The 71,534-nt window shown below is 45.6% G+C and overlaps 2 protein-coding genes across 2 annotated transcripts; both read right to left on the minus strand.

Moving 5' to 3' along the window:
* Positions 1 to 6,770: 6,770 nt before the first annotated feature.
* Positions 6,771 to 22,433, minus strand: FETUB (fetuin B). Its single transcript, XM_075004437.1, has 7 exons — positions 22,212 to 22,433; positions 16,860 to 16,970; positions 15,378 to 15,465; positions 11,659 to 11,825; positions 10,223 to 10,336; positions 8,208 to 8,297; positions 6,771 to 7,412 (listed from the first exon to the last, which is right to left on the minus strand). Exons 1-7 carry the CDS (start codon positions 22,431 to 22,433, stop codon positions 6,771 to 6,773), a joined length of 1,434 nt encoding a protein of 477 aa, XP_074860538.1.
* A 6,993-nt stretch (positions 22,434 to 29,426) lies between these two features.
* AHSG (alpha 2-HS glycoprotein) lies at positions 29,427 to 44,345 on the minus strand. The gene is made up of 7 exons (XM_075004332.1): positions 44,121 to 44,345; positions 41,895 to 42,005; positions 37,269 to 37,353; positions 34,568 to 34,731; positions 33,681 to 33,791; positions 32,469 to 32,543; positions 29,427 to 29,952 (listed from the first exon to the last, which is right to left on the minus strand). Exons 1-7 carry the CDS (start codon positions 44,337 to 44,339, stop codon positions 29,647 to 29,649), a joined length of 1,071 nt encoding a protein of 356 aa, XP_074860433.1. The 5' UTR covers positions 44,340 to 44,345; the 3' UTR covers positions 29,427 to 29,646.
* Between the last annotated feature and the right edge of the window lie 27,189 nt (positions 44,346 to 71,534).

Here is a 71,534-nt window from a genome sequence, read left to right on the forward strand (position 1 = left end):
ACAACAAGTCCTGTGGTACCTTATAGACTAACAGATATTTTGGAGCATAAGCTTTCATGGGCAAAGACCACTCATGCATCTGATGAAGTGGGTCTTTGCCTGTGAAAGCTTATGCTCCAGAATATCAGTGTAAATACTGATAGCTTCCCATTGTTTAAATAGACTTCCCCGTAGGGTAGGAAACGTTTGTTCCCCTATCCCTTCTCCCATGGAAAAACACTGGATTAAAATATCAAAACAAAAAGCAGTCAAGTAGCACTTTAAAGACTAACTTGTCTGCTTTTTGTTTTGATAGTATATAGACTAGCACAGCTTCCTCTCTGTTACTGGATTAAAATGACTTTCAGTACCAGGTGGTATGGTCACATGCCTTTCTAGCACTAACCATCCACAGGACTAACAAGGCTGTTAACCAGTGGTTAAGTTAATCATCCAGTCAACAGGGCTGGAGAGCACTCATGGCTGTTAGCACATTTAAAACTAAACAGATTTATATTTTCATATTTCTAACTTCACGTGGAAGAATGATGTGTGTATCAAAATAGAATAAACAGATCCAGCGAACTGTAGCATTAAAATTAGCAGGTTACAGGGGGTATTTTGTTCAAAGCATCTCAGAGTTGTGCATATTTATGTTCACAAACCCTTTTCATAAAGCATGGCGGGGGAGGGGTCTGTCACACCTCCCCCTCGGATTATCGGCAGAAGGTTGGACAGTGTCCAATGCGGAGGCAGTGTGTTTAGAAATTTGCTCGGGCTTTGGTTACACAACCACCCAAGGTCACCAAGCCCTGTGTTGTTATTGAAAGGTACTTTTCCAAAGTTTTAGGTTTCTGCCCTCTGATTGCCTGAAAACATGTTGGGGTATAGCAGTGCCCCAAAATGCAGAGAGCAATGTTTGTTAATGTATAGGCGTCTTGGCATTTAGCCACCAATGCCATGATGTGGTGTGCCTCAGTTTTCCCTCCCACACAGCACAGCAGGCTTGTTAAACTTTTGCTGCTACACCGAGCCCTAAGCCTGTGTACAGGTAGTAGCATAGCAGCTGCATGCCCATGGGATGCCTTCGCTCCTGCCACTAGAGAATATAAAAGTTTTTCCCAAAAGTCATGTGTGTTACACTCTTTCAAAGTGTTTACTATCAATACAAGTTCCTTTGTACTGATGTGTAAGTGTGGCAGGAAAAGACGAAAGGATATCAGCATATGAATGACAGAGCAGCATTTCCAAGTGTGGTTCTCATACCACATCCTCCGTCCAATGTGTGCTGTCTAGTATTTCTTACCCCTCAAGTCCTTTTTGTACCAAAGTAAGTATTCAGCTACAGATTTTTTTCCCCTAGGAGCAGAATCACCCTCACTGTGGGTCCAGATTTAGCACTCCTCCTTGCAGCCCGTGTGATCGGTGGACAGCTTGGGTTTACAAATATAAATCCAGTACCTAGCTCCCAGATACTTCTGCAAGAAGTGGAGCAACAGTCTGGCTTCCCCTTGTCCAGGCTATTGGCCATCTGTCCAGCTTAGGTACACAGCTTCCAGTCATGAAAGACCCTTCCGTAGAAGGCCCTGATTTCTTTCTTCTTTATTAGGTGAGCAGATTCTGAGCCATCATGCCCCTGGATCCCTTAGCTCCCACGGCAGGTCCTTGAACCCCAGCCTCTGGCTGAAGCCTTCTCTCAGAGACCCACTGTTTTGTGTATCCCACGGCTGGACCTGCCCCCTGGCGTTCTTTTGGTCCTCCAGAACATCTCATAGCTTGGACATGGGGCTAGCCAATAACTCAGGGTCAGAAGTGGCTGTGATGGTGTGTGGTCATAAAAGACACCTTGGGATATTCCATGGTATGCTGATCAGGCCACTGACACCTGCTTTCTTACTCTCTGGGGCTCCCTACCACTCTGTCTTGCTGAGCCAGATGCTCTAGTCTCCCCCAGTGAAGGCACAGATTTGGGACTACTGCCCCCCTGAAGAACAATGCCGACACTACTTAACTATAGGTCTGAGAAGGTGAAGTTCTAGGGCATAGCACTGGGGAAATCAAACCCCAGAAGGGAACAAAACCCTATATAAATCTGTCTATCTCTATGCAAAAATTTTGCCTATGGAGGGCTCACTAGGTATGCCCCCTTTTTCCATGAAAGGGGGATATGCCCAGTGGTAGCCCTCCCCAGGTAATAACAAGTTATGCAAGGCTTGATAATAAACAAAAGAGTTTTATTAAGCAAAAACATAAGGATTTAAGTGGTTATGAATGTAAAGAGGCAGATTAACATGAGTTACAAATTAAAATGAAAGAAAACACATAGCTAGTTACATTCCATTAAGAATCTGGTTACTTGTGAGTTCTTACCTGAAAAAGCTGTCCTTATGTCAGGTGAAAGCTTCAGGTCAGAAAAGACAGTATCCCAACCTGAGTTTCCTGCAGACTGTATAGCTCTTCTCTTTCTCCTTAGTGCAGTGGTTCCCAAACTTTTCAGTATCAAGCCCCCCTTTTGATTTTTGTGAAACTCTCATGCCCTCCCACCTCTTTTTTACCATCATCCAACCCCACTTTTAACAAAAAATTCATTTTGCAATTTAAAATAAACACAAAAGCTTGATATAAAAATTTTATTAAAATTAAAAATAAGCACAAATAGTTTTTCTTGGTCCCTTGTGGGTGCCTGGTGCAGCCCCAGCTAGCCAGGTGCCTGGGCACCATGCCAGCTGCCAGAGCTGCCCTTGCAAGCCAGTCACTCACCTGAGATCTGCACTGCCAGAGCCTCTTGCCTGCTTACACCCCACCTGAGCCCTGCACTACTGGGACAAGCTGCCTGCCCACCAGCCACCAACCCCAGCCGTGAGCCAGCTGCCTGAGCCCCGCACTGCTGTGGCCAGCTGCCTGACTAGTAGCCCAAGCCGCTCCGTGTTGCCAGCGCCAGCCACCCACCTGCCATCCCAAGCTGCCCATGCTTGGCAAGCCACCCACCTGAGCCCCTCCACTCCCACAAAGCCAGGCACCACTAACCCCTGCTCTTACCCTATCCCCAGCCTCCCCCATCTAATCCCATCCTCCTCCTCTTCCGGCTCCAACCCACATTCAGTCACCTTTGCAGGAGGCAGCTAGCTCCACGTGGGTCTTCGCTGGTTGCCTGGTTTGTACAGTGGCTGCACTGGGTCATCGATGTACAATGGCAGGGGCTGAGAGCCAGAAGCAAAGACCATCTCTTTCTGTGGGTGAGGAGAATAATGGAGGGGCTGGGTCACCTCACGCTTCCTAGAATTTCTTCACGCCCCCCTGTTTGGGAAACCATGCCTTAGTGTGTGTCAGGCAGTTTCCAAGGTACGCTGAAGACAAAGGAGTTGAAAGATTCCTATTGCTTAAATAAACTATTCCCCTGAGTGGGAATCCTTTGTTTTAGTGCAAAATTAATTCCAAAATGGAGGCCTGAACTGAGTGGCATGGTCACAAGGCTTTCTAGCACTCACCCCCCCTTAGACTTTTAGGACAAACAAGGCTGTTTAAAAGTTGTTAAGCTGCTTGTTTGGTCACATGGTTTGAACTGGGATGCAAATTTTCTGGGACATTATTGGGCTCTTTGGCATACTTGGCTTAATCTAATTCTTGATTCCCCCCCCCCCCCCACCCGTCTGTTCTCTGATTTGCTCACCTTGATAATTTTTTTCTGATTTGTCAACCTTGATTACTGTTTTTGGTTCTCTGTGCCTTAAATATTAAGTCTGTTCTAGCATGGCTATGGTCTGAAGAAGTGGGTCTGTCCCATGAAAGCTCACCTAATAAATTATTTTGTTAGTCTTTAAAGTGCTACTTGACTGCTTTTTTGCTTTCTTATCAGGGTATATCAAGCAGATTCCAAAGGAGGCTGAAGATAAAAAGCTTGTAGCTTCCCATTGCTTAAAGAGACTTTCCCGTAAGGTTGGGAAAGTCTGTTCTCCCACCCCTCCTCTCATAGAAATACACTTAATTAAAATGCCTTTCAGTACCAGGTGGTATGGTCACATGTCTTTCTAGCACTAATCACCTTTTGCACTGACAGGACAAACCAGGCTGTTTACAAATTGGGAAGCTGATCACCCAGGCATTAGGGTTGAGACAGGACTAATGTCTGTCATTAGCATATTTAAAACTATAAACCGACTTACATTTCATACATTAACTTCACATAGAAGAATGATGCGTGTACCAAAATAGAATATCCAACAAATTGTAACATTAAAATTGGTAGGTTACATAAGGTGTTTTGTCCAAAGTATTTCCAAATTATGCATATTTATGTTTGCAGCCCCCCTTACAAAGCATGGGACAGTGGGGAGATCCATCACAGTGCAAATAACTTTATTATTTTGAAGAGAGAAATGAAAAAATTTAGGAAGTACCTTGTATGATGGGCCCACCTGTAATAAGTGCCTTTATAGAATTGTCCCTTAATATCATTGATAGAATCAAGTGTTGGGGCATACGTATTGATGACAGCAGAAGACTGGTTGTTACTGAGCCCTAGAGAGGGACTGACCCCTTGCAGTGCCCTGGTCCTGAAGCCTCTGTGGTTGAGCCAGAACAGCCTAAAACCAGAACAAACCACCACCCACCTGGGTGCCAGCCTGACTCCAGCACCATCCCTGGCCCTTCCCATAAGCAGGGGCCAAGCCATTAGCCCGTCCACTTTGCAACTGGAGGAGCCTTGACTCATCCTTTGTAGCCACACAAGGCCAAGTTGTCAGCCTGACTCCTCCCCTGAGCATGGGCTCAGTTGCAAACTCCCTACCCTAAAGTCCCACCCCAGCTGAGCTGGGCTGAGCTGGGCTGAGCTGCTGCCCCTCCATCCCCTGCAAAAAAAGGCTAGGGTGGGAACTTGAACAGGTTCTGTTTTGTACATTGAGAAACCCCTCTAGTATTGAACCTGGCTCTTGTCATTGCCCACCCCACCTGGAAGAAGGTTTATTTAGAAAGAAGTGTTCCCTGTATTTTGAGCACTTGGGCAACCATCCAGCAGAGATTCACATGCCGCACAGTGGATTAGCAGAGTACTTACAGCCAGCAGCATGGGTTTCTGCTGGTGGTGTACCTCCACACATGCCTTGATGCACATAACAAAATTTATTCTACAGATGGATGGAAAAAAATTAGAGGGAACGCTGATAGAAAGAAGTCAGATACCATTTCAGCCTTCACGTAGCTAAGCTAAACAAACTAAGCTTTTAGTCTCCTCTTGTAAGATATGCTCTCCATTCCCTTAATCATCCTAGCAAGCCCTTCTCTGCTCCTGTTCCAATGTGACTTCATCTTCTACCCACGTGATCACTTCTATTCCAGTATCAGAGAAACATCTACTGGGCAAACAGAGCGACAGAGAACATCCATCGTCCTTTTTGTGTTGCTTGTGGAGTCTGTATTAGACCCCACACGGGCGCCTCAGACACAAGCAGGCCAGAGCATGAAAGAAGAAGCTGCTGCTGCTCTTTGTATTATTTATTCAAATTACTGTAGCATCTAGAATCCCCGGTCATGGAACTGGACCTCAGTGCACTAGATGCTGTACAAATACAGAACAAAGACTCCTGTAGCTCTTTCAGTCTGAAATTTGTTCTCTACAAATTGTGGTTTTCCTCCTTATTTTATACCAGTTGCTAGTCTTCTCAGTATATAGATACTGGTCTGATTCTGATTTTACTTGTATTGGTTTCCCACCAGTGTTATTCTTAACTTAAGTGGAATTACTCCTAATTTACTCCCACTATAAAGAAGATGTCACTGAGACTGTGTCTACACTACGAAAACAGCTTTGAAGTTGCTTACTTCAAAGTGCAACTTCATAGTAACGGATTTCTACATTGAGCATCTACAAACACCCTACTTCAAAGTTGAACTTCAAAGTAGGGCACTACTCCATTCCCGGGAATGGAGTAAGGACTTTGAAGTTGGGCTCCCTTACTTCAAAGTTAACTTTGAAATAAGGGAAAACGTGTAGACTCTCTGCAGGGTACTTTGAAGTTAGTTCCCAGTGTAGACGCAACCTGAGTGCTTGTCTACACTAGCCTCCTCCTTGGAGGGGGCACATAAATGGGCCTAAGTGGAGATTAGCAATGAGGTGCTGCCCTGAACGTGCAGCACCTCGTTAGCTTAATTCTCGCCACAGGAAATTCGAAGTTGCAGACTTTGAAGCAGCAGCAAACCATGTAGTTGTAGGCACTTTGAAGTATCCACGCAACTTCGAAGTGCCCTTACTCCCAAAACTCCCATAGCCTGGCTATGGTCTGAAGAAGTGGGTCTGTCCCACGAAAGCTCACCTAATAAATTATTTTGCATCTTTAAAGTGCTACTTGACTACTTTTTGTTTTCCTAGGTTTCAGTTGTTCAAAGGTCTGGGAGCAGCTAGGCTGAGAATAGCCAGTGTCATGTCCAGTTTGGACTCCTGCTAGTATCTGCTAACAGATGTTAGGGGAACTCAGGCTGTACCTTAACAAGTCGGCAGTAAATGTTGCTACTTAGCATGTTCTGTCTTGAGGCATTTGGACTGTGTCTGTCCAGCATTCTGCCTGCTGCAGGCTACTGTGCCCTGACACTGCTCTACAACTGCCCTTCACTAACCTCTGCCCTGTTGGGGCGGGGCATGGGGAGAGTTTGACCCCAAATTCTCTTGCTGGAAAATACCTAATGAAATTCCTTTTCCTAGTCAGTCCCTTAGAGCCGTTTAAACCTGCCCAACACCAGACACCAGCGCTGAAAAGAAAATTTTATTTATTGAAAGTTCTTGCATGCCGTTGGAAACGTTATTCAGCCACGGTTTGCCGTGGTATCATTGTTAATGTTTTGACAGGGTTTCTGGGAAGTAAAGGGAGGATGATTGAATTAATGAACTTGGGCTCTCCTGGGCACATGTCTGATTGTGAAGGTGTTTCAGGGAAAGGGAGAATGACTGGACCAGAAGCAGGCCTAGTTAAGCCTGGCTTTCCTGCTGGTCTATCTGTCTGAAGCTTTTTTACATCAGTGGTAGCATGGGTATCTGGACGGGCTGCCATTGGCTTTGCCATCTCTGGGGGAACAGTCTTTTCATAGATGTGTTCAGACTGATTTTCTGGTAAGGTGTGAAGAGACACATGCTCCTCTTTTGCAGGGAGAACTTTAACCCAACCTACTGTTTTTTCCAGATGTGGGGAGAAGTGACTGGCTTCAGGAGGAGAAGGCTGATGATGATCATGGTTGTGGCGGTGGCGGTTGTGGTTGTGGTGGGGATGATGGTGCTTGTGGTGGGGATGATGGTGCTTGTGGGGGTGATGGTGGGGGTGCTTAGGAGGATGCTGATTCCCATTCTTTTCATGGTGGTGAGGATGTTCATGGCTTTCATCATCATCTTGATTTGGTTTATGAGATCTACGGCCAGGGTGCTGCTCCTGTTCTTCAATGGTGGGAGCCTAAATTGGCAAACAGCAAACATATGCATGTATTAATTAAAGCTACTTAAAATCCTTGCTCTTAGGAAAGGCTTAGATCTTGTTTCTCTTCAGGATCAATCCAAATTCCAGCAATCAGTATCCACCATTGAGGTAGCTGCACTAATGCAAACTCATCTGGTACACAAGCAAAACTACTGCAGCACACAGTTACCCTTTCTTGGAAGCTGGAAAATTCAGCTGTTTCTCTCCTTATGTTACTTGGACTGTTGCTTTAGTTCTGTATCTATTATTTTCAAATGCTATGGAAAGTGTTTGGGATACAGTTTGTTTTAGTGACTACGGATTTGTCTACCCTGTAATCTGTGGTGTGACTACAACATAAGTAGGCATATTTGGGTGAGCTTTGATCTAGCTAGCTTGAACAAGAATAGCAGTTAAACTGTGGGCACATGGACTGCATAAGTTTGCAAAGAACTCTGGGCAGTGGCTTGCCTGAAATTGTATTGCCTTTTTTTGCCATGTGGGTATTATCCTTTGAGGAAGTGCATTTTGGCCACGAAAGCCCATGAGCTAATAACTTTGTTAGTCTCTAAGGTGCCATGGGACTGCTTGTTATCTGTGAAGCTACAGACTAACATGACTGAGACCATTTATCACAAGTGAGTTAATTTCTGATTTGGCCTATGCATTTCTCTTAATTATGGAGTCTATTTCTTTGTAGTTAATCCTAACACAGAATGATAAGACTTTCTTCATTCCAGTTTTAAATTATCAAGGACCATTTTGCAGACTTTGAAGCAGCTGGAGAAATACCTGTGGATCGTAGATTTCACATGATATTCTGATAAACTGATGATGATCAATTTGGCTTTTCACTACAGAGCCTTTGCAGAAACCAGTATGCTAGAAAAAGAGATGGCAGATTAGGACAAGTGAGCGTCAAACAACATTTGATCACTAGTATTTAGATTTTAAGGTGGTAGAATAGGAGATTATGGAAGTCCAGCGTTAGCCCCACAAATGCATTTGCATAGTTGCATAGTAGTGCAGATTTTTGATTTTTCAATTTTTAAAACTAATTAGGAGGACAGATTTCCCAGATGAATTTTTTTTATCTCTGAGTGAGACTAGATGACGTCAGTAAAAATGCTAGCAGGCACCTGTGGGTCTTCTACACTATGCTGTAATATTACCAATGTGGAACTGCATTGGTGATAGGGGACATTTTCAGAAAATGCCATTAGAGGCAAGGTCTGTGAAAAACCATATTAGATTATGGTTCTCAGAAAAAACAAATCTCTTGACACTGATCAAGGAAGCCTTACTAGACTACTGACAGGAACAACTGTGGGCTTGTTACATGGCAACATGGGCTCTGAACTACACAGATCTAATGTACTGTTCTCAAACTTCCCAGGTGGACCCTGCTGGTTGTGAACTCAAAGGTACCTGGTGCATATGAATATAATTGTTTGGAATTGGACCACATCTGTGCAGTGGGTCTTTTCAACAAAAACTCATTACTTACTAAATCTGTTAGCCCTTAGGGTGCTACAGGACTGCTTATTATTTGTGTGGCCCTTCCTCTTGCCTAATTCCTGTGCACCTGGAGAGCAGTAGAGATGGACGTGGCCGAGCAGACAGCCATGGAGCATTGTGGGATACATACGGGACACCTCTGGAGGCTAATAAAGTCTATTGAAAGACGTGGTGTTTCTACACTAACCCTAATTCAAACTTTTAAATTCAAACTTGACGCTATGTTGAGTAACTTACCACGGTGTTATAATATCGACTTTAGCACTGCCTAAAATCAACCTAATGGTTTTTGCAGTTTAGACAGTGACAATGTAAAATCGAGCTAACTGCCTTAAATTTGACTTTATCATGTAGTGTAGACATAGCCTTAGATTGTACGTTTTTGGGGGGCAGGAATTGTTTTTAGTTCTGTATTTGGCCAGCCCCTTGTACAATGGGTCCCTCATCCATGATTAATAATAAGTAACAATCCTTTAGGACTTGATCCAAAGTCCAGTGAAGTCAATGAAAAGACTCCTAGGCTACGTCTACACGTGAAGCCTACATCGAAGTAGCCTATTTCGATGAATAACGTCTACATGTCCTCCAGGGCTGGCAACGTCGATGTTCAACATCGAAATAGGCGCTGCGAGGGAACGTCTACGCGCCAAAGTAGCACACATCGAAATAAGGGTGCCAGGCACAGCTGCAGACAGGGTCACAGGGCGGACTCAACAGCAAGCTGCTCCCTTAAAGGGCCCCTCCCAGACACAGTTGCACTAAACAACACAAGATCCACAGAGCCGACAACTGGTTGCAGACCCTGTGCATGCAGCATGGATCCCCAGCTGCAGCAGCAGCAGCCAGAAGCCCTGGGCTAAGGGCTGCTGCCCACGGTGACCATAGAGCCCCGCAGGGGCTGGAGAGAGAGCATCTCTCAACCCCTCAGCTGATGGCCGCCATGGCGGACCCCGCTATTTCGAAGTTGTGGGACGCGCAACGACTACACGGTCCCTACTTCGACATTGAACGTCGAAGTAGGGCGCTATAACGATCCCCTCATGGGGTTAGCGGCTTCGACGTCTCGCCACCTAACGTCGATGTTAACATCGAAATAGCGCCCAACACGTGTAGCCGTGACGGGCGCTATTTCGAAGTTAGTGCCGCTACTTTGAAGTAGCGCGCACGTATAGACACGGCTCTAGTGAGTCCAGGGGGCTTTGGATCACATCTGCAAAAAAATAAAACAGAAGATATGCAAAATGATTACAGCCACAGCGTCGACTATTTTTGCAAGCAGAATTACTTACAGCCAATGCAGAGGAGAGAGGCTTGCAGTTGGAGACATCAGCAACGGATTCATTTTTGGAGCAGGATGTTTCCTGAATTGTAAACTCTACAAAGTATGCAGGACCAACAACCCACTGTCAAAGTTTTGTGTGGAAGGAGAAATAGAGAGCAATAGTGTTGTTAGCCTTTGCAAATGTGCCATCAAGAAGAAAACAAACTCAATAATCCCAGTCCTGAACCCTTTGCATTCAGTGCAAAACTTCCTTGAACAGAGGGAGCAGGGTTAGACTTCTGAGTTTGTTAGCTATATTGCAGGAGAATATAGTTTTCAAATTCTTTGACTGTTGTTCACAGCATGGATGAACAACATGTGGCCTGTGGGTCAGAAGCAGTTCACCAGGGTTAGCCCCTGGTTGCCCATGAAATGGGTCATTTGTTGACACTTCCACAGCTATGGCCACTCACAGCTGCAGTTGGCTGCTTTTCGCTACTTCTGGCCAATGAGAACTGCAGGAAGTGGTGTCCCAGACCACAGCACTTCCTGCGGTTTCCATTGTGTGGGAATGGTGATCTGCATCCAACAGGAGCTGTGAGTGGCCGTATCTACAGACATGCAGGTAAATAACCTGTCTAACATCTTACCTCTTACACAGAATTCCTACTGATGTATTGCTAGCTCATGAATCGGTCAAATCTGAAACTAGATTAAAATGCTTTATCTGAAATACTAGTAGTAGCTGATATTTACACAGAGCTTTTCATCCAAAGATCCTCATTGTGCCTCAGCCAACTTTTTATTGTTAAGGTATCACTAGACCCAGTCCTGAAATGCAGGCACTTCTGGGTTTGAAAGTGGACAAATTTGAACAGCACACAATATGGCCTGCAATACACATTCGCTCAGACTAGATGATTGTGATGGTCCCTTCTGACCTTAAAGTCTATGAATGATACTACATAATCGTTTCAGTGAAGACTGTCCAGTTGAAATGAACTTTAGAGAGGAAAAACATATTTGTAAGAAACACATAGAATTTAGCTAGGACACTGATAACTAGCACCCCTTCACTGTGCAATGAGATTTTAAATTATTTTAAGCTAGTTTGGTGAGTTGCACATGTGTATAGAAAGGCACCTCTATGCTACACTAAATACTTTATCATCTGGGCCTTTTGTTAGAAGTAGGCCTGAATCAAAAGCCCAGACAGGAATACCGCTGTATTAGGAGCTCAAATCTAGATCTGAATTTTGCAAATAGCACTTCTCCCTGTAATAAACTTAATCAAAGCCCCAGATCTGCACTGCCTCAAACTTTGCAGGATCCAGAATCCTGTCCTGAACCAACTGCTCTTTCTCAGGTCCATCTCTGCTCCTTATAGAGCAACCTGTAAAACGTGCAGCGGTTGTATCAGTGCTCCCCAGGGCCTAAAGCAGGTTGTCTGAATCTCAGCCTTACCTGCATTGAAGCTTTGGAAACGTTGAGCACAGAGAAAAAATGAACTTGGTCACTCTCCTTGTTGAATTTGTCCAGGCTTACAACAGCTGTTTCCAGATACTTGGGCTCCGTTGGACAGCCAGGGATTGGACAGTCAGGGCAGATCCTTAAAACTGAGCTTGATGGCACTTTGCAGAAAATCACAAATACACACAGCTATGTAGTCAAACCATTGCATTCCCATGGACAGATACAGGTATGTAGGTGGGCAGGCGTATTTCATTCTTATTTGTTTTCTTTAGGGTTCAAGCCCCAGGCCCACATGTGTCCTTGGCATTTCACAGTTTCAAATAATATTTGAGACAAAGTTTATAGCCATTAACCTAGTAACTAGGGCTGTCAATTAACAAACATCAATGTCGGTGATTAATGCAGGGTAGAATTAACATGTTAAAAAATTAACGCACATTAATCGCAGATTTGCAGAGAGTGGGAAACCAGCATGAGCTGCTCCAGAGATCCTGTCTCATCACCGGAGGGTGCATGGTCCCAGGTCCAGCAGAGAATTAAACAAGACAACCTTGACAGCTGCCCTCTCCACTCCCAGGTAGGGTGACCATCCTTCCCATTTGTAATGGGACAGTCCCTTATTTAGGGTGCCTCACAGGCATCCCAACTTTTTAAAGAAAATGGTAAATTGTCCCAAATTTTACAGGTCTTCTGTTCCCCACCACCAGTGTCTCAGGGAAGCAGCCCCTCCCTCTGCAAAGTGTCTGCCTCGTTCCCCAGCATCCTGCACCTCAGAGAGGCAGCTCCTGCTACAGGGAAGCTTCTCCACAGGGCGGTTGCCCTTATTCCCTGATGCAGCAGCCCCCTCTGTGAGAGACCCCTTCCATGGGGCAGCTGCCACATTCCCTAGCCCCCTCTGCTAGGAGGCTGTCAAGCCCCTATTCTCTGCACCACCATCCCCAGCCAAGAGGTTGCGGAGTCCACATCCTCTGTTCCCCTTCATCAGGAGGCTGTGGAGCCGCCATCCCTGGTGCCTCACCAAGGAGCCCTGACATGGGACAGCAGCCCCCCATCCTCGGAGGCTGGTGTCCCATATTTGCCATATGACAATGTGGTCACCCTACTCCCAGGTGAATATATTTTTAAAAATAAAACAGTGGGGGGGACTTGCCCAAGCCGTCTCCCCTCTTTTAGGGATCACCCAACCCACCATCTCTTTACCTTCTGGGTCTGGGACTGACCATTACATCTGTTTTGGGGGCTGAGTCCCCGCTTCTGAACTCAGCACAGCCCATTGTAAGGTCTGTCCCCCTAGCCCAGGGGCTGATCCCTTCCCCCAGCTTGGGGGTTGACCCTTGCTACTCAAGCCCTGTGCCACCTGCAGTTGGGTGGTGAGCCTCCACCACCCAAACTCTGCACTGCCTACAGCAGCATCTACCCCCTTCTGGCCCTTATTATTTATTATTGTTTAACAGTGTGATTAATCATGGTCAATTTTTTAATCTCTTGATAGCCCAACTAGTAACTGAACTTTCATGTGGCACCCCTCATGAATGAAACCCCACAAATCCACCTCATCAGCCCTGCCCTGCTCCAAACATTGCCAAATAAACAATAGAGGCTTAGTTCACTTTGGAGCAGTGGTTCTCAACATATTTACTATTGTGTGTCACATAGGCAGCTCTCTGCATATTATGTGGGCCGCATCCACCCAATATAACATACCATACTACCTGTATGGCCCCGAGGATGTCATGTGGGCTGCAGATATGTGCTGACTGGGGGCTATGGGTTGACACCCACTGCTTTGAAGAATGCTGGCTTTTGCCTAACCAAATGTCGTTAGAGTTCTCCTTCCCACTGCTTCTAGAGAGGTCACAAAGAGCTTAGAATCCCTGCTCTGTTTGGTAGACAGCATAAGAAAGCTGTTAAAGTGTGCAGCTCCAGTGAGAAAGGGGCATATGTCCAGAACACCCAGAGTCAACTCATCTAATAGGCAGCCTCCATTAGTAAGACTCTGTTAGGGCACCAGATGCACTTTAGAAACGTGGGAAAAGATAGTGGTGCAGTACCACTTGCACTTCCCTTGGGGAGACCAAGTGGATAACAGCTTTCAAGTACCTAAAAGGTTGTTACAAGGCGGAGGGAGAAAAATTTTTCTCTTTAACCTCTGATGATAGCACAAGAAGCTTAAATTGCAACAAGGGAGGCTAGATTGGACATTAGAAAAAAATTCCTTGCTATAGAGTGGTTAGGCACTGGAATAAATTGCCTAGGGAACTTGTGGAATCTTCCTCATTGGAGATTTTTAAGGGCAGGTTAGGCAAACATCTGTCGGGCATGATCTAGATGTTACTTGGTCCTGCCATGAGTGCAGGGGACTGGACTCGAAGACCTCTCTAGGTTCCTTCCAGTTTTATGAATCTATGCATCCCACATGCACTCACATACTGCCCCCGCCCCCCTGCTGCCCCCACCAGCTGGCAATTTGCACCTTCTGGTAAATCAAACCCAGAGTTTGTGACTTTTTGAGAGGAGGTTATAGATGAGCCAAAACCAGAATGTTCCAATCTGGGTCTTTGATTCAGCCCATTATAGAACTAGGGGTAAGTAAGTCATAAAGATCAGATCTAGATCCAGACACCAGTAAAGTTCAGGAGTGTTTGTATCTGGGGCTTTGGCTTGGATGCCTCTCTAGTAAAAGTGTGAGGGCAGTTGCTCCAAAGGAAATGAAGTGATATTGGGAAGTGGGTCTCTCCAAAAGCACTTGTGGCATTATCAGGATGGATTTCCCACCAAAAAATGAAAATGTGAAAAATACCCCTGAAGAGATGTGTCAAAATAATACTTTAGAATGGGAGTTTTGCCTGAATATGGCTGAAGGTACCCATCCACTCTTATCTAGCAGAAACATCAAAAATAACACAGATAATTCAAAAACATCAGAAACATCAAAATAACACAGATAATTCAGGGGGTGTTTGCTATCCCATATTCATTGCTGTCCCATGTCATATTGATTATCAGAGGATACGTGCTGGAAATAAGAATGCATTTGATTTTTCTGTAGCATTCTGGGTTCTTTACAGAAATACCCAACAATCTCATATTGACATCTGAGAAGCAACAACATGTCTGTTGGTTGAAGCAGGAAAGAGAGAATGAGGAGAAAAGGAATCTACTTCCAACTCAGTCATTAACTAGCTATAGGATCTTAGATAAAGGGCTTTGACTCTCTCTGTAATGGTAAAATTGGGATTATGATCCTTAGCTGCTTTTGTACAGCATTTGGATGTCTTTGGGGGAAAGGAGCTGTGTTGATGCAAAGGAATTGCATCATAGCCAGAATGCCAGGCCAAATACAGATACAAAAAGTCTCCTGTTGCCTTTTCAGTTTAAAACCAGAACCTTTCTACTTACGTTGTATACCCATGTTGGTTCTAAAAGTCCTCAAGGTTAACAGCTTGCATCCTTCTGACTGGAGAAAGTGTGGTAGGGCAGACATCATTGACAGTATAATATCATGAAACACCCCTGATATCATTTTTACAGTAACTCCTCAGAATAGAGCCATGCTTTAAGTAGAATCCTGCACAGACACAAAATTTGTATGTGCGTCTGATCTGTGATCCCCGACAACAGTCCCCAGATATCCATGGATTTGCTGAGCTCTGGCTTTAAGCATTCTTTTTAAATTCTTTATTATAAGAAACATACTAAGAATAACGTACCTGGCTGTAAAGTGCACTCATAGCTATGCAGGTGAACAATTCTCCATGGCTTGTTAATGTAGAGGGTTGCTTTACACTGCCCAAAAACCTAAAGGAAAATAAATATGTTCTGGGACTGTAGGCAGAAATTAATTTTGCAACCTGTCAGTACCGGCAGAGCCACAGTGTATTATTTTCCATAGTTTTTATACAATTCTTTACAAGAAAACTTTTGCCTTAGTATTCAGCTGAGAATTAAATATGTTTATTACCTGAAAGGGCCTGTGAGAAATAAAAAGTCATATCCTCCATTGGTACAAATCAACATAGTTCTGTTGACTTCAGTGGAGCAATGTCCATTCACACCAATTTAGAATCTGCCCAGGAGGTTCAGATTCTCAGTTGGCCGCTAACTACCGCTGAGAAAACGGAGCTCAAAGGAGCTGGTTTGGGCTCCCTGATCATATGGCCGGTCTACATCTGTCCGGCGACAATTAGCTGTCTGCCTCCCATGGTGTCTTCTGGCAACTGGGGACTGATGCAGTACAGGGGCACTTGCACACTTCCTTTTTTACCTGGCTTTGCCCCCTCCATTGAAAACACTGAGGGGTGTGTACACAGAGCCCAACCATCTGAAAACAGCTGGAGCTCAGCACGGTGGATGTGTCCTATCCCTTCTTGCTATCTTCCAGTCATGTGCCTTTTCCATGCTGTGTTGGTTGCCAGGGATAAAAGTCTGTACATTAGCTTTGTGGCACTGGAGGACTGCACACTAACACAGCTTCCTCTCTTTGGCTACTCATACAACAGTGAGCCTCTGTTGATTATGCTGGCTTTAGCATGAGTTTCTGTCAGCAGTATTGAAAGACTTTTGTCCCAACCAATATGTTCATCCTATCAGTGACTTTAAATCTTAATGCTCAAGTGGCCTCTGAGAATTTCCCTTGTGGGATCAAGGCACCGAGGCTAGACATTTCTGAAATCTGATAACAGTGTCCTTTGGGGCCACTCACCCTTCACTTTTTCTCCCTTAGTGGAGGGCTCCACAGGTGTATAAAAGGGGTAGAGCGCAACCACTCAGGAGTTCCAGGTAACTGCCAAAGGAGCTGCGTTGATGGCCAGGAAATTGCTTAAGATCAATAAAGCAAGTCTCTTTCACTTCTGCTTTGTGAGGCTATTTTTCAGAGAAATGCTTACAGGAATTTTAAACACTGCTTAACTTGCATATTTACCAGTCGGTGCTTTTTAGTACTGGTTGAAAAAAACTGTTGAAATTTTGACTGCGAGAACTCTTACAGACTAGTTAGAAAACAGCAAAATATTTTTCATGGAAATGCTTTCAAACTTTTTTCAAAATATTTTTCATTAAATGGTTTAAAAGTTTTAACCAGCCTACTGTTTACAAGAGCCCTCTGTGCAAGGATCTTTGCTTCCTTCAATAATGGCTGAGCCATATGCTCTGCTGTGCACTTAACTTTAAACATAAATAAATAAAATGCTTACAGTTTCATGTGCAGGTCGGTTCTTGCATTCCTTCCACAATCTTCTGCTGAGCACGTGGCATTCAGTTTCTACCACATCCAAAGTGAGATAGAAGACAGACCCAGTGATTTCCTAAGCACAGAGAAGAAAGTGATATGTCACAATTTCACCCTTCAAAAAGAAAAAAGAATAACGCTGAGGGATGGGCAGATGTCTAGAAGGTCATGCAAGCACACCACCCAAAGATCTGAAAATGTAGCAGGCCAAATCTTCAGGTATAGTTTGAACCTCTCTAATCTGGAATTTTCTCATCTGGCAACATCCATAATCTGGCATGATTTTAGCCGGACAGCCATTTTTCATGCCAAGTTTCCCATGGTCCCATAAAGTTTGTTTACAGCCACCGACCCCTGTGTTCTGTGCTGTTAGCTGTAATTTACTCCTAAATGGCTTCTAGTCAAGTAAGCAGCAGAAGTGTTGGAAATGTGCTAGGCAATATTGACCTCCCATGGTTTGGCAAATTCTCTCATTTGTCACTGATCAGGTGCCCAGGGTGCCGGCGGAGAGAGATGCAACCTGTAGTGTAAAAAAACAAAATGTGATGGATTCCCCCAGAGTTCCACCTGGAACTGCAGTACTGCCGAGCCCTCTGATGCATCAGCCTGTGCTGTGGTAACAAGCTGCAGATTCACTTCTGGTCCTGTACTTCCATGAAGCATCCACAGAGGTAGGAACATGTCCAGTTGCAGTTACATGCAGGCTGTCAGACCAGCCCCTGTATAGAAAAGCTACAGCACAATGCAACTTCCATCTCCCCATGCACACACCCCTTCTGGAGTATAAATGCAAAATTATGTGATCTTTTGCTGCACAGGAAACTGTACAGTGTAAACTCATAAAGCCTGCCCCTCCCTCAATGAGGAGAGGAATATGCAACCGCCTTTGTCCCTTGAGCTATGATTCTCATTTCATTCCCACTCACGGATTTTGATAAAGCAAAAGCAAGTTTATTAACTACACAAGATAGATTTTAAGTGATTATAAAGGACAGCAAACAGATCAAAGCAGATTACCTAGAAAATAAACAAAATGCAAACTAAATTTAATAGACCAGATAGATTGGATATGAAGACTGATAGCAGATTCTCACCCTAGAGATGACACAAACAGGCTGCAGTTTTCTTAAGGGGCAAGCTGTTCTTCCTCATAGCTTGGAAGAGCCAGGTCTTTCATACACAGAGTAGAAACCCCTTTAGCTTGTTTCCAGAACTTTCTCCAGTTAAGTCTGTGTTCCTCATGAGCTTCTAGAGGCATGTCTACACTACAGAATTATTCCAGAATACCTTATTTGGAGTTATTATTCCAAAAAAAGATATTCCAGAATAACACATCCACACTACAGAGAAGCTCCAAAATAAGTAAAACTTATTCTGAAATATCAAAACAAAAAGCAGTCAAGTAGCACTTTAAAGACTAGCAAAATAATTTATTAGGTGAAGAAGTGGGTCTGTCCCATGAAAGGTCACCTAATAAATTATTTTGCTAGTCTTTAAAGTGCTACTTGACTGCTTTTTGTTTTGATAGTGTATGGGCTAGCCTGGCTCCCTCTCTGTTATTATTCTGAAATAATGTGCCCATGCACAATGGAGCCTATTTTGGATGAGAGCCCCCAGAAACACTCTACTGCTGTGTCTGCACAGCATCATCATTTAGGAATAAGCTATTCTGGACTAGTTTATTTCAAAATAGCCCCTATTCCTTGTCTATACAGCCCCATTTCAAAGTATCTATTTCAGAATAGGCATTATTTCTTGTAGAATGAGGTTTACAGAATTAGAAATAAGCACTCTGCTATTTGAAAATTATTTTCAAATAGCAGTTTTGCTGTGTATGCGCTCACAAATTTATTTTGGAATAGCTGTTTTTCGGAAATAAATTTCTCTGTAGACATATCCTAGGGATCTTGTTGTTTGGTGAGTGAAGACTTTCTGGTGATGTCATCTCCTGCCTTATATAGCTGTAGCATATGGCGGGAACCCTGCGTTACAAAACGTGGTTCAGAATCTGGTTTGTGGAAAAATACTGACACCCCAAGATGTAGTCCAGAATTATGTGGCCTGGTCACATCATCTTGAGATTCATGGCACCCATTATTTACAGGCTGTCTGTAGTGTTCTTAGGAAGGTTCACAAGGTGGGAGATAAACTTCCCCCAAGGCCAACTGTTTTCCTAACTGCCAATTATTCTGAATACACTCTTCTTCCCGCACTATTAAAACTGAAGGCATCTTGTCTAGTGGGCATTACCCGCATGTAATTACATTTGAAATGAAGATACAGTCATAACTTCATATAAAAAAGATACACACATACAAAGAGCATAATTATAGCCAGAAGATCAAAACTTTTCTGATACTTCATATGATTTATATTGTACAAAAAATCACAATTATGTTATAATCATATCAAAATATTCATGTGACTAATATGGGATGCAGCTGGCATTTGCCAGCTGAGGATCTGGCCTGCTAGAACACCTGTTCTCCTAAAATATTTCTAGTGCCCCTTGCTCTCCATAAGATCTGAATTATTGCAAAAACAATATTTCTTTGAGTTATTTTCATGCTTCTTGTTCTGGTGCCAACCAGAACCTGTGAATGAGGAGGAACCTTGGTAAAGGGAACTAGCTTTTAAACTAATGATCAGAAATATATGGTTTGATTTCAATTTAGGTCTGATCTAATTATAGTGAAAACAAAAATATCTATAGGTGTGTTGCATCAGTAAATAAAGAATGTCTATTGTTGAAGCTGACATTTTCTAGCATACACAGAGCACATGACCTCTGAAGCATTCTGTGGGATAGCTCACTGGACTAGGAGTAAGGAGACCTACGTTCTCTTCTTGGCTTGGCCACTGGCCTACTGGGTTACCTTGGGCAAATTGCCACCTTCCTCTGTGTCCAAAATTACCTGCCTGTAAAATGTGATATTGATACTGTTCTCCTTGGTAAAGTGCTTTTGTGATATGTGTGTAGTACTTAGAGGCACTGTGACCTCATCTGGGGTGAGTGAAGTCTCTGCTCTACAGCCTCTGCTGAGAGCTGGCCAGCCTTTAGCTCATGGGGTAGAGTGCAGGGCTTTAGACCCTATGCTCACAGGGTCTATCCCTGGTGTCAGCAACCCAGGTCTGTCAGTGTTACATGTGGAAGGAAAGTGCTGGGTATTATTAAGGAAGGAGGTACTGCAGGTCTCTCCTGGGCTTTGCCATCACTATATGGATATAGTTTTCTGCCAAGGCAAATCACTTGCTTTGATTCTGTTGACACTAACATTGCCAGTCTCATGCATGCTGGCAAGTCTTAGAGCCAGAAGGGAATAGACAGCTGCAGGTCAGCATTTCTGGAGGGCGTGACATGTTGCAAAGGAAAGAAGTAAATGCATTCCAAAATCTACTGATGACTTACAATCTATTTAGAGCCCTGTCACTGAAGTACATTGATCATCATTTCCTGTAAATAAAGGGCTCTGTCTTACTCCCATCTGAGTCAATGTCAAAAGTCTTAAAGTAGGATCAAGCCACAAACACATAGGGGCAGATTTGAAACTGATGGCGCATTGAAAAGTTTTTCACCATAAGTAGTGATCACAGAAATGAGGGGGAAAGAAAGGCTGTGGCTTTTCCTCTGACTGAAAACAGGCAAAAATATGTTTCTCAACCCTTTCTGTGGAGCGAATGTGTTGCAGGGATCTATTAGCATAAGGAATAATATGGCCTATATGAATGCACACTCTGCTCCAGTTTTGCACAGTATGTATGTGACAAAGTCTCAGTAGTACTGTTTGTGCTTTTGGCTCAGTTGCTGGGTTTATCTGATGTATTTTGCTGTTATACGCCGTGTCAAGGCCCTTCTATTTGTACATTTTTTAGAACTAAAAGAGTAAAAATAAATAAAAATAACCACACAAGCCAGGATACAAGCTGTGTCTTAAAGGCAATGAGTGAAAAGGCAATGGAAGTGAGTGACAGACAACATTTAGAAAATAGGTCCAGGTGGCCCCCTGTGCTGAGACATGTCTGGCACAAGAGAAGGGGGATGAATCCATCAGAGAGCAAGTGCCGCATGGCACATCTGCATCAGCCCTGTCATAAATTCAAGTAACCTAAGCACTGCTCTGATTTGTGCCATCTGGCTGTGGGCCACAGTGGATTATTCTCTAGCTGGGGATTACCACAGCACATTGTGCTCTGGCCACACCCACAATGTACCTCTGATTTGCCGGTTATGATGTAGTTAGCTCAGGGAGAAGCATTAATACTAGCTGTGCTGGTTCTCTGCCAGCTGACAGTGATTCCATGTGGGAAATTTTTAGCTGCCCTGATCTGGTTGGTTTCTGGTAACTTTGAGCCATTTGAACAGTGCAAAGAGCAGAGAAATGGACTCAAAGAGTAGCAAAGTATGTGTGCAACTTTCTTGACACAATTCCTGGTCACTAGAGGATAAATTTAACCATGGTATTTTCCTGTGCGGGTTATTAAGAAGCTATATCTTGGTGGGCAGGAAATAGTGACAAGTCATAGTAGATGCAGGAGATTGTTAAATACCTGGCAATGTTCAGTTACATCGCGGTAGTCATTAAACAGTGCAAGTGAGTGCACAGATTTGGTTATGCATGTGCAGTAAAACGAGGGGGTGTCATTACCATGTTTGAATAGTGCCTCGCGTATTGGGGCCTTACACATCAATATCTATTGATCCTGGCTGACCTCCTACCTATTATTTTAATGCAAACAATAATACTGTATGTAAATAAAAGAGTCACGCAGTGAGATATAGTTTCCCCTGAGAGCTACATTTATTTCAAAATCCAGTCTGATTTTTACATGGGATGTTGTTTCAAAGCTTGGCAAGTCAGTCTTCAGTGAGGTGCCCAATTGTATGTGAAAAATTCCCTGGGCCCAAAGAAGACATATTGATTTGCAGCTTGTATAGGCAAGTACATCTGAGCCAAGTGAGCGTACAATGCTATTAAATGCCGGTGGTGGTGTTTCACTCCTGCTGGACAGATGCCAAAGTGGTTGGCCATAGAGAATCAGATCCCCCTGCTTCCAATTGTCCTCACAGCTTTAAATTACTCTTGTGAAATTATTTCCATTCCTTTGTAGATGAAGTTGCCAGTGCCTGTATTGTCCTAGGAAAATTTAGCTCTTCATGCTTTTTCTTCACCTTAGAATCGATTCCCAGCCTTTGTGTCTTTCTGAGAATTCATTGGTTCAAACCCCCATTGCTAGGGCAGCAGGATAGTATATACACAGTGCACCCCTCCCTGCCAGCACAGGACAAACACTAGCCAAGAGTCAGAGGGTTGCTTACCTGGGGCTGTTCTTGGACGCTGAAAATTCTATAGAGACCGAGCACATAGCCTTCTCTTTGGTTGGCATTGATTTGGCGCAGTGCCATATCTGCAGCTGCCTCTATTGTAGAGTCATTACATGCCGGGGACGGTAACAGAGTTGGCGGTTCCGCGGCTGAAGGAGAAGCAGCCCAGGAGCATAGCAATTGAATACAAAAGAGACACACAATGAGCAGAGTCATTCTGCTAAGAAAATGGGGTGAGGCAGCTCAGAAATGTTGTAACCTTTGGGAAGCCACAGCAGAGAGGCCAGGGCCAGCCCGAAAGAATACGCTTTTGAAATGGAATCAGGCTTCTTTAAATACTTTGTTGTGTCATCTTTATACAACACCCTGACCATCACCTTTAAACCTGCATACATGGCAACTGCAAACACTGAGTCAATGATTAGAAGGTTGTACATTGACGGTAGCTGCTTGCAGACCAGGGCCAAATTCTACTCTTGGTTTCACGTGTCCACAATGGATTTCATTCAGCAGGCCACATGCGTATACCCTCTCTGATTTCGGTAGGCATGTACGCAGTAAACTGAGAACAAGATCTATTATAAAATCAAGGACCAAACTCTCACTGACTTTAACAGAAATAGGATGAGTGCCAAAATTTGGGTAACTGAATTTACACTTTTTATTTTATTAATTAAAGATATTCTGAAAAATATAATAACAAGCCTCCCTAAGATGTACAGAGCCATCTATGTGTGAGATGGAGAATGGAAATCTGCCTCACGGTAAGAGATAATATAATAGGGATACACCCTAAAAACACTTATGGTCCTTTAAGGGAGTAAGAGAAAGGCTGGGCAAGGCAGGGGTTAAACAGGTTCTGGTTCCCAATTAGTCCCACCCCAGTTCACCTGCAGCCAATGTCAGGCTTGGAGGCAGTGTAAGAGAGGAGAAGCTAGCCCAGTTCAGGGCTGACCAGCCAAGAGGCAGGAGCTGGCTCTGGCGCATGCAGGGCCTGAGTCAGAGCTGCCACCAGGTTGGCCATCAGAGGAGGGAGCCTCCGAAACTTTCCTCAGGGAGAGAGGGGGAAGAACCCCCGAGAACCACCCCTGCAGAGGGGAAGCTAGACTGTTGGGGCCATGCCCCAAACTAAGACTACAGCCTTTAGGGGTGGGCTGCAGACGTACACCCTGGGCATCTAGGCTCTGCAAGGGGCCTAGCCCCTAGGCCAGCCTGCCATCGTGGGGAACTGCTTACAAGGCCATATCGTGGTGCTTACTTTTAAGCAGAACTCTTCAGTGGGGAGTTATGATTATTACACTGAGCCTGAAATGCTAAGTGTTTCCCAAACATACAGAGGGACACAGCCCATGCCCCGACAAACCCAAGTACCATTGGGAGATGTCATGCAGAATGGGAGCTACCACCATAGGTGGGAGAAGCTAGGAAGATGTGTGGGCAAAGGTTATCAAAGTAATGTCAGGCAGTTGCATGCCTTGTTACGAATACATACAAAGCAATCTCTCCCCGGTCCACTAACATCTCCTTCCTGGGGCTGTTGCTCTTAAATTTAACTCACGTATCCTCCCTCACTGTCTCACACACGCCCACTACCCAACTGTCTCTGCACAGTGCTCAACCTCGCTGTTGCCGTCCAACCACCTCTAGCGTTACGCCATATTCTCCTGCCACCCTCACTTCAGTGGCAGCCTCAGGCAATTCTTCTTGCAAACATGCCATAACTCCCTCTGCCAATCAACACAAGCCCCCGCCCCTCAACATTAATGTGGATTGCAAAGGCTGCTCCCACTTCCTTCTCTTCCATCCCCACATGTGAACAGGCACCTGGCATTGTCTCACTGTGGTGCTGAGCTGGAACCAGGTGCCTATTAGCAAGGCACCAGATAACCCCTCTACTAATAAAACACACACAGCAACATTTCCATTAACATAGGCCAAAACCAGTGGGAGCTGGCCAGAAAAAGGGTGTACATGGTAAAATGTCTAACTGACACTGATGAATGTTAACTTCCATGCCAAGGGATGCCTGCAGAAAAAGCACCAAATAGGAGCACTCAGGATAAACTAAAGGGATGTGTTGCTTCATTGTAGAGTCTTTTGGCAGTGGCACCCTGCTAACCCCACCTCACTCCCCCCTAGTGTCTGTGAAAATTACACTGGTCGTGCACACTCATTTAATACCAGCTGATTGCAACAGATAGTGTGTACTTTTACCCATATCCTGCCCAATTTATACCACTATTTAAATCATCGCTAAATTTGACTCACAGGCCAAATAGGAGTTGCAGCTCTTCACATCAGGTTGGTGTTCAAAGACACAATTGTCCCCCTAACATTGTCAGCAGACCTATAGTGAGTATTGGCTCAGAGGCAAGACCCCTACTTATTAAGTCAGTAGCTTTTTGGATTCTCCCATCTACCCAGGCACTGACACAGCCTATCCCAGGATAGGCTGCAGGATGTAAAAGCAATATCGCAGCTCTTTGGTGCTTACAAGGCTGCAAGTTAGGGGCCAAGTTAGATTGCTATTGCAATGCCAGTATTTTAAGTTTATCAGCACTGATCAGTGCACTGGCTTCATTCTTTTTCAGCAGCAGTTAACATGGAAGTAAAATCGTAGGCACTTGCACTCCCATTAGTGATTTTTGAAGTTTATCCACCAGCCTAAGAAGCTGCTTGCCAGTCACCTGTTAGCTCTCAGGTGTGTTTCAAAACACAGACAGAAGAAGGTCATAGAAATGCCTTCAAAAGGAAAACTGGTTTGAAATGACACAGGGGTCAACTGTTGGTTACACTGCGGCACTCTTGGGGCGGGTTGAACCCGGTATGGCTGGTTTTATGTTCCTAAGATTCTGTGAAGGAAAGGTGTGATGGAAGGGAAAAGACAAAAATGGTAACATGTTTTTGAAATGATTTTAGTGCAGCCAAATGAAAGGTGTCAAAGAAACAGCCCTAGTAATTGAAGGCATTAGTAACAGCATTGCAAACTCCCTTAAACTGCCTCCTGCCATCTTGCTTCCCTCCTGCCCTGGACAGTTCTATCTCATGGGCAGCAGAGCTGACAGCCACTGAAAACCCCAGGACAAGGTGGGAGGGCCCCCGACTCTGTGCCACGGAAGAGGTGGGGCCTTGGGCAGTTAGCACTTAGCGCTGCCCAGACGCCAATGCAGGGTCTTCCCCCTGCCTCACAGTGGTGCAGAGCGGTGAAGCAGCACTGCAGTGGCTCTTAAAAGGAGCCTGTGGTGGCGGCTGGGGCTCCGAGTTCCTTTGAAACGCTGGGCCCCAGGGCAACTGTCCTCTTTGCCCCACTCCCCCCACCGTCGGCAGGCCTGCTCAAGGGTTGGTCCCTACCAAGTCCATGGTTCTGCGATGCTTACTTCTGAGCTGCTGCTGCTGGTGGTGTTGCCTTTGGAGCTGGGCAGCTGGAGACTGGCTGGCTGCTGGCTGCCCAGCTAAGAAGGCAGCAGCACAGAAGAAAGGGTGGCATAGTATGGCATTACCACCCTTAATTTTGTTCTTATGCTGGTGGGACGCTGCTTTCAGAGCTGGTTGACTGGCCAACAGTCACTGCCCTCTGGCCACTGAGCTCAGAGGGCAGTGCAGAAGTAAGGGTGACAATACTGCAACTGCTCCAAAATAACTTTGCAGCCCCCTGCGAGGTCTGTTTTGGGCAGGATGCCCAGTCTGGGAAGCAGTGGTCTCCCTTGTGAAATCTGTATAGCGTTGGGCCTAGTGGGACTGCACTAGATCAAACTGTCACGGTGCTGCTGTCAACCCTGGTGCTCCTGGCGGTCATGAGGAGTAAGAGAAGTCATTTGGACACAGTAGCAAAAATTGATTTGAGATACACTGACAGCAGCTACGCATTCTCATAGGTGGATTTGTGTATCTAAAATCGATTTTATCTCCTGGTATAAACCTGGCTTTAATATGTATAGCAGCAGGAGGAAGGGAGTCATTCAAGGCCTGGAAGCAGCAAATCTCCTCTTTTGTGTTCTTGTTAGTCAATGGGTAAGGCAAAGCAATGTGAAAATGATTCCTGCTACCATGTTAATGCATAGGGATCTGCAGAGATTCTGGCTACAAACGTGCTCAGTCCTGCTGTGGAACAGAATCTTTTCCTCAGCACAAGGAGCATTATATGTGCCTGTGTAGGTAACACATGCTACACAATGCTTGGAACACACATTGGAGTTTAATTAAAGGAAATTCAGAACACATAGGATAGGAACCCTTGTTTCTTCTGAGCAAATTGAGAAGCCAGTTCAGTACTATCCATGTGCTGAGGTCATGTGAACGTAAATAAAATAGTAACAATTCAGGTGGGGCCTGCATTGTGTTGCAGTGATGGGTAAGAAATGAATGGGTGTAGTGAGGGCATATGGAATCCTCCCCAAGCCAGCAGAGGACAACTTCTTTGAAAGAAATAGTAGGAGATATACTTATCTGGTGCACTCACTAGTGCTCCATGTCACCAAGGGCAGCTGTTAGTTGTGTTACTTAATGCTGTTCGGGAAGGGGCTCTTGTAAAGCAAAGTCTGGAATAGAATAAATACTTGTCCTACAGATTTGGTAGCAAGTCCGGCTCGTTAGTATATGTGCTGCAGCCAGCGCTGCTCCTCTTTAGAGTGGCATCAGTGTGTGCCCAGCACATTCCTCCCCAGCCTATGGAATCCTAGCTCAGCTGGGAGGCTTGCTACAGCAAACTGTACACTGGTCGTTTGCTTTAATCATTGTCACTGCAGTGAGAGTGAGCACTATCAGGTGTGCCTGTTCCTGAGCTGCAGATGCTGCCAGCATGTGGCAATACTGGAGAACAGCCTGCGGTGAATGTCAGTCCCGTGTAAGAGACTTGAGGCCTTGCATTTTTATTTAATTTGAGAACAGGAGGAAACCTGGCCATCTTATTGTTACCTTTAGTGCATCTGGCTGAATGAGCAGCTCTTTGTCTTTGAAAACGTACACTGATATTAGCATGAGTGATGTTATACTCAGAAAATTAGGTGCTTTTAAGCAAATATTAAAGGCAGGTGCGTGCCTCAAAGAATCTATGAACTAAAATAGACAAAGGATGGGGAGGGAAAGCAGAAGATCACACTTCCAGTTCCCCCACCCCAGCACGTGCTCCAGTCTTTTCTCCCTGTGGATTTAGAGCTGTACTGGCCTAATTTTCAGAAGTGCTGAGCATCCACAAATCCCACTGAAGTCAATGGGAGCTGCAGGTGCTCTGAGCCTTTGAAAAGCAGGCTTACTTTATGACCCCTGAGTCCATGAAATGGATTACTGAGGAGAGGCAATGCAGATAATATATATGGATTAAAGCTGTCAAATTAACATGTGTTAATGCCTGCAATTAATGCAAGGCAGAATTAATGTGTTAAAAAATTAATGTGTGTTAATTTCAGTCGTTAATTGACACCCTTACTTTACAGTTTCCAGTGCCTGAGGCTGTTGTGATCCAAAGCTGAGATTCCTACTGCAGCAGAGAACAAAAAAGCAATCACGTGGCACCTTAAAGACTAGCAATATTACTGCAGCAGAGATTGCTTAGACCATTTAAATGCTAATTTTGCAAGCCCTGATTTGTAGCCTGTTTATGATTTTTCTTTATGCCTTGTTCAGAGTGCTTTGCTTTTCCAATGCTGGTAAATAAAAGTAACTATAGGAGTCTTAGGAGGAAAGGGCTGCTTTATTCTCTGATCTAGAGACCCCAAAGCACTTTCCCAGTTCCCAGGCACATGGGCACCGGTAAACTGTCCTGGAATAAAAGGAAGCAGCAGCCTGCTTCAAAGTGCATTCAGCTCAAGTTTGCTTAACCCAGCTGTGCTTTACCACCCATAACAAAAAGTTTGTGTGTTGATTGGAAAGTAATTGATTGGGGAGGAGCAGAGGTGGGAAATGTGGAGGTGCTGGAATGAACTCTTGGAAAATTTCTGGCTTGCAGAATGGTAGCCATTTGAATACTTCATTGAAGGTGCAATACCGTAAACCCTTGATTTAACAGACTAATGGGGTGGGGAGGAGTGTCTGTTAAACCACAACGTCTGTTAAATACAAGGGTTTACTACCCACTCACCCCTGCTAGGCTCCTCCGGCCCCAGTTCCACTCTCCCCTCCCCACAAAAACACCCCAGGGAATCACCACTGGACCTGGAACCACCAGAGCCTGCCACGAGGCTGGAGCTGCCAGACAGTGGCTAGGACTCTGCCATGCACTGCCAGGGGCTGCAGGGACACCGTCACGTGTGACCCCACCGCACGTGTCTGGAGGCGCCCTGCCACACGTGGTTGTAGGTGCCTTGCTGCATGTGACTGGAGAAGCCCTGTGGCACGTGGCTGGAGTTGTCTTCGTTCATGTGGTTGGAGGAGCCGCCACTGCTCTGGAGCCACCAGGCAGCAGTGGTAAGCCCCTTAACTTTTTTTTGGGCAGGAGGGGTTGGGATCTTACGGACCCCAGCAGACTGCAGGAACAATGGGGTTGTCCACTAAATTGGGGTCCATAAAATCAAGGGTTTACTGTATATTGTCTAGGGAACCAGGTAGATCTCTCAGTAAACTTAAAGCTTGTGATTACATTTTTCAGAAGGCCTGGAGCATACCAATATCCTTCATAATGACGGTTAATAGAATGTTATGCTTCAGGTCACAGGCTGACAGCTTCCAGGTCTCAGGTAGGAATTCCCCTTACTCCTGTCCCCATATATGGGCCAGGTTCATGCTAGTTAGTTCACTTTCCTGTGTCAGAAACTGTTCTCTATAATACCAGATAAACTCCTGGCCCTGCTGTGAGAATGGCTCTGACTGATGCATTTTTCCTGTCTTAGGACTCTGCATGAATCTACGTTAGCAGATCTCATTGTAGAATTAGCACTTTTAGGAAATGCCATGCACATTGGGCAAAATTGCATGCTGCATCTCCCAACGTATTGCTAACCCCAAGCATTCAAAAACTGGGAGGTTTTATTTGCAAATTAGGAGATCTGCAGAAACATAAAACTTGGGTTCTGTTTACTTTCTGGGTTCTGGTCTGTTAGGGTTCCCATGTTTGAGTTTTTTTCTCTACACCTTTAAAGGCTAAATTTAAAAAGAAGCATCATTAATCACGATTAATTTTTTTAATACCTTGACAGCCTTAATATGGGTAGAAAGAAGGCAAAGAGGCATTCATGTTGAAAGTTTTATTTGTGAAGCACCTTTGGTTAGTTTTCATATCATGAAGTTATGTGTTTTACAGCAGCCACGGTATGTCATCACCTACTTTTCAGAGCGGATTATTGTGAACTTTCAATCACTTGCATAAATCAGGTTGAAACCCATTGGAGCTCAGAGATTTGAGCTCTGTAGGACACTTACACTTTGCAGTCTTCTCTGCAAGTGGGTGATGCCACCAGCTAACCCTTGATCAGCTGGCTAATTAATGTACCTTACACTACACTTGGAAATGCCGTATATTCCCAGGACATAGAGCCAGTTTGGCAACTGGACCTATAGTGGCAGGAGAGACAGCTGGATCAAGTACAGCCCCGACGTCTCTTTTGACCACAGGAGGTTCTGGTGGTGGTGGTGGTGGTGGTGGTGGTGTTCCAATAGCTGCTTCGTGAGAGCTTGACTCTGATGTATCGTTGGCTGGGCCACGGTGGAAATGCCAGAGGTCATGGTGCTGGAAGCCTTGTGACAAGGAAGGAATGTTTCCTCCCAAGTGTTCCTTAATCAGGTGATCATAGGTTGCTCCAGCCTGGAAAATAAAGGCTTTTATCCTGTTTGTGTGCTCTGTCACTTACAGTTTATCCTAGATAAGCACTATGGTTTTGACTGGAGTTGGACCCAGAAGCAAAGCCCCAGATCCAAAACATCCCTGAACTTTGGAACAGATTGGCTCCAGATTTGAATGCAGAGACAGCAGCTTCTATTGTGAATTCTTTGATAACCTGTAGTTCTGTGGGATCTACTTCCAGTTGCACCAGAATAAACCCTGTGCAATTCCTCTGAAGTTAATGCAACACACAGATTCAGACGATGCCCCAATCTGCACCTGACTATATTCCCCTTTAAAACCTATGCCATTGCTAACACTGATCTACTGGTAGTAACAGTGATGGGAATACTAGACCTGGGACAAATATTTGGACCAGTAGGTCATCTAACCCTGCTCAGAGCAATGCAGTGGTTAAAATACAATCAACTGCCTGAGCCCAAGTCTACACAGGCACTCTTGCTATTGTTACCACTGGTGAAGCTGCACCCCGGTAGCTGTGATGGTAAATTTTAAGCAAAAGGTCTAATGTAGATTTAATTCAAGCAAATCTAAGGACTGTTAGCAAAATCTAAGGACTGTTAGCAAAAGTGCCCCAGCTGATCTCTTCCCCTGAGATGGTCCCAAGCGCGGTGTCAGTCTCATGGCCCTTTTAATGTGGCTTACTGCTGGTCACCACTCAGCCCTACTTGAACATAGCTTGCCCACTAGTGTGGACAGGACCAACAAGTATTTAACAGCTGATTCAGAGAAGGGGCATAGCCACAAATGGGTCTGGGTGAGCCACATGCCACCCATGTAGCATCCAGGCTCACTCACTCCAGCCTTCCCTCTGATCCTGCTGGGGAAGTAAAGGCTTGCTCCTCTCTGCCCAGTGCTTAGGCTGAGCCGGGTAGCAGGGTTGGGGGCTTGCCCTGCTCTGCTCACCCAGCACTCCGACAGGGTGCAGTGTCAAGGGCTTGCAAGCCTCCATGCCCTGATCCTGCTCCTCTGCTGGAGTGAAGGGTGGGCAGGGGAAGCTGGGCAAGCCTTCCGCCACATTCCCTGGCTGGAGTACTGGGTGGGCAGAGCAGGGCAAACTCTAATGCTTCTACCTCACTCCTCTGCTAGGAGCACCAAGCAGGTGGAGCAGGGCAAGCCCCACACCTCTTCCCTACCTCTCTGCTAGTAGTATCAGTAAGGTGGACAGGGCAAGCCCTGAGCACTTGGCCAGGTGTGGGGGGGGTGCAGGTCACACATTTTTACAGGGGCTCCCATATTTATGGGACCCGTGGCCAGAGCATCTGTCCTTCCTTCTCTTTAAAGACTGTCTGGGGGTGTGGTGGGAGAGGCAGCTCCACCAAATTCAGGGCCCACCCACTCTCCCATTCTGACTACACCACTGATTTGTGAAGATACAGACTAACACGGCTACCTTTCTGTGACTGATTCAGAGAATGTGATAGACAGCAGTTAGAATGATCAGGCTTTATAACAATAGACCCTGAGCACAGGTTGACCCAGTTTGTACATAATTATGGTCATATCCCATCATGGCTCTGGGGACCAAAGTGGAATTATGTTTGATGTCAGGTGACAAATGCTGTTCCATTTCCAGCATAGGACACCTTGGCTACGTCTACACGTGCACGCTACATCGAAATAGCTAATTTCGAAGTAGCAACATCGAAATAGACTATTTCGATGAATAACGTCTACACGTCCTCCAGGGCCGGCAACGTCGATGTTCAACTTCGACGTTGCTCAGCCCAACATCGAAATAGGCGCAGCGAGGGAACGTCTACACGCCAAAGTAGCACACATCGAAATAAGGGAGCCAGGCACAGCTGCAGACAGGGTCACGGGGCGGACTCAACAGCAAGTCGCTCCCTTAAAGGGCCCCTCCCAGACACACTTTCATTAAACAGTGCAAGATACACAGAGCCAACAACTAGTTGCAGACCCTGTATATGCAGCACGGACCCCCAGCTGCAGCAGCAGCAGCCAGAAGCCCTGGGCTAAGGGCTGCTGCACACGGTGACCACAGAGCCCCGCAAGGGCTGGAGAGAGAGTATCTCTCAACCCCCCAGCTGATGGCCGCCATGGAGGACTCCGCTATTTCGATGTTGCGGGACGCGGATCGTCTACACGTCCCTACTTCGATGTTGAACGTCGAAGTAGGGCGCTATTCCCATCCCCTCATGGGGTTAGCGACTTCGACGTCTCGCCGCCTAACGTCGATTTCAACTTCGAAATAGCGCCCGACGCGTGTAGACATGACGGGCGCTATTTCGAAGTTGGTGCCGCTACTTCGAAGTAGCGTGCACGTGTAGACGCAGCCCTTAAGGTAGCTGGGCTGGAACTCATATCAAGCGCTATGCAATAGAGCTAACCTCTGGAGTTGCACCTAGAAACTAGTGCAATCCATGGAGGAAGAGCTCCCTTCTGGACAGCTACTCCAAATAGCCTTGAGATTGTGGCAATATTCTGAAAATAAAGCATGTATTTAGAGTTGGTACCTGATGTTCATAAATGACGCAGGACACCGTGGTGTTAATTCCAGCGGTAACTGATCCTTCACAGAAGCCGAATTGCTGTCAAAATGATAAGATAGTTAGGAATCCATAGTATGAAGTGGAAGATAGTTGCATTGCGATATCTAAGGGCCATCCTGAAAAAAAATCCCTAACAGCTAAACATTGTTTGCATGTTTAAGCTGTAAAAGGCTTCCTTTTGAGGCCAGCTCTGCTCCCATTGACGTCAAGGGCAAAATTGTCTTCAAATGTACAATCAGTGTGTATTGTTAACTCCTTCTTAGTGCTTTTCCAGTGTGTGAGTATATTTAAGGACAACCAGCTAAAAGACCCACACTCTGTACAATGCTAAAGTGCTAGGGAGCTTAGGTGTCAAAGCAAAGTACACGAACAACATGTAGTCTGAAGCACTTCAGGGTAGGGACCACAGCCCCAACTTCCTTTGTTCTGGGTGGGTGCTCCACTTCTGCTGTGCCCTGAGGCCCTGCTCCCACTCTGCCCCTTATCCCAAGGTCCCACCCATGCTGCACATCTTCGCTCCCGCATTCCTCTGCCTCCTACAAGCATGTCCAGCCCTCTCTCTGCCTCTTCCTGCCCCTGCTCTGCCCGCCCCCATAGATGCAGGAAGAGATAGGCAGGAGCAGAGCAGAGGTGAGGAGAGGGCGGGGCATGGGCAGAGCAGAGGTGGGAGGGGAAGGGAAAGGCAAGGGCAGAGCAGAAGTGGGATGGGGAAGGACATGGACGGGGAGGGGACAGGGCAGGGGCATGTGGCTTGCTTGCACGGCTCGCCTCTGCCCTCCTCCCCCAGTGCCTTCCACCCCCACCAAGCAGTTGATTTTCTTTTAGCCCTGGAGCACGCCAGAGTCGGCACCTGTGGTACCAACTGTTTTGCTGTGGTGTGTTTGCACATTGACTCAGCGCAACAGGGCTGGGGTCCATAGGTGCTAGTCCAGTTTAGGTAATAAAGGGTAATATGCACCATGTGCCTCCACTAGAATATGTCAGTGTATGACTCCTGTGTGATAAAAGGGATAAAAAGATGTGACGCAGTTTTGGAAATCATACAATGGACAGAACATGCCCTTTGCATCCTCTCTCCGTATAGTGTCTAATCCTGTACAGAAGCAGGTCCAATGTGACCTGCCTCATCTCCAAGCTGGACTGATCAAGACAAAAGTCTCAGCATACAGTACTTACAGATAGATCCTCAGGCAGCGGGTGACAATCATCCACATGATCCTGGGCATCTTTGGCTGAGCAGTTAGTGACAACAACAGCAACCTCAACGGAGACAATGTCTGAGACTTGCTGATAAAACATGAATACCATTTAATTGTCTTTGCGACATGAAACGGCACAACAGTCAAGGATATAAAAAGAGCGAATTGTCTAAGAGGACCATATAGGTTTTATCTCTGTGTTTCCCTCTGAAGTCTGTGGGAATCAGGTGGCTGGATGCCAGAGAACTCTGGGAAAATAATGCTTGCAAATACAGGTTGCACCTTTGAAATCCTATACTCTCTGGTATGGCAACATCTGTGGTGCAGCAAAAGCCTGCCAACTGGAGCAGAGTCCAGGGAGCCATGGCTGGGAGTGGTGGCCGGGTAGCAGTGGGGGAGCCGCTGCTGCCACCAGGGCTGGGGAGCAACACCCTGGCATTGATCAGGCAGCTGCCTCCTGGGCCAGGGAGCTGCATGGCCAGAGTGACAGGGAGCTAGGCAGCTGGGGCACTGGGGAGACAGGCTGCTGGGGTGCCAGTGAGCCACAGCCAGGGAGCTGCAGCTGGGGCCATGGCAGCTGTGGGACAGCTGGGAACCAGGCTGTTATGCCAGGGCTGGGAGCCAGGGCTGAGGCAGCCTGGCAGGGGCCAGTGTCAGGATACTGGCTGGGGCTGGAACTGCTGAGGGGCCAGCAGCAGTGGACCACCCCCTTGTCTGGCATATTCCCTTTTTTGGGACCAGTCTGGTTCCAAGAGTGCTGGACCAGGGAGGTTCAATCTGTACAAGGAAATAAACTTTGCATACTAGCTGCAGTAGGGGTGTTCTATTTTGTAATATACCAAGGATCAGAGTTTCTACAGTTACCTGAATTTGAGCTCGTCCAATGTCAACCAGTCTAAGGTAGGCACCGTCAGTTTCTCTGTTGTGCTGGCTGAGTGCAAGATGAACAGCATTTACCACCTTTGTGTCGTTCAGAACTGCCAATAATGGACAGTCAGGGCAAACTTGAATAACATCTTCAGCTGAGTCTGTAGATGAAACAAGACAGGCTAGGCTTTGACAAGATTTCAGGTTGTACTGGAATACATTGCAGATTGGTCCTGTGGGATAAGGTGTTATTTTTTTGTACCCTGATCCAAACTGCGTACACTCATCATTCCCTTGCAAGGCATCTCAGTACTGCTATAGGAGACCCTACACCACATCCCAAAGGTTTGTGAGTTACACATCCTCACTCAGGCAAGCTACTAGTGACATAGATGAGTGTTTGGGTAAGTGAAAATACATGGGCTTCCTCATTTATCCCATTATTATTGCTGAAAGAGTATGAGAGAACGGTGAATTTAAATGACTGGAATTCTGGTGGTGCACGTGTGTGTTTCTCCCCAACTAAAATTAGTAGTTCTGTCATGCAATTTGCCAGGTAGGGTGAATGGGTGTACTGGGGGCAAAGGCACCAGACACTGTCCATAAACACAGCTATCCAATTCCAGTGACTTGACTGGCGTCACACAGGGGTATGTGTGGGCAGAATTTGGGTTGCCACCTGTTAATGGTTCACTATGAAGCACCAGGTGGATGGGACACCTCTGGCAGAGAAAGCAACAAAATCCCTGTGTAACTAGAACCACCACGGGGAGTGTATCGGAGGGGTAGCTGTGTTAGTCTGGTTCTGTAACAGCAACGAAGGGTCCTGTGGCACCTTATAGACTAACAGAAAAGTTTTCAGCATGAGCTTTCATGAGCACAGACTCACTTCATCAGATGCATCTGATGAAGCGAGTCTGTGCTCACGAAAGCTCATGCTGAAAACTTTTCTTAGTCTATAAGGTGCCACAGGACCCTTCGTTGCTGTCACAGGGGAGAGAAAGGATCAATTTGCTTTCTCACCCTACTCTCGTGCTTCTGTGCTTGAGTGTTGCTTCCGATCCTGCTCTGTTCCTTTACGCCCCGTACTCAGTTCCAGAGCAGCTTCTTAGGCCTTCTCTCCCTCTCAAGAATGAGACACATCCAACTTAATTTGCTTCATTAACTGGTCTTACTAGTGAGAGGTACTTCCCTCCCTCCCCTCCTACCCTTCTCCCTGCTATGTAAACCCTGGATTCTGTTTTCCCACTCCATTTCCACCTGAAGAAGTGGGTTTTACCCAAAGAAAGCTAATGACCTAATACATTTGTTAGTCTTTAAGGTGCCACGGGATGGCTGGTTATTTGTAAAGCTACAGACTAACATGGCTACCCATCTGAGTCTCATAAAATGCTCAGTTTTACTCCAGGGGCACAGCATTTTAGGTGTTCCTTGGAGCAATGCTGTCCCAAGCTGAAAGGAGAGAGACAGGGAGAAATACCTTCTGCGGCAATACCTGTCATCCCACCTACCAGAGGGAGTTGCAGATGCTCATCAATTCTCAAAATAAGTCCCAAGGTGTCTTCAGATGAACCCTCCCCCCTCCCCAGATGGAGACTCTTTTGAATGGCCGCTTTTGGCAATCATTAGCTTTGAGAATATGCTGAAACTTGCAAGTGCCATGAAGGGCTTGAGTGGAGGGATAGCTCAGTGGTTTGAGCATTAACCTGCTAAATCCACAGGTGTGAGCTCAGTCCCTGAGGGAGCCATTTAGGGATCTGGGGCAAATAGATTAAAAAGAATCTGTTATGTGTGATGTTAGGTCCTGCTGTGAGGGCAGGGGACTGGACTTGATGACCTCTGAAAGGTCCCTTGCAGGTCCATGAAATAGGTATATCTCCATATTAAAAAGTCAATGTACTCAGGCCACACCAGACTAATAAGGAAGCAAATACCCTAGGTATGAATAACACTGTCCTACTGTCAGCTCCTCTAGCTCAAAGTTGGGAGCTGTTTACCAGATGGCCCTTGCAGGTCTGAACTCCTTCAGGATGAATACAAATAAAGAGAGGGACAAATTTATAGGCTAATGACCTTGTTCATGTATCCCATGATCAATTTGGGTCATAGGATGTGAGTATTACTGTACCTGTGTTGGTCCCAGGATATTAAAGAGACAAAGTGGGTGAGGTAGTATTTTTTATTGGACCAACTTCTGTTGGAAAGACAAGCTTTTGAGCTTTCACAGCATCGGAAGAAGAGCTCTGTATGTGACTGAATCTGTCACCAGAAGCAGTTGGTCCATTAAAGGACATTATCTCACCCACCTTGGTTATAGGAAATCAGTTCAATGGGCAGGACTTTTATCCTAACACGTCCATCCCATGAGGTCAGGAACCATTAGTAGTCCCATTGCACAGATGGGGAACTGAACTACAGAGAGAATCAGAGACTTGCCCAAGATCATATAGGAAGATCATAGCAAAACAGGGACTTGAATGTGGCTCTTCCACAACCTAACTCAGTCCTCCAACCACTGCATCATCTGATCTTGCTAGAGGCTTTCAGCCAACGAGAAGAAGGTCTTGTATGGTCTTGTATGATAGACAGTCTTGGGAAGCCCATTAATTGGCATGTTCTTCTATCTCAGAATGTTCATACATGTCACTTTGCAACGTGCTTCCTCAAGCATAAACCTGACAAAGAACAAAGCCTTCACCTGGAGTTGAGTGACATTTGGATTCTAGTACAGAATACTGTCCATCCACCTTGAGCAATTTAACATCACAGTCACCTTCAACAGCCTGGAGGTACAAAAACAAAGGGTTACATCATCCACATCCGTAACAACTTCTCAGGAAGGAAGCAAAATGAGAAGGGGTTGGATATATTATTAGTGAGTTTAGGAGAATGAGGCTTGGCAGTGTGCTTTCCTGCTAACCGAGTCTGATTGCCAGAGTGCCTGCCAAACTCCTCCCAATGGGTGTGATTTATAAAAGGCAAAGGCAGACACTGTTGCACTGTTTGCACTGATCTGCAAAATTTGGATCCAAATGTGGACGTCAGAATTCATGGTAGCTCAAGGTCCAACAGTTTAGTTCCAGCCTATCTCTAATAAAAATGTTCCAAGAAAGCATAAAATTTCAACACACCTTTTATAAACAAAGCCCTCCTGCAGAGCTACGACCAACATTACCTTAAGTCCATCGCTGGTCAATGACATGGTGGCAGCATAATGTGTTGTCTGTGTGTGATTCCTGACTACATTGTGTATGTAATCCAGAAGCAGAGGGGAGCCTAAAAATAAAGCAGGGTTTGCTGGACAAGAGGAACAATTATAGATAGCCCTGAGATGGACTAGTGGACCTGAAGTTTGCTGAACAGAGGGAGAGTTTGGATCTGGATTGAACTGTGTTGCTTGGACCCATCTCTGGAACCAGCAAGCAAAATTCTGGCTCAGTTTTTCATTTGGCCTTCACTGAGGCAGAATTCCTAATTCATGTGTCTGAATGTTTGACTATGAAAGATTTTCAGTTTTGGACATAAGAGGTGAAATTTCACCTCTGCAGAGGATTACTTAAGGTTCAGTTAAGGCTCACTTAAGGACCTGTGCCTTGCCTGTATATGGGATTTACTCCAATTCCACCATGAGTGGTAAGTCATCAGTGTATCTGCAGCAGTACAAGCCCAAGGTGCAGCGAAGGAAAACTGTGGTTGTGCTGGTGAAGCTTATCTTAGTGTCAAGCAAAGGTGAGTTCAACTGGTGCAAATCACCATTTTCCTTTTGTACAGAGTGGCGTTTACTGATGGCTGAATCCTGATTGCAGATAAGCTTTAGAATGTGCACAGGCCATATGCGGAAATTTTCACCCAGTTTGGATCAGTATTTTGACCAGCTTATTCTAGTGCCCTTCCCTTCTGTTGAAATGTGGCATATCAAGACTAGATGGAAACCTGGGGATAATCAAGGGTAGAGGGGAGCAAGAGTGGGAAAGGGAGGGTAGAAGGTAGCCTCAGCATGCTGAAGGGGCACCATATTTTTAAGTGATGCTTTCATTGCAATCCTTCATGATTCCCTACCAGTGTTCCAGTGCACTGAACTCTGGCCTGGAACCGGCTGTGGTAAAACTTGGCCAGAAACAACAGTGGCACCGATACCCTGACCTATACAAATAGTGATCCTTTCCTGAGGACCATGTTACAGTTCAGCCACCTATTCTCCACCTTCCTCCACACACCTGGGCTCTCCTAAAGTTATAATATGGGAGGCAGGGGTGGAGGAGCAGAGACACAGTGCAGGAGCCCTGCAGGGGAAGGCACTAGAAACACTTCTGTTGTGTTCATAGTTTTCACCATACACAGATAGGGCTAGAATGTGCTTTCTTAGGGTACCTCTACACTGTAGCTGGGAGCAAGTCACCCAGCACGCCTAAACAGGCTGACACACACACACAGAGAACTGGAAGGGACCTCAGGATATCATCAAGTACAGTCCTTAGCCCTCTTAGCAGGGCCAAGCAGCATCCCTTTCCTCCCACCCCACTTCCTAAGTGCCCCAGCTCCCTAAATGGCCCCCTCAAGGATTGAGCTCACAACTCTGGCTTTAGCAGGCCAATGCTCAAACCACTGAGCTGAAACCACCACATTTAAAATAACACTGTGGATGTCCCAGCACAGGCTTCAGCGTGGGCTCTGAAGCCTAGGGGATTGAGTGGACTTGAAAGCCTGAGACACACTGAGCTGTGCTAGAAAAGTCTGTCTACCCAGTCTGGGAACAAGGCTCTCTACCAGCTGCAGGATAGATATACCCTTGAAGACTGATAGAGGAAGAATGTAAAGGAGGACTTTAGCAAAGATAGTTATAATGGTTTTCCTATACAGTTGCAGTGCGCTACAAGGTAAGGACATCTACTGCTTCTGCTGCTGACTTGGACTGCGTCTACATTATGAAATAAATCAAATTTATTAATATTGATTTCATAACTCTGGAATTTATAAATTCAATTTTGACTATTCTCACCTCTCCACCTGCTCCTCACAAAGTCAACTTACTGTTGCCACGCTCAATTGGCAAACATCGACTGTTGCAGTGGGGCATTGTGGGAACCTATCCCACAGTTCCCTCATCCTCCCAGCAGTCTGGGTATGCTTGCTGGTCTTTGACATCATCTTCCCACATTGCATTTTCCTCATTCCCCTCCTGTGTTAACCAAATGTCCATTTTTCCCATCGGAAGGAAAGAAAAATAGGGCATCCAAAGAGGTGACAAAAAAGTTAATAGAAATCTCTTTCTTCTGTAATTGTATTCTCAACTGGCCATCCACTGACTGTCCCCCTTCCTGCGATCGCATCCAATTCTTGAAAATAATACAGGGAGCCTGAAAAGCTTGAAGAAAGAGATAACAGCAAAGCTTTTGAAAAAAACGGAGTTGCTGAGGGGAGGGTCTTGGGCCTTCCAGTACACTTTAAGGCCTCCATGCACAGGCTGTGTTTTCAAATGGCTATCCACTGACTGTCCCCCCTCCCATGATTGCATCCGGTCCCTGAAAGTAACACAGGGACAGACTGTATTCTCAAAGTTAGAAGACAGAGGCTAGAAAAGTCTAGGGAAAAAGATCTTTGTCCTCCCTCTTCACTACACAGACATTGCCAACATGGAGGATGGCAGTGAAATCTCACACACTGAACCTATATCAGAAACAGGAATCTCAACTGGCCCTCCACCCTGTGTTTTTTATTTGTGGGGGGGTCAAAACATGAAGAAAGATAGGAAATACTAGGAAAGAGATTTTATAGCAGAAATGTGAAAGCAGCAGGTGTCTGCAATGGACAGCAAGCCCCTGAAAATATTTTGGGCAGGGGCAGGCTGTGGTCTGCATGTGCAGAGCCAGTTGAAACGATGAAGTAATTGAAGTAGTCCCCCTGAATATTTTAGCCTCCAGGGGAGACTTCCCCCCAGCGACAACAAGCCCCCAAGAATCTTAGCCACCGGCGGAGAATTCCACCCGGTGGCAGCAAGCCCCATGGGTCCCTAGCTAAGAATGTGGGGGTGTTTTATTGGAAGGCCAGTTGAATTAGTCCCCCCAGATATCTTAGCTTCCAGGGGAGACTTCCCCCCAGCAGCAGCAAATGCCACTGGTCCCTTGTTAGGGGCGTGGATGGCTTCAGTGAGGGGGAGCAGTTGAATTAGTCCCCCTGAATATCTTAACCACCGGGGGAGACTTCCCGCTGGCGGCAGCAAGCCCCCAAAAATCTTTCTCACCCTTGGAGCTCTAACCGTGTGCAAGCCTGATTGGGTCAAGGGCTACCCATGTGATGTGGCTGAGCATGGGAAAGACCCTGACTGCATGGCACCTGGGCGGGGGGAGGGAAGGAGGTTCACACACAAATGTAAACCGTTGAGTCATTTCTCAGCCTGTTATGCAAGCACAACCCCAACAACAGCCTTGCTGCCATGTGTTGCGGTGGGGCAGTGGCTGGAGCCAGGCAGCACAGAAAAAAATAACAAGTGTACAGACAGAACTACCAACTCCATGCAGGGGCTATGTGTAATGGGTAGATGTGCTCACAGTGCTAATAGCAAAGAAAGACAGACATTTCTTAGGCTCTCCTACAAAATGAGCCCAGAGCCACAGGCTTCCTGGTTGCAATCTGAAATTCACGGTCTTCTTGGTACCTAATTCCTGTGCACCTGCAAATCAGTGGCTAGAGCGGAGCACTGAGGGACATTGTGGGTTATCTACTGGGCCCCTCTAGAAGCTAATAAATTCAATTTTAAAACATGGTGTTTGCACACTGGCCTTTAATCGAACTTTTGAATTCGAGCTTGACGCTATACCCATCAGGTAATGACAATATTGTAATCTTGATATCAGTGTTCCCTAAATTGAGCTAATGGTATTTAGAGTGAAGACAGTCACATGGTAATATCGAGCCAACTGCATTACATTCAAATTTATCTCACAGTGTAAACGCAGCCTTGGAGAAGTAAACTTGAAATTTGCCCATTCATGCAGTAAGAAAGTCTATATCAGTGCTCTCTATCAGTGTTCTACCAAGGATTTACGTAAATATCTTTCTCAAAGCTCTAATTTTGCACTATTTTTCACTTAGGGCAGTGACCTCCTGTCTAATCTGCACAGCAATGGTCAAATTGTTCAGCGGGTCACTTTAATCTCTTTGTGCCTCAGTTTCCCACATCTGTAAAATGAAATATGAATCTCTTTCACAGAGGTATCAGACCTTATGGGGCTGATCTCAGAATAGACATTTGCCCTGGAAAAAGAGAAGTAATCAACGCACACAAACGCACCAGATAGTACTAATGACAATTTCAGACACTTACATGGTCTGCCAGTGGCCTTACAGTACACTTCTCAATGGGCAGGGGGTTCACAACGTGGCATAAAGTCTCCAGTAAGTCAAGTTCCATCGAAAATACCTCTCCATGAGGCCTCTGGAAGGAAAGGAAAGATGGAGATTTTCACAAATTACTTCCATATACCTCAGCTGATTTCTCCCATTGAGCTAAATTCTAGTTCCTCTTCCTCATTTCAGTTGAATCATTCTAGGTTTTCCCTAAGGGTAGCTGAGATAAGGAGCTGCCCCATAATGCTGAACTCTCTACGAAAGATGGGCCAGATCAATGACGTCAGTGGAGCCCTACTGATTTGCACCCACTCAGAAACTGGCCCCAATTGTCTAAAGTGCCCAAGCTCAGTTTAGTGGGCTGTAATAAGAAGAAACCAGAAACCACACCCAGTTCTCTGGAGTCTTTTGGTTTCCTACTGCCAACAATCTTTTAAAAGAACCATGCAGTTTTGCTGGTACAAAAGCGACAGCTGAGTAATCCCGTAGTGTTAGGCGAAGTACCAGACAAACTGCATGCCAGCATAGTCTCAGTCCTGCTGGAAGAACTGCTCCTTCTGTAGAATGAACTGAGGCGGCTGCCCCCGGCCCTGTGCTTTTGCGGGCCCCACAGTGGCTGTCCCAGCCTCCAGTGGACAGGAGAGGGTGAGGTTAACCAGGGGCGGAGTGTGGTGGTGGCGGCAGCATGCAGTGGCAGCAGCAGGGAGTCACCTCACCTTGGCCCTCCCCCTCACACTCATCACATGGGCACCTGCTCTCCCCCACTCAGCCAAGCTGTGCTTTCTGTGTGGTGAGTGTGGGGGTGGGGGCCAAAGGGCAGTAACCCCCCAGCTGTCACCACTACGCCCTGCCCCAGCTAATTCCCAGCCTGGTTGGTCAGGGAGGGAGATAGGGAGACACAGTGGAGATGGTGGCGGGGGGGCAGGGCCTGCAGCATGGAGGGGTTGCCTCAGGCCCCATGCCTGTGGCCCTTGGGGGCTGGTAGCCACAGGTCCCCACTCCCCTTCCAGGACAGCCCTGCCTGCTGCTGCCAACTTTGACTGAAGCTATTCTGGGAGATTGTTTTTTCCCCAACATGACATAATATAACTTAAAATCTCCGGGACTGCTTTCCATAGCCACTGCAAGACTGATGCTGATTCTGGGCAACTCCAGGTCAAGCCTGGAGGGTTGGCACCTTGATGCTGGCTCTGCTTGGGCCAAAGGACATATTGTCAGTTGGTGACCATGGAGCTAGTTCCATCTGCTGGTGAATACCGAGTTAGTTCCATTACCTGCAATGGAGATACACTGAATTACAGCTGCTGAGCCTTGGCTGAGATACCCTCATTGCTTTAGGACTGCAGGATCTGTTTCAGTGACACCTCCACCTTTACAGCTACCGCATTAGTCATCTTAGTACAAGTGAGGCCTCAAATATTCCTGAGTTCTCAGCTTGCATGTCACTGGCTCTGGGGCATTGCAGGGGCATAAGTGAGACTTCTTTTCATACTTTTTCAAGTGCAAAGCGAGAGTAGTTCTCCTACAGCTAATAGTGAGGTTAGCATTGGGCCTCGTCTGCCCCATGAATCACTGCGTGGGAAGCTATAATGTGAATCTGCACGGCACAAGCTTGCTGCACTGCAGGGTACTGGCAGTAGACTGCTACAGCGATGTGATAGGCCCATCACTTGAATGAAAATTCAGGCCACAATTGCTTATTTTCAGTTTCTCCCTGTGCACAATGGAGGGTACTGGGCCCAATTCAGACTGGGTGTAATGTCAGGGGAGCTACACTAGGAGCAAATTTAACCAAGCAACGTTTACATACTTCACAAGGGTAATCCTCACATCTCCTCCCTCCCCGACAAGCACTCAGTCACCGGTAGACATATTAGTACTCATGGAATGTGCCGACCGGCCAATCTGCCCTCACAAGGAGATAACATTGTAAATTTGGCCACTCAGATTCCTATATTAATATCTTTTAATGCCTCTCTATTTTAAGAGACCTATTTCATCTAAAGATCATGGGCCCAGTTCTCATCTGATCTAAATCAGTGTAGCTCCTTTGACGTCAAGGAGGCCAGCTGGATTTACACCAGCTGAGGATCTCATCCTGCATTTATCTCACCAATCATCTCTAAGTCTTTTGTTTCTGAAGCATTCAATTTGCCAGACAACCTCACTGCATGTTTTCTCCTTTGTTTAATGTAGCACTTACCCTGGGCAACACCACGACATTCTCAATGCTGTTCAGTGCATACTTGTATCCATGAGGATGATGGCTATTGATGTAGTTCAGAGCCACGGCAGCTGCTTCTTCAGACTCTGGGTCATCACAGTCAATGACCCGTGGACGCAGGGGTTGTACGGGACCAAGTGGTATAGCTTTGCATCTCATGAGCTGAATGAGCAACAGTAAAGCTACTAATGCCTTCATGGCTCCTTTTAGTATAATACAGCTAGGAACAATGATCTAATGGCAAGACAGAACGAGTGAGAGGAGAGTCTCATTTATATAATATACCACAACAAAAATTTACATAAGTGCAGGATTAATATTTGTCCCAGTTCCAAGAAGCTACTGCAAACAATGAAAAAAAAAAAAAAAAGGGAAAAGTAAATATGCCAGAACATGAAACTTCCTGATTAACGTTAGCCAAAGTAAATTTTATCACTTAGGACATTGCAAAATCTGCTGAAAACAAGACAGCATCAGCAAAATGTAAGACAGCTTTAGGAATTCTTGTTTGTCCTCAAGTTCTGTGTGTGAGAGAGGGAAACAAGTCCTACTGCTGAGTTTAACTGCAGAAGAATTTAGAAGTATGGTATATTGGCCCAACTCCACTGAACTCCTTAGGCGGGAGGCTCATCAAACCCTGGTGTGAATCAGCAATGTCCAGCAAGATCAGTGGAATTAGCGTAGCATAAATTTAAATCATGATCACCTCCGTGGGGTGAAAATCAATTCTGAACTAAATTATTATGTGAGTTTTGCCACTGATTACAATGGTAGTAGCAGTGGGTACTCTCTGGATTACCATAAATTCAGATTTAATTTATCCTGGAGTAAACATGGAATAATGCCAGTAACTTCAGCACAGTTACTCTAAATTAAATCTGGTGTAAATTAAAGGAGAATTTGATCCCAAGTCACATTTGCTAACTGACATCAGAGGAAATTTTATTGGAATATGGAATATTGGACCTGAAGATTTGGCCCATGGAGTAAGACATGTTCCCTTTTCTTCTATGCTAACAAACCAAAGGCAAAACCTGTAACCCATACTCATGTCTATAGTCACATGTAAGTAAATGGTACTAAACACTTAAGGAGGGCCTGAATCATGTCCTGAGATACTCAAGACAAACAAAAATGTGACACTATCAACAGTGTAGGGTAAGGTCCAGATAATAAAGCAGTAGGTGCAGAATAATAAACTTGACAAAAAGCTTAGATGTAAAATAGGTGTGTAGTTATTTGTGATGAGATTAATCAGGGTAGAACAGAATAGGTTGGCATTGCTCAGAGTTTTACATGATCACAGCAAAGGGCTTGCAATTCTAGCAAACAAATACCATAAATAGTGGCTTATGGTTAACATACTGGGCCTCGCACAATAATAGCAGATAAATGTATAAGATCTAGTGACTGAGAGGTGAAGCTAGACAAATTCAAACAGGAAATGAAGAAATTTTTCACAATGAGTGTAATTAAGCTTTTAAAAAAATCACCAAAAACTGTCATGGTTCATCATGATTGGGAGCCCTTAAATCAAAGCTGGACAGTCTTCTTAAAGATATGCTCTGATTCAACTCAACGTAGGATAGGGATAGCTGGATGCATTTTCACAGCTTACGTTATACAGGAGCTCAGACCAGGTGATCATAACGGTCCCTTTGATATTAATTTATACGTCCATTAAACCCTTTTAAAGAGTTTGGCAATTAGCTTCCGATTCAAAATAAATGAAGGATGGATTTCAAAAGGTTCAAAAATTTCTCTCTGTTCTCTTCAGATATATCCTTATGACTGATTAGCTGAACATCCTCGTCTGCAAAACTGGGCTGAAAATCATGTCAGAATAGGTTTCATCACTGGCAAATTTGGAATGAAAACTGGACCTTTTCTTTCCAAAAATGATATGCTTTCATTCAAATGGAATTATTCTAAGAAAGTTGATAGCCTGCTTTATAAGGACAGCCTGGGTAATCACAATGGTCCTGCCATAGGCCCTGGCATCCAACAGAAGGAATTTAAACAACTTCCTCCTTAGTATTCCAAATGCAACTCGTCCCATATTTTGCAATGCACGTTACCCCTTCTGTACCATAATGTACCCACCGTTGTAAAACAAACTTTGAGACAGAGTGCAAACATATTCAAATACAGTCAAATGGGAAAATATTTGAGTCCAGGGGGATCACAGTGTGTGGGTGGAATTGCATAGAGCATTGATCCAGACAGTCTCCTGAAGGTTAGCTATAAGGTATTGGTTTTGTCTCAAACACCCTTTAATGACTTGAGAGCTATCAGCAGGGAGCAATTCTCTTTGTACAATTTGATGCTGCCACATTGGAGATCTGTGGAGTGACTAAATCCCTTCTTCATGGGCCCTTCCTTTCTCCACAAGTATCTTTTGACCTCTGAATTTCAGTCATCACCTTGGTCTAAATAGCTTGAATCTGGTGACATTCTTTGCATGTTGTAAAGCTCATATATTTGGGCAGGCATTTGGGGGAGGGTTTTGTGGGGAAAAAAGGGGGGCTTCTGGTGCGTTTGTCCTGGGTTGATTGTATTTTTGCCATTCTGTTGGGAACCATGAACCTGACACAGGCCTTCCTTTTTAAGTTCAAGATTGAAACTGAAACAAATAAGTAAAACAGAGTTCACACAGCAAAATATGATTATTCTGAACACCCTTTGAAACAGCTGTTGTATCTGAAGTGCTAGATGGTCTTGAGGTTGAGGGAGTGCTCTAAGGCTCAGTAGATCTGACTTCAGCCCCTGCTCTTTCTCTAGACTTCCTGTTTGAGCGTGGCTAAGTCTCTGAGGGGCAGATCAGTAAAGGTACTGAAATCAGTGAGAATTAGGCACCAAGAACAGGGATTTGGTCTTGGTGCACCAGTACCTCATATGTAAATTGTCTGTAATGGTACTTCCCAGCCTCTCGGGGTGTTGTGAGAGTAAAGTCAATAATGATTGCGAGGTCGTCAGATACTATGCTGCCCATACCAGCAAAATATTATCTCAGATATTATGGACTTCTATAAGTAAAACTATAGAGCTTACCACTCCTACTGTGCTTGGCATCTTCAGTGAACTGTGCATTCTACAAGTTGTTTATTTTATTTTTCAGATTTCTAAAATGTCCGTGTTGGGGCCTGTCACAGGGTGACTTGTCTTTTGAGAGGGTCTCAGTCCCACCACTAACATGACCCTCTCTCCCTCCAAGTGAGGAAAATGAAGGTCACATGGCTGTAATAGGTCATGTGACCCAGCAGAGTTCTGGGGTAGATTAGGGAGAGGTCTAGGGGAAGAATTTGGGTGAAGTAGAGGTCTGGGCTAACACAGCAGGGAGGCTTCTGCAACAGACCCTGAGACACCAGGGAAGGGTTCTGGCTTGCTTTGCCGGGTGAGTTGGCTTCCAAACCATAGAGGAAGACAGTGTAGCTTCATCCAGCAAACATATCTTGGGGGGAGGACTGTTGTGAAAATGACATTTAAAGCCCTTTTTCGTGCAGGGGTTTGTTGCCACTCTCAGCCAGGATAGCTCAGGTGGAGGGCACCAGAAAGCAGCCAAGGCGAAACACAGCATAAGCCCTGGAATGTGAGCTGTGGAATCCCTTAGCCAAGAGTGAAGGGTTTGAGTCTGAAGGTTACCAGAAACTATCTGTAGAATAGAGACTGAGTAAATTGGCCCCAGAAAAAAATACCATTTTAAATAATTTACACTGTGGAAAGTTACTGAGGATATGTCCACATTGAAATTAAATACTTGCGACTGGCTCTTGTCATCTGACTACAGATCATGGGAATCTGTCTATTGCAGTGGTTTCCAACCTTTTCACTAGTGTGAACCCCCAATCACTTTACCAAACTGTTCATGGGTGCCCAATCACTCCCCCATCCACACAAACCATTCACAGACCCCCATCAGATCCAATTTTAGCCACTAAGTGCACTTCATTAGATGAAAATGGAAACCACAATATAGTTTTTCGGTCAGCAATTAATAACATTATTGGAAGATATTGAATTTAAAAATAATAATTGGTTGTAAATTTGAAATTATTTAAAACTTATTTTCTATTATCATTTTTATATATCTTTTATTTTTTCACAGACCTCCTGCAATACCCTTGTGGGCTCCCAGGGATCTGCGGACCCCTTGTCTGTAGGGCTGTATAACTGTGATGTAGACATCTGGGCTCAGGCTCACATTGTCACAGACCCCAGTATCCAGCACAAGCCCAAACATCTACTCTGCAATTTTGACCCAACAGCCTGTGAACTGCAAGTCTGAATCAGATGACACAGGCCTGCTCTGGCTGTGCCGTGGGTCTTTTATTCCAATGTCAACATATCCTTAGGCTTGAATCATTAGATGGTGTTTCCTACCTCGTTTATGGCAGCTTTTTATAAATTAGGCACACTCTGTTGAACTGTGCTCTAGAAAGACATTTAACAATGACACATTTAATCTGTGTGTACAGTACAAAGTTTCACCTACAGAAGAGGCCTTCTGTCGACAAAACCAGGGAATGTCTACACTACAAATGCGTTCTGTCTAGAATCCATGGACAGAACACAACCTTTTTCCCAGCAGAGTTCTGTCTTGAAAGTTTGAGTCACAGCGCCTCTGTAGACTGATTCTATCGACAGAAAAATAGTGTAGGTGCTCCAGCGGAGGGGGGGGCCTCCGTCGACAGAGAGGGTTTCCAGTTCACCTGGCAGTCCTGTTTGCTGAGCTTCCAGTTGGCTGTTCTGTTGACAGAAGGCTGGACAGTCTAGCCACTCTCTGTCGACAGAGGGCATTGACAGGAAAAACCGCTATTAGGTGTGGACGTGTTCGGCAGATAGAGGTTCTGTTGGCAAAACTCTGTCATCAGTGACTTCTGTAGACATACCTTTGTAGTGTAGACCCAGCTTAAGTGATTAATTAAATAGATGGACCATCTCCTGCCTTAAAGAATACTGCATTAGAGACTGCTTTTTCTTTACCAGATTCTATTGGCCTTTTGTACGTGGGTTAGCGCACTTTTGGTTTAAACTGTGAGTGGCAGGGGTTCACCTCCCTACTTGCTGCTTGACCCCCCCAGCTGGTGCAGGGTTGGTCAATTTCCCTGCCCCTCAGCTCTTTGTAGAGACATGGTGAGGAATGATGACCCCCAAGCCAGTTGGGTACTCAAGCAGCAAAGCTGCCTGATTCCCAGCTGGCTTGGGATTGGTCAATTTCCTCTCGTGGAAGCTTTGCAAATGGGAGGGGAAACTGATGAAATTTCCATGACACATTTTGACAGTCCTCATGGCACACCAGTTGAAAACCACTGTTTTAGATGACACTTCCAATTTTTAAACCTTGGGTCAAGTGCTTTATCTGCTGTCAGAAATATCCCATTGGTACTTTTTTTGCATTTTGTAAAATCTGCTGTAAAACATCCTTAAAATGAAAAAGTACAGGGTCAGCATCTATAACATCTATAACATGAAATATTAAGAAAGAATACAGGTAAGCCACAAAGCAGGAGGCAGAGAACTCTCCCCTGGGGAGCTGAGTCACAAATTAATGCATTGTTTTTAATGAACATCATCAACATGGAAGTGTGTGTTCAGTAATGATGGTTGAAGCATGAGGGAGGCATGTGAATCTTTAGTGCACTTGACATGTAAATATTTTTCATCAGACTCTACAACAGTGTTATGTGCATGGCTGTTTTCACTTTCATGTATCTTTGTAAACAAGAAGCAGGCAGCATTATCTCCTGCAAATTGTAACCAAGATTGTTTGTCCTGAGTGATTGGCTGAATAAGACTTAGGACTGAGTGCACCTGTAGGAGCTAAAGTTTTACATTGTTTTGTTTTTTAGTGTAGTCATGTAACTTAAAAAAATCTACATTTGTAAATTACACTTTCACACTAAAGAAATTGCACTATAGTATTTGTATGCCATGAAATGAAAAATACTGTTTCTTTTGTTTATTATTTTACAGTGCATATATTTATAATCAAAAATAATAATATAAAGTTTGCACTGTACACTTTGTATTCTGTATTGTAATTTATAAAATAATTGTAGAATTTCACAGCTGTGCTTTTGAGTTGGGGTGATTCTGTGGGAGGCGTGATTTTTGTTTGGTTACGTTAGGAAAGTATGCAGAGCAATTCAAGTCCTGTTTTTATGCCACCCTCTTCAGAATTATCAGAGAACCTTCCAGAAGGGCATTGAGCAACATGATTGACACTTGTTTTATGTGATTCTCTTTTTTTCCCACTGGGAAAATTATATTGGGTTGTCTGGTTTGGGCTTTTTTTTTAATTTTGAATTGTTTCTTAACATTTCCTCATCTTCTGTGAGGAAAATTGATTCTGCAGACAGTAGCAATAGTATATTTTCTGATTTGGGGGTTTCCAACCACTCACTGAGGCTTGCCACATACTGTTCTGTCCTGGGACATAGTCCCTGTTTTTCTGGTTTCCTTGCTATAAATGCTTTTCATCCTTGCCTTCAAGGTTGAAGTTGCCATGCATTTGATGTCATGTTGTAGACCAGTTATCACCATGAGCTATTGCATCAGGCTTGCAAGTTATTTCAGGGTGCAGTTAAGGTCTTGCTTATTCAACCTGAAGGACAGAGGGCAGGCTCCATCTGTAATGTGATGAGTGGCAGTTATGGGAGCAGACACACATCTACCCATTGCAGCTGAAGTTGGTCTTTAGGCTGACTGTACACTGTCTTTATTCTACAGTTTGTGTTTCTAGCCTTCAGGGTTGCCAGTCCTGACAGTTGTGTACTGTCCCAGCATCTAGTACAGTAACAACAAGAAGTCCTGTGGAACCTTATGGACTAACAGATATTTTGGAGCATAAGCTTTTGTGGGCAAAGACCCACTTAGTCATCTGACAAAGTGGGTCTTTGCCCATGAAAGCTTATGCTCCAAAATATCCATTAGTTTATAAGGTGCCACAGGACTTCTTGTTGTTTCAAGATATGGAAGGTTTCCAAAGTTCCACTAACCCAAAGGCCTATTGATGATGCTGTCCCTGTATGAGTATCCACAGATCACTGACTCATCTCCCCCTCTAAAAGAGGAAGATTAGTGTTTAGGACACCTGAAAATGCAGAGTTAGATTCTTCTACTGAAAGCAGTTTCAGGAGGCTTAAATGTATAATTTACACAGATGCTTTCATGTCTTATGATGCAGGCTGTCTCTGACAGTGAATTCTACATGATAATCCTGGTCTTCCTGAGCCAAAGCCTGAAATTTACTAACACTGTTAGGAAAGCCTAATGCATTGTACTAAACCATACATTGTCAGCAGCAATGACACGTTCTTAATGAGTGACCTCTTAAGATTTTAAACCAAGTTCAACCGTGGTCTAAGCGGATATCAGTCTCACTGAGGTCAACAGGAGGCTAGATTTGATCATTATTGTATTACGCGAAATAAAACTACTCATAAGAATATGTAGTTGCTGATTACATACAGTGGGTCCCTTTTTGCTCACTTCTCTATTTGCATATGCAGAATTGTACATACAAGTGATAGGAGGTCCCATCCTGTTACAGTCTGTGGGGGACAGGATAAACAGCAATGGTGGTCTATGGCCAAAGGGAGGATGGTGAAACTGGACGTTCTCTTTTCTGATTCCTAGCTTAAAAAAGGCAACATCTTAGTTTGGGGAATCACATGGTGACCATGATAAACCCAAATGAAATCTGCTGTACAAGATTTACATAATTCTCACAAATTTAGTTTGAAAGTACTATAATTAGAGTCCATTTTTTAGGGGGAGGAGACAATATGCAAATAGGGTCTGACTCCTTCATCACACACACACTCTTTCTGTTGCTCGTCAGCTATATGGCTGGAAAAAATAGGAATAAAAAGAAAAGTAATAAAATTTATAGAAACATTTTAATTTCCTCAGGCATGGATTGTTTCACTGCCTAAGAAAATATTTAGGATATGTTGGGACTTAGGGAAAGTGAGTCTTTTCTCCTTAACTTTTAATTTTCAGATTTACTTCTTTGTTTAGTGAATTCACTAAGAAAATTCACATGCCAGTTTATAGCTCTGCTCATGTTGCAGCAAAATTATTGGACAAGTTGTTACGCATGCTGAATTTATGAAGAGTCAGAATAACAGCAGGCATAGACTTCTCAATGACGAGAGCAATGAACATGAGGCACTCTGACCAGACGCTGTTGACCTCCTCCTTAGTGCCTACAAGAGAGGATGTGTGTTAGTAGCTTTGGCAGGCACCATGCACTGCTGCAGTTGTACAAAGAAGGGGCATCCACCATCTGCTTTTCATTGGATTGGATTTGGAGTTTGTTGTCTTGTGATGTCTGATATGTGAGATCAGTGTTCACACTGTTCATTCAGAAATGCAGAAACTGAGAGTGAAGATAGGTTCTACCAACTAAACTCAGAGAGATTATGGGCAAATGTACAAACCTGACAGTAGTAAACCTCCCCCTTTTATGTTCACTGGCTCCTGAATAAGATTAGAGAAAATAAATCAACACCGCTGCTTCTGCGGGGCTTGGCAATAGGCATCTTAGCCTGTCACTACGAGCTCCCCTTTGGAGAGCTGGCTACCATCTTCAAGGGAACAGTGCCTGAAAAGGACTCTTTATCTTCCTACCCCACATTTCCACTCTTTGACATTTCTGGCTGTGCCACCCTCTTCTTTGCTCCCCAGGCCTGTGCCCATGGGGGCCATCTCTGAGTCTTCTTTCACCTTCTCTCACCCAGGAGTGAAAGTAAGCCAGTGAAGCCAGGTATGCTGTACTAGCAAGAAAGTGGCCAGCAAGTTCCAGTATGCTGTACCACCTATTTATAGTTGGTATGGCATATTGGAAAGACACCGCACCTACCACCCCAGGCCCTCCATGGAGCTGCTTCTCCTCTGGCTCCCTCTGTATAGCAGAAGCCCTGCAAAAGCACAGGGCTGGGGGGGGAGCTTAGTTTTCATTACCTTTGTCCCAATAAAAATACATTATGTGTTACTGTAGTTTCCAAAACAAAGTGCTCACAAACATTTTTTTCATTGTGTGCAAGTATGTACGCTTAGTGAGAAAATGAGGGTGAAGATGTCCAAAGTAGCATAAGAGATTTAACTAGACATCTTTCGTTGACCTGCATATCTTACTTAGGATGTAAACACAATATCCTCAGTGCTGCCGCTGAGCATTCAAAGTTTGAAAAAAAAAGAAAGAAAAAGTCTTGTTAAAGCTAATTTTACACCACCAGTTTGTAAGTCTCCCTACCACTTGTGTAGAATGGGGAGTAGGTGGTGATGTAAAAAGTTATTGGCCAGCTATTGTCATTGTCTGTCTTCTGACTTCTAATACAGCCATCCTCGTTCTCCAGAACAGGAGAAGTGGGGCAGACTGATGATCTCTGGATGAATAGGTGAGTTACTTGTGCTTTTGAGATGCAAAATACCACCCCATGGAAGTGCTGGTTGTATCGTCATACAGAGTGGACCTATAAAAGAGCCTGAGATTGTGCATATTCTCCACTCTCTAGTCCAAGACAGTCCTCAGCCAGGGGAATTCCATATACCAGGATTTCTGCATCCCCTCGGAAAGAAAGAAGCCAACACTGACACAGATTATTATTACTTCACTGCTGTGATCCACCACGTCACATTCCTTCTCAGTGTGATTAAACCAGGACTTGAACTCTCAGATGCCCAGAGGGTCAATGTGTTAATATAACTAATGTCATTAGAGGCCATTTCAAATAAGGCTGATGATGACAGATGGATGTTGGTAGCTCATTAGATGGCTCAGTGACTGAGACATCACATTCCTTTCAACAAGAGTAAGCCTGGACTCTTTACCATTGTGCATGAAGGGGGAGAAACATTTTTTCTTTTTATCCTTCCCTCCCTTCCTGCATCCTGTGTAGATTTCAGACAGCGCCAGCTATCAGGCCTGTCATCATATGTGGCTGTGCTAACCTGAATAGTTCTGCCTCAAAGATCAAGGATTAAAGGAAAACCCAAGCAGCAGGTGTGTGGCATATAATATATAAAAATATCTTACTGTCTCAATGAAAGACCCAACTTCACAATCTTCCCCTGGTGTGTGTCTTCTGGTGCACCACTTGCTTTCTAGCTGAGCCCGCTCCGTGTAGTACCTTGTCCCCTGCTCCCCTGGGAAGGTAGGGAGCAGGTAGTAAATATAATGGAAGACGTTTTAAGGTTCTCCTCTATATGGGATTTTATGCCATCCACTGTGTGGGGGTTTTAATGTAACATTTAGATGCAGGTAAACTCTGTTCAAGTATACACGCAGCTAAGAAGGATCATATTCCATACCAAAACCTCCTAGCGAAAGCCTCTACAGATGAGATCATTTCACTCTGTTAGCCAACCGTCCCTTTCTCCATAAATTTTAATCCCATGGTTACCTGTGAGCTATTAGTGCAGACATAATGGCAGTTGTATTTGCCTACACAGTCATGAAGTACCTAAGAAAAGGAAACCTACCTCCATCCCTGTACAAAAACTGTTTCAGCCAGCCTCAGAAGCAAACAGTACTTTTAAAAACAAATATGTACTTACTGTCAATATTTTACAAAAACGTTTTTGAAAGACACAGGGGTCCTTTTCCAGGTAAGGTTTATAAGAGGTTTGGAAGCTTAATTTAAAATACTGTGAGAGAAAATGGGTTAATGGACGAAGTTTAAATCAACAGAGCAATTTCTTTCTTTGTGTTTGTAAAAGCAGCTCTTTTTGATGTAATAATTAAAAGTTCATGGTCAGTTTACTCAAGTGAAAATCTGAACAATATTTCTGGGGTATGTCTCCTTTTCAACCCTGATTCTATAGCCTCATTGCTCTGACTGAGGTAGGGAGTGGGTGCAAATCCACCCAGAGAAGACAGAAATACTACTTACTGGCAAGGGAAAATGGTGGGAGCAACTTGTCCAGTTAATATCTGTGCCTCTGTTGAGGGTGTTTGTCTGCTTCTGACAGGCGTGGGTTGCAGCTGCTGATCCCCGTTGAACCAGGCCCACACCTGAAATCTTGGGTTGCCTCTGGTACCTTTCACCATTTGTAGGGTGACTAGATGTCCTGTTATGGCCAGGACAGTTCTTTTTTTAAGCCCTGTCCTGGCCATCCCAGTGCTTTTCACAAAAATTGGCATTTGGCCCTTTTGCTCTTGCCAGCTGATCAAGTTGTCAGGAATGGACTGGACAAATGCCCATTTCTGTCAAAAATAGCGGGGTTTGGAGGAACATGCATGTGTGTATGTGTGTGCATGTGCGTGTGCGCACAGCAATGTCAGCTCCAGGCCTACAGAGGAGGGGAGAAACAGGGCTCCAGGGGGCAGGAGGGGCTGGGTTATAGGCAGGGTTCAAGCAATCAGCAACACCAGCCCCAGTCTTGTGGGGTAGTGTGAGGGTAGGCAGGGCTCAGGTGAGCAGTGATGCAAGCCTCAGGTTTTGTGAAAGATAGTCACCCTGCATCTATGGGTATTCTGGAGATTCTGACTAACCCCATCTAATGCAGACCTCACAATGCTCTGGCACACCTTTGTCGCCTCCAAGCTAGATCGCTGTCCTGCATGCAACATAGGGCTAACCTTGAATCATAAACCCGTAGAATACTAGAACTGGAAGGGACCTTGAGAGGTCATCAAGTGCAGTCTCCTGCCTTCACAGCCGGATCAAGCATTGTCCAAAGTCCCTATTGTCCCTGATAGGTGTGTATCTAACCTGCTCCTGAAGATCTCCAGTGATGACCTCCAGATTCCACAACCTCCCTAGGCAATTTATTCCAATGTTTAACCACCCTGACAGTTGGGAAGTTTTTCTTAATGTCCAACCTAAACCTCCCTTGCTGCAGTTAAAGCCCATTGCTCCTTGTCCTATCCTCAGAGGCCAAAGGAGAACAGTTTTTCTCCCTCCTCCTTGTAACCCTCTTTAGGTACTTGAAAACCGCTATCATGTCACCTCTAAGTCTTCTCATTTCTAAACTAAACAAGCCCAGTTCTTTCAGTCTTCCCTCATAGTTCATGTTCTCTAGATCTTTCATCATTCTTGTTGCTCTTCTCTGGACCTTCTCCAGTTTCTCCACGGTTTTCTTGAAATGTGGTGCCCAAAACTGGACACAACACTCCAGTTGAGGCCTAATGAGTGCAGAGTATGATGGAAGTATTACTTCTCATGTCTTGCTCACTACACTCCCGTTAATGTATCCTAGAATCATGTTTGCTTTTTTTGCAAAAGCATCTCACTGTCAACTCGTATTTAGCTTGTGGTCCACTATGATCCCTAGATCTCTTTCTGCAGTACTCCTTCTTAGACAGTCGTTTCCCATTCTGTATGTGTGAAGCTGATTGTTTCTTCCTAAGTGGAGTACTTTGCATTTGTCCTTATTAAACTTCAGCTTGTTTACCTCAGACCATTTCTGCACTTTGTCCTGATTGTTTTGAATTAGGACCCTATCTCCCAAAGCAGTTGCAACCCCTCCCACCTTGGTATCATCTGCAAAATTAATAAATGTACTTAATAAGCGATTTAAAATTCCTGTGATTAACAATGCCAATATCTAAATCATTGTTGAAGATATTGACCAGAACCGGTCTCAAAACAGATCTACGTGGAAGTCTTCCTGAAACTTCCAGCTAGTGCAGAATGCATCTGCCCAGATTCGCTGTAGAGTGAACCACTGTGGCCTGTCTTCTTCTTTGCTTCCATGTATTCTTCAGAGTGTTGGCAGTGACTGTTAAGGCCCTGAACCATGTGAAACTGTCAGTCACTCTTTAGCCTAATACAGAAGTTGAAATTTGGTGACAGACTCCTGCTTTGGGGTCTGCACGGGTGTACGTCTGTGCAAGCGTGTCTGTGAGTAAGAACCCCCTTCTCCTACTGGCAGGATGTTCTCAAGGTATCTTGCAGACTCTAGAGATTTGCCAGGGGACAATTGTACAGAGGGGTCAGAATGCTGCTGCCCAGCACTGATTTACGTAGTTAGCTCTGGTATTCTCTGGGGTTTTGTGTTTTAGTGTTTATCTTGTTTCTCCCTGGTGGAGTGATATGATGGTTGCCATTATCTCTGTAGGAAGCAGAGATTGTTAACGCTAATAGATAGTTTTACATAAATTACATCTCCTTTGCTTAAAACTAAGCAACAATCTGCTACTGCAATTGGCCTGCTACAAATTGATTAAACAAATACATAAACTCTATGGGATACATTCTCAAACGGTATAAACTGGTGCAACTCGATTGGCTTCAATAGGGCTGTGTCAATTTACTCCACTTGAGGATGTGACTCCACATATAGGAAGAGAGAGAGAGAATGTCAAAAATAAAGATTTAGGAGTTCAACAGGTTTTTGATGAAAATTGAGCAGACTATTTTATTACAGCATTTCTGAGGGTGGGTCTACGATAAACGTGGTGTGAGATTTGACAGTCCTGATGTAAATGAGATTTGGATTGGTTAACAGAATCTACTGCAGTCATCTTGAAAGCAGCGCACATTCCGTAAATCTTAAATAATGGGCCACCTTCACTGGGAGTAGGTGCATGCAATTACATGGACATCATTATAGTTGCAACTGCTGACACCATACCAGATTATAGCTCACTGGCTAGGTACAGGGAGGAGAAATATTTGTGTTTGGCATTCAGGTCCCAATCAGTGGAGGCTTTGGGGATGGAGGAGGTTGTGAGTTTTGAGTTTTCTATTTGGCTATATCTACACTACAGTGATCTGTTGACAGAAGTTACGGTCGGAAGAGATCTTCCAGAAGACTTCTGTCAACAGATCACGCCCACAAACAAAAGTGGATCGAAAGAGTGATCTGTCGACAGGCAGTGGCCAGACTGTCCAGCCACTCTCTCGGCAGAATGGCCAACTGGAAGCTCAACAAACAGGGCTGCCCAGTGAACCCAACACCCTGTCTGTCAAGAGAAGGCATCTACATGGCTTTTTTGTTGACAGAAACTATTGAAAAAGTAACAGAGGGGAAGCCGTGCTAGGCATTATTCCTCATCATGGAGAGGCAGAACGCTGTCGGCGGAAGTGCCAAGTTTTGTTGACAGACTGCTGACAAAATACATTTTGTGTGTAGATGCTCCACGAGTTTTGTGTCCTGTGTAGACAAAGATGTTTGCCAATTGAATGTTATTTTTGTTAAGGAAAGAATGTTAGTCAAGCAAGACCAGCCACAATCAGACTAGTGAGAAGGTTGTTCTAGATTCCTCTTCTGTATCTACCACAACAGATAGGAAAAGTAAATGACCCTGTGTTCAGATGAGAGTAAAAGTTAGGCTTAACCCTGGGTGGCCATTTCTCTTATGTTGTATGTGGATACTGTGACTAGACAATTTTCTGTTACACTATCCTTAAGAATATTATTTTCCTATATGCATAGACTCTGAAAATGCAGACACAAGGTCAGACTCTGCCCTCAGTTATACTAGTTGTCTAAGTCTGAAACAACTCCACTGAAGTCATCGGGGTTACTTTGGATTTACACCAGTGCAAAGTGAATCAGAATCCTTTCCATGTTCTGCAATAGTTGAGATTAATATGTTTCTTATCTAAGAGCTTGTTTGGCCACTTATCTTGGGACCTTTATGAACAAATGAGAGAAGATAAATAGTTTTGTCCTAATCTTTGACTCTTGTGATGACTTAACCGACAGTACAGATATCGTTAACATACCTTTGTACACAAGGCAAAGTTAATTGGGCCAGAGCTGAGGTCGATGAGCATTGATTTATACCAGCTAAGGTTCTGACTGAGGTGAATGATCCCACATGACTTTCTCCACTCTGACATACAGTAAAACCTGCCAGAACTTTCCAAACCTACAGAAGGTTCAGGGATCATTTTTCTTTGTCCCCGCAACCGAAATTGGGAATTTAATTTTCCATTTAATATTTGAGGAATTTGTTTATGTAACAGAGTTTGTTAAATTCTTCACTGGGTATAAATTATCAATGTAGCTGCTTTTGTTCTGTTCATGACTAAAGCCTAAGCTCTGGGATTGTCTGAGTTATTTGTGAGCATTCACTGAGTATTTAGGGTGAGCAATTTTCAGGCTCTATGTTAATCCCGAGACTTCACTTAGATGTGCTTTTATCTGCGTGAGTTGCCACTTAAATCCTGTGCAGTGGTTTCTGCTCCTTGACTGGATGAGAGAATGAATAATCTCATTTGCATACATACAAGTCCCCTTGTGCAGTGGATATTTGTTTGAAGAGCGGTCATTCCCAAACCATCACCCAGCATGTGAATGTTTATGAATAGTGAATAAAAGGGCGTGTCAATGGGGTGAAACCAACTGTCTTCTCTGCACTAGTAATTTAGTGGTTATCTCTCCCTGTTGCATTTCAAGTGGTGGAGCCCTACCAAGCAGAGCAGTGGTGTTGGCAAGAGAAAAGCATGAATCTAAATACATTCAGAGAGCCCTGCAAATCTGAGGATATATGCTTTATATCTGTGGGTCTGCACATCTGCAGATACAGACCTGGATATCTGAGGCTCATATTTGCAGCTACAGGTGCATATGTGGATATAAATTTTATATCTGTGCAAGACTCTGTGTCAGTGATTTTCAGCCAGTGTGACATGGCATGCTTGTGTGTTGTGAGAACTGTCCAAGTGTGCAGTGAAATTTCATCAATTTTCCCTCACTGAAGCTCTTTACAGATCCACTGTGGGGGGATGGAGGGGACAAAGAGGGAATTAATGGTCCCACACAGGCCCCCCTTCTCACCAAGAGGCAGCTGAAATGCTGCGTCCTAGCCCAAACGAGCTGGTGGGGAGGGGAGCCTGCTTTCTGGAGTCACCTCCTCTCCCGTGAGTAATCAAGTAGCCATTGAAATTTTCAGTGGTTACTTGTTTACTAAACATTCCTAGCATGTCGTTGAGTGGATTTTGAAGATGTGTCTGTGCTTGCTTTCAAAGACCGTGCATTCTGTGGTGGATTTGAAACATCAATACATTTCATCCCTGTTTGGCTTGTTGTATTCACTACTGTGCTACAAAGCTCTCTACTAAGACCATAATCACAGTAAATGTAAGTAAATGTGACATTTAGGAGCAATCGATTTAGCTGAAAAAAGTGTGTGTGCCACAGAATTTTGTGTCATTGAAGTATGCCATGTTATTGAAATGGTTGGCAACCACTGTTCTACATATTCACGCACCCTTAAGAGCAATCATGGTTTCCATGGCAGGATGTCTTTTGAACTGCTGCACGAGTTGTTCAGGTGAGACAGAGAGCATCGAAGTCAGTTGGTTTAACTGGGTTGCATTGTGTTTAACAAGATAACTAGAAAGGTAACCAGAAATGTGAAAGGTCACTCAGATGCAATATTGATTGCTTACCAGTAGATGGCACTAAGGCAACTCTAGTAGCTTTGGTTGGATGAGTTTCTGAACTGCAAAGACAAAAGTTAAAAGTGCAAATGAAGCCTTAGCTGGATTTGAGATCTAAAAAAATCTTCAGCCAGCCAAGAATAGTAGAATAACATCTCAACATCAGAAGATGCTTAGCAGCTCAGTCACGGCCCTGCCTCTGTCCACTGGGCGCTGCTGTGCTCTCTCTTCATCTGCTGAAAAAGGGCCATGCAGAAGAGCAGCAGGAAGAGCAGTGGTTGTAAGAGACTTTGTGAATTTTAAATCTATTTTCCTGAGTTGATAAAGAATTCTCTCTGGTCTGTGCAGCATCAGAGAAGCACTCTGAAAATTTATTGCTATGATTTGAAAGACCAGGCTGGAAGATTTCTGAGATATAGAAGGAGCGTAGGGATTTGCTATTTTTCCTTTTTTAATCCTCTTCACCTCTCTCCTCAGCCTTTTCTAAAATTTTCTTTGAAGCAAATTTTACCCCTTCCTCTTTGGGCATATAGAGTATTTCCAGCAGCAGAAATGCCATCGTTCCACTGTGAAGGGCTGGTATGGATTGCTAGTCCATACACCCCTTGCAGGTTATGTATCTAATACAGATGTTGTCAAAGAGGTGATAGACAACTTGGCATAAGTCTGTTGCCATTATGCTGGAATCTGGTACGCTTATTCCTTATGAATTTCTGAGTTGTGGGTGATGGAAAGGATTTGGCCTGTGATATTTTCTTCAAAGGTCACCAAGGTTGTACTTCAAAGGTCATCACTTGTACTTAGTTGGATTTCAACCAGTACTCTTGTGAGCGAGGCTCTTTGAAATTTGGTAAATACAAGCATGAGTGGTTGCTGAGTACAAATGGAGAGACAGGTAGATTGGTAATTTGACCATTGTTATCCCAGGTCACCAAAAGGTCAGATTGTTGGTGGCATCCTCACCACTGAACCATGATCCCTCTCTAGGTAATAAGAACTGCCTGCACCAAAGCTAATTGCCACTTCCATTTAAAGGCCGCACTGCTCTCAGCTAGTAAGGTACACTGCAAAAATGTCACATAAATTGTCAGGAAAATTTGCCCACCTAGGCACAAAATCCATTTGGCTCATCTGTGTTGTGGTGATGGTGCAAAAAATAAATATTACTTGCCTGCCAAAAAGAAAAAAAAGTTGCCCAGGTCAGTACAATTGTGCATGGCTGGTGAATGTGTACATTCACACCTCCAGTTTGTGCATGCCCATGACTAGGTGGAAGTGAAGAAGGGTCTTGCAATGTGCAGGCATTGCCTATGAAATTTGGAGCACCCTTAATTCCCAGTGAAGTAAATGAGAGTTGAAAGTGCTCAGCATCTGCTGGACTGGTCTCTTGAGATTCACAAGCACACTTACTGAGGGCTGAAAATCAGGATTCATCATTGTCTCAGTAAAGCCACCAGAACTCGATCCAATTTCCACTTAAGTCAGTATAAAAACTTCCACTGACTACAACAGAAATTGGATTGGTCCCAGATGATCTGACCCAAAACCCACTGAAATCAACTTTTATTGACTTCAGTGGGTGCTGGGCTGGGCCCATAGTCCACCTATATGAGTGTGCACACAAAATGCTAAAAATGTCAAGTCAAGAAGGAAGATCTTCAGTCTGTTTCCATGAAGGATTCTTTTGAACTTACTATAAAATTTGTCCTCAAATAGTTTTGGTTCCTCTTGGGACACTTGAAATTAATAAATATTTTCATCTGTACTGAGTTTCTCTAAAGATGCCTGTGATCCAGGTTTCAACTAGTGTCTCCAGTTTAGCAACAACCAGCACCTACTGCATCTGATTAGGAAGCTTAGCCTTTCCCAGATCTGTGTCCAATTAAATAGTGCAACTATCCAGACAAACTAAATAAATATAAGAAATGCTTAAGTCTAGCCTTCAAAATGTTGCCAGTTAATTATATTGTTTTACTAGTTTGGGTCTGCATTCTTTTCTAACTAGTATATTCACAACCAGCTGATTTTTGGAAGTAGTAAAAATTCTCAAGCTTGTTTTAGGAAAGGTTTCAGTTATATGAGCCATAGTTACAGTTGTTAAAGCATTAGATGCTGTATTTTAAAACAAGAAATTCCCTTTTATTGAACAGAACATCAAAGGAGTTAAGCATTAGTTCAGTGCACATATGGACTATGTTTTTTTTTTAAAAAAAAAAACTTCTGTGCATTTAATAGCTGAGCAACATGCAGTTTGCTGTGTTGGGCTCTTTCAAATGTGAACTTGAAAACTGAGGCCCTTAACTGTTCTGTATGGACATTAGAAATGTCACTGTCTGGACTGCACTGTGTGAGTGGGGTTGCTGCCAGTGCTTCTGAGCAATATTTTCCCTCTCCACGCTATAGTGTGTAGTTCTGTGCGCTGCTCCCTCTCTCCCCAGAGCTGGTTGCATTTTTGTGGCACTGCAGGTACAAAGAGGCAAAAGTCACTTTTCCTTTACAGATTACTTTTAATAGGACATTTATATGACGTTTATATGCAGCCCCTTCTTTAATTGTCAAAAATTGTTATTAGCTGTGTGTTGACTTTTGTCAGTATTAAAAACAGAATTAAAAAACACTTCCTCACTTTCCTTGGGATTCAGCAGAATTGTGCCAGGCGGACTGCACAAACCTTCCTTTTGTTATGTCCAAAAGTATGTGCAGAAGTTGGGAGTTCTGCAGGTTCTTGTTCTCAATTTCATCACCGGGGTTTAAAGCTAGCGGAAGTGGAAGTGGAAGTGTTGTATAACATTCGGAAAGGTGGTAGGAGCAACTAGCAAGCACTACAAAGAGGAACAAAAACTGAATGGATGTCCACACACCTTGGTCTAGGGTCTACCCCAACCATTTGCTGAATGTGCTATTTTTGTAGTGATAGAGGTTACGTGAGGCAATATCTGTTATTGGACAAGCTTCTGTTGCTGGAAGCTATCGAGCTGTCCTGTGATGGCGCAAGAGCATGAGTACCAACCCTAAGGCAGATTATTAGGGAAACAGGTACAAATCTCTAATTGTCTGGGAGTTCTGTGCTTAGGTTTAAACTCTGCTGGCACTGTAACAGCCTAACCATGGAGTCCCAGACAATAGCCTTGGGTCAGGCCCACTGACAGAGACAGCAGCAGGAGCCTCAGTCCCTTTAAATAGGCACCAAAGTCCCCTGTGACTTGCTTTAGACAATTTAAGCAGCATAGAGATACAGTTTCTCTTTGTCAAGGATTTTTATTCCCTTCCCCTTTCTGAGGACAGGTCTCACTACAAATTTATATCAATAGAACTACCTCACTTAGGGGCTGTGAAAAATCTACGTAGTTATACTGTCCTAACCCCTGGTGTAGACAGCGCTATGCCATCAGGAGAGCTTCCATTGACATAGCTGCTGTCTCTTGGGGAGGTGGATTAACTTGGCCGATGGGAGAAGCTCTCCCACAAGCTTAGTAGATTCTTCACTAAAGTGTGCTACAGTGGCACAGCTTCAGCACTGTTCATGTTGGCGAGCCCTGAGCTGCCAGTTTAGCTGATGGGGAGGAAGTCACTTGTAGTTCTCCTCTTCATGGGGGAAGGGATGGAAGTGGGGGGAATGGGGAAATGGTAGAAAAACTAGTGTAATCTTTCGTCTTCTGATGGTCCACGATAGTTCATCTGGTGTCCACAGATCTTCTTCACACGATGCAAAGCCAAACTGTATATATCTATACAGCCAAACTAGATCAGAATTCAAAAAGCAGTAGATACATACATGGAGCATAGGAAGGACAGGGATGGTGTCCCTAGCCTCTCTTTGTCAGAAGCTGGGAATGGGTGATAGGGGACGGATGACATGGTGATTACTCGTTCTGTTCATTCCTCTGGTACTGGCCATAGTTGGAAGACAGATTAGTGAGCTAGATGGACCTTTGGTCTGACCCAGTATACCCATTCTTATGTTCTTAAATGCTCAAATGCTACCTTATACATGGGATACAGGTGGGGCACTCACAACAAACTGATAAAGTGTAAACACTAAATATATTTGTATAATTTTACTACCCATTTTCATAATATTAACACACGAGTGAAACAGATTAATTCGAGGTTATGTCTTTGTCAGTATTCAAAGGCACACAGACCTTGGCATAAGATAGCACCTGATTTGCACAGAAGGTACAAGCTTTGGACCCACACAAAGCTCTTCTTCATGTCTGGAGAAGGAACTGGAATGGGTTAAGACATAGTGTTAAGCAGAAGGATTGACGTATGGGGTGGGGGGACTCAACTGAAAACAGCCAGCTGGTGATTGGATTGTTTCTAGTTCCCTTTTTTGTAAAAAAAAAAAAAAAAAAAAAAGGAGGAGCTGGTACTTATCCGGCTCCCTGCCCCACCCCACCCCACAGCCAATCCTGTGACGGGGGCTGCTGAAGTGCTAGTACTCACTACCAGCAAGTACAGGCACAACAAAAGCACTGGTTGTTATACATATAGGCTACGTCTACACTAGGACACTACATTGAAGTAGCCTATTTCGAAGTAGCAACATCGAAATAGGCTACTCCGACGCATATCAGCTACACATCCCCTGGGAATGCTGCCCTCAATGTTAAGCGTCGAAGTAGCGATGGGGAACATCGAAAGGAGCCGCCCGGGAAGGAAATGTGGAGCGTCCACACACACAAACACTCCCCGTCGAAATAAGGGACCAGGAAAGCCCACGGACAGGGTCACAGGCTGGACTAGCCCTTCTGGGGCAACAGCAAACCAATCCTCTAAAGGGCCCCTCCCAGACACACCAGGCCTGCACAGCGTGAGGTCTGCAGAGCGCTAGCCATGCTCTCGCAGCCCAACGCACAGCAGCTATGGACCCCCAGTAGCAGCAGCAGCAGCTGCAGCACCTGGAAGCCTGCCAGGTAGTCACCCAGGGAGCAAGTGCCCTGCTAGGTGCTGCGCGGGAGGCCGCCCAGCAGCTCCTGGCTAGAGGGGTCTCCCACGGGGCAGATGAGGATGTCCCTGACCACCAGGCTCCCCTGTTCCTCCCCCGCTGGGTGCTCCACTGACTCTGGACCTACCCCACCAGCTCCGAGTGGTGGGAGCAGCTGGTCATGGGGGAGTGGGACAACGACCGGTGGCTGCAGACCTTCCCCATGTGCCAGCAGACATTCCTGGAGCTCTGCCAGTGGCTCACCCCTGCACTGAGGCACCAGGACACATGGATGCGGCGCGCCCTCCCCGTTGAGAAGAGAGTCTCAGTAGCTGTCTGGAAGCTGGCCACTCCAGACAGCTACCGCTCCGTGGGACATCAGTTCAGAGTGGGAAAGGCCACAGTTGGGGCTGTTGTCATGGAGGTAAGGAGGCCTGGGCACATACCCACTGGGGGACAGGGGTAGCTGGGGAGGGAGGGGGCTGGGTGTGGGGCCGGGGAGTGAGGGGTGCTGGGGAGGGAGGGGCTGGGTGGGGGATGCCTGGGGACGTGCCTGGGACGGGGGCCTGGGGGGAGGGGCCTGAGGCACCCTGCACACCCTCATGGGCACTTGTGTTCCCTCCCCACAGGTGGTCTGTGCGCTCAATGCCATGCTGCTCCAGAGGGTTGTCTGAGCTGGGGACCTGGATGCAACCATTGCCAGATTTGCTGCCATGGGGTTCCCAAACTGCTTCAGGGCCCTGGACGGGACCCACATCCCCATTTGTGCCCTGGACCACAGAGGGGGAAGATACATAAACTGGAGGGGCTGCCACTCCATGGTCCTGCAGGCCATGGTGGACAGCCGGGGCCACTTCCAGGATGTCTATGTGAGTTGGCCCGGCTGTACACACGATGACGGTGTCTTCTGGAACTCGGGCCTGTGCCGCCAGCTGGAGGTAGGGACCTGCATCCCCCAGAGGGAGATCCCTCTGGGGAACACCACCGTGCCCAACTGCCTCATGGCGAACGCAGCCTACCCCCTCCAGCCCTGGCTCATGTGCCTGTACACCGGCCACCTCACCGCCAGCCAGGAGCGGTTCAATGCCTGACTGAATCATGCCCACCAGGTGGTGGAGAGGACCTTCGGCTGCCTGATGGGCTGCTGGCAGTGCCGCCTTGCCCACCTGGACATCGGCCTCCAGAACATCCCCCAGGTTGTGGGCACGTGCTGCATGCTCTACAACATTGTTGAGAGCAAGGGGGAGGCCTTCATCCAGGAGTGGGCAGTTGACGCCGGCACAGGCTTCCCCCAGCTGGCCGCCGCATGCAGTTGCCAGGCCCGCCGTGAGGGGGTATGGATCCACGAGGCCCTGCGGGCCATTTTGATCAGGGAGACGCCTGAGCACCTCCCTGGCCTTCCCTGGAGGGTCCCCCACACACCGTCCGCATTGCCTGCACACCGACCCCACCATCCCCCCAACAAGCACACGTCTCAGGTTTTTTGGAAAATAAACTGTGGATATTGAAAACTCGTCAACTGTCTTATGTTCACAACAAAAACTGGAACCAATGTACAAAGAAGGACAACCATATACAAATGGGGGGCCAGCAGATGGCTTGGCTGTTGGCCCATCAATCTGGGGTGGGTGGAGGGGGGTGCGACCCCCGGCAGGTACAGGTCACAGCCCCCCACTTGTCTGTGGTTCCCAGCACGACTGGCTGGGGGCAGGGAGGACTGGCAGGTATGGCCAGGATGCCTCCACCGGCTGGTCTTCAGCCCCACTAGGCTCTGGTGCTGGGGGGCTGGCAGGCAGCATGGCAGGTGGTGCAGCAGGTGGGGCGGCAGGCAACAAGGCATGCAGCACAGCAGGGGGCGAGGCAGGTGGGGCAGCGAGGGGGCATCGGGTGGAGTGTTGGGGAGGGCAGAAGCTGGGCGACAGCCTCCCAGATCAACCCAGCTATGTCCTGGAATACACCCATAAACTCCTGCCATGCCGCCCAGCGCCGGGTGGACTCCTCCCTATAGAACTGCAGCTTCTCCTCAGCCACCCCCTCCTGCTGCCGGAGAGCTTCCAGGAGCTGGGGGTCCATGGGGCCCATCCCCTGGGACCGGTGGTGGCGTGCCTGTCCTGCTGGTCTTGGAGGTCCCCTGGTGCTGGCAGTGGCTGACCTCCAGTGGGCTCCTGGGGACTACAGAGGGTGCCTGGCTGCCTGGGATGGTTGCAGATGGTGGAGAGGGAGAGAGGGAGGGGAGGGCTGTTAGTACTGTGCCCTGGCCCGTGGCCCATTCCCCCTCCCCCTCTTGGGTGCTGGGTCTCCGTCCCCGTCGGTGGATGTGGTGTCCCTGTTGGGTGTCCTCATTGCATGGTCCCCCCATCCCAGGGGTTAGGGCACAGTGTTCTCCATGCGTGTGGGTGCTGATGGGCACTGATGGCCATGCTGCCGTCCTGGGACTGTGCTGTGGCTGGGCAGTTGCGGGTTGGGGTTAGCTGGGGGTGTGTGGGGCTCCCAGTCATGTCTGGTGCCCCCGCCCATGGCCCAGGGCTGCGTGCCCTTTGGGGTACATACCTGACCGTCCACTGCTGCGGTCGGGGGAACTCCGGTGGGCGGATGCCCGGCTGGTGCTCTGGGAGGGGAGGTCTATGAGGAGCCCCCACTCCTCACTGCTGGACCCCTCCTCTGCCATCCCGAGGGGCGGCTCCTCGGGTGGGCCCCAGGGTGTGGGGCTGGCCTCCTAACGGGAGTCCAGCTCTGCAGCCTGCTGGGGTTCCTCGGCCATGGTGTCAAGGGTGGCTGGTGTGGAGGAGGTGTCCCGGGGGCCCAGGATGGTCCTGAGCTCCCTGTAATAGGGGCAAGCAGTGGGGGCAGTCCCAAACCAGCTGGCCAAGTCCTGGGCCTGGGCGTAACCCTGCCACGACTCCTTCACCTTGCTCTGGACGTGATCCGGAGTGCAGGCAGGGTGACCCCAGGTGGCCAGGCCCTCAGCCAGTCGGGCGAATGCTTCTGCATTCCACCACTTGCTCCCCATCATGTGGAGCACCTCCTCCTCACCCAAGAGGCCTCTGACCAGGAGGGGCCGCGCTGCTTTTTGGCCCACCGTTTGCCTGCCAGGGGTGCCTGGGTCCCCTCGGGGGGGAGCCCTAGGGGTGCTGTGGGGGCTGGCTGGATGCCATGGTGCAGGTTGGAGGGGTCAGGATCTGTGGAGGACGTGCAGGGCTGCCACGTGTGTGTGCTGCTGCCTGTATGCTCTCAGCTTCCTGCCACAGGAAATCTGGGTCCGTGGTGCTTAACGGGCTTCTGCGCGCGGTGATCATAGAGCCCCTCAGGGACTGGACAGCATGTCTCAACCCCTCAGCTGATTGCCGCCATGGAGGACCCCGCTATTTTGAAGTAGCAGGACGCAGATCGTCTACACACACCCTACTGCGTCGTTGAACATCAAAGTAGAGCGTTATGCCCACCTTCGGATAGGAATAGCAATTTCAATGTCTCGCCACCTAACGTTGATTTCAACATCAAAATAGCTCACAGCATGTGTAGACGCGACGTTTGGCTATTTCGAAGTAGCCGGCTAATGTAGATGCACCCATAGGGTTTAATGGGTTGGATCACAGAGGTCCTCTTGAGTGTGTTACCTGGTGTTCTTATCATACCACTGAGCCTGCCTACCTACTCCAGGGCACCCTACCACTCTGTCGTGCTGGGCCAGAAGCTTTGGTCTCCCCCAGCAAGGGCACAAAGTTGGGTCACAGCTCCCCAGCAGAGTAACACAGATGCTGAACCAGTTTAGCTCTGGGAAGGCTGAATTATAGGGCTTTGACAGCATCCAAGAACAGAGCCCTCAAAAGGGACCAAAACCCCAATAAAGCCATCTTACTCTGTATAAAAAGTTTATAAAGAGAAAAGTCAGAAAGCCCTGCACTGCTCCCTGGGGCACCACTCAGTCCTACCCCTTTATCAATGAAGGAGAGATATGCACAGCTATTGCTCCCTCCCCAGTAACAATTATTTACATTGGGTTTAATAATAATCAAAAGTAGGATTCAAGTGATTGAAAGTGAAAGCAGGCAGATCAAAGTAAGTTACTAATCTAAAATAAATAAAATGGATTCCAGCCCTAGGTGGCATAGTCACATGTCTTTGTAGGATCAACCATAGTTTAAGCTTTCAAAACAAATAAAATCATTTACAGGTCATTGTCTTGAGCACCAGGCCATTAACTCCCTTAAGTACCACTCATGACTCTCACTAGAAATTCTAGATTAATAAGCAGGTTTACACTTCATATTCTAACTTCAAATACAAGATCTCCAGATCTGAAGAAGTGGGTCTACCCCATGAAAGCTCATCACCTAATAAATTATTTTGATAGTCTCTAAAGTGCTACATGACTGCTGGTTTGTTTTGTTCACATACAAGAATGATACATACACACCAATAAAATATACACATTCAGGGGATTATAGGCTCTTGTATGACAGGTTACTTGACCTGTTTTTCATAAATCATATTCTAGTTATGCACATTCATATTGAAAAACATATTTCATAAAAATATGGGGGCAAAGTGTCACGGTGAGAAATTGAGGGTAGCAGGCAGTGTGGTCTGTTATAAATTGTTGTAACAAGCTGTAAAACCAACGTCTCTGTAAGGGCCCTGGTTTTGGTGTCAAGCAGAATTATGAATTTAAGCTCCTAGACTTGCCTTTTAAGAGATGTGTAGATTTCCTTTGAGAGCGCGTATTGAAAGATTGCATATGGGGTGATTGTGAAAAGTCTCTGCTGGGGACTTAACATGGACAGCAGCTTTACATCTCATTAGCATGATTTATAACACTCTATACACTGCCTGCTTTCCTAATTGCCCATGGCAAACTATTTAGGCATAACTGTCTAACCTCCAGTGCCTACTGCATGTCAAGAGCCTGCCTGCCGCCAACATGCCCAACACCTTCTGCTTAACAACTTGTTGTGTCTCCAGAAAGGGTGGCCTATTGCAGTCCCTTCAGAGCTGGTTAACGCTTGAAGACTAATGTCCCAACCCAGTAATCAAACCACCTGACAAAGAATCCTGCCTTGCAGCCATGTGGCTCACTGCTCTAAGTGCAGAGACCAAAGTACAATCTTCACTGCCCTTCCAGCTGGAGTTCAGCCCATCCCTGCCCAGTGGGTGGGTTGGGGCTCTCAATGTTCCAGAGCTACCTGGGTGGGCCCTGTGCCTCATATCCCAGAGCATTTGTACAGATGCTGCAGCCCTATGTGCTGCAGGCCTCCCCCTGTTACTGTGTGCAGGGTCTGCCCGCCCCTGGGCGGGGCTGGAGGGATTGGATGCCGGAACAAGGCAGGGGGTTTGGCTCTGCTGAAGGGGATCACTGCTCAGGGGAGGGTCCCTGTTCTCAGTATGTGAAATGCTAACTGAAGACTAGAGAAATTTGCAAGGACTGGGTCCATTACAATTTCTAGGGCAGGGCAGCAAGGAGCATGTCCAAAGATCAGAGAATGATGATGGTTTGCTTAAAGTGGGGTCAGCAATCCAGCATTCCATGCAGGAGAAGGAATCAAAAGTCTGTGAGGCCAACTGTTTGATTGTTCTCCCAATTTAGACAGGACTGTGCTTCCACAGGGAGACAATGAAAGTTGAATATTGTCATGGTGTGTGCAAGTGCTGGTTTGTTATTGTGTCTTTGAAACATGACCAATCACTCTTTTGTTTCAGCAAAACACCAAGTACAGGTTAAATAGGCTGCAGTTAACTTTTGTAATGCGTAGGAACAAGCACAATAAAAATGCAGTGGTGAGGGCAGGGAATCCAGGATGGAAAACTCAGCCCCACAGCCATGATTTGGAAGGCATGAGGAGGATAGTAAATAATACAAGTGACAAGGGACTGTCATATGCAATAAGTCACTGTCCTTCTGACAGGATGGAGAGCAACACGGAGAGGGATGGGATGTGGAAATCAGCCTTAGAAAGAAATTCCCTACTTCAGTGGCTGGAACCAAAAGCTTGACCAAGGACTTGGTTCACAGGGATGTGAGAGGGGGATATCCACACCAATGTTCCCTCTAATATTTACATCCATGTGTGCATCCACGCATGCCTTGGTGCATATAACAAAATTTATTCCACCAATGGATTG

Source organism: Carettochelys insculpta, chromosome 10 (assembly GCF_033958435.1).
Source record: "Carettochelys insculpta isolate YL-2023 chromosome 10, ASM3395843v1, whole genome shotgun sequence".
Lineage (NCBI taxonomy): Eukaryota > Metazoa > Chordata > Testudines > Carettochelyidae > Carettochelys > Carettochelys insculpta.

What these genes read in the sequence shown, in the direction of transcription:
- FETUB (XM_075004437.1), bottom strand. Translation starts at nt 22,433, where the DNA reads ATGACTCTGCTCATTGTGTGTCTCTTTTGTATTCAATTGCTATGCTCC. An exon ending in ACCGACCTGCACATGAAACT is followed by an intron (nt 15,466 to 16,859) that starts GTAAGCATTTTA and finishes ATTTTCCTTTAG; the next exon opens with GTTTTTGGGCAGTGTAAAGC. An exon ending in CTCTCTCCTCTGCATTGGCT is followed by an intron (nt 8,298 to 10,222) that starts GTAAGTAATTCT and finishes CTCTTTTTCTAG; the next exon opens with CATACTGGTTTCTGCAAAGG.
- AHSG (XM_075004332.1), bottom strand. Translation starts at nt 44,339, where the DNA reads ATGAAGGCATTAGTAGCTTTACTGTTGCTCATTCAGCTCATGAGATGC. An exon ending in TAAGGCCACTGGCAGACCAT is followed by an intron (nt 37,354 to 41,894) that starts GTAAGTGTCTGA and finishes TTGTACCTCCAG; the next exon opens with GCTGTTGAAGGTGACTGTGA. An exon ending in CAAATGTCACTCAACTCCAG is followed by an intron (nt 34,732 to 37,268) that starts GTGAAGGCTTTG and finishes TTTCATCTACAG; the next exon opens with ACTCAGCTGAAGATGTTATT.